This window comes from Dendrobates tinctorius, unplaced genomic scaffold (genome assembly GCF_039654945.1).
Source record: "Dendrobates tinctorius isolate UK_male_01 unplaced genomic scaffold, ASM3965494v1 ptg000297l, whole genome shotgun sequence".
NCBI classification, from domain to species: domain Eukaryota; kingdom Metazoa; phylum Chordata; class Amphibia; order Anura; family Dendrobatidae; genus Dendrobates; species Dendrobates tinctorius.
In genome coordinates this window covers 2,519,375-2,591,463 of record NW_027361964.1, presented here as the reverse complement: position 1 = coordinate 2,591,463, position 72,089 = coordinate 2,519,375, and the positions used below count along the sequence as shown (strand labels likewise).

The following is a 72,089-nucleotide window of genomic DNA, read 5'->3' as shown; positions in this document are numbered from 1 at the left end:
AGACACCTGGTAGCTGTATGGTGGTGTTATTTATGCACTGTATGGAGACACCTGGTAGCTGTATGGCGGTGTTATTTATGCAGTGTATGGAGACACCTGGTAGTTGTATGGCAGTGTTGTTTGTTTATGCACTGTATGGAGACACCTGGTAGCTGTATGGCGGTGTTATTTATACAGTGTATGGAGACACCCGGTCACTGTACGGTGGTGTCATTTATGCAGTGTATGGAGACACCCGGTCACTGTATGGCGGTGTTGTTTATGCACTATATGGAGACACCTGGTAGCTGTATGGCGGTGTTATTTATGCACTGTATGGAGACACCTGGTAGCTGTATGGCGGTGTTATTTATGCACTGTATGGAGACACCCGGTCACTGTATGGCGGTGTTGTTTATGCACTATATGGAGACACCTGGTAGCTGTATGGCGGTGTTATTTATGCACTGAATGGAGACACCTGGTAGCTGTATGGCGGTGTTATTTATGCACTGTATGGAGACACCTGGTAGCTGTATGGCGGTGTTATTTATGCACTGTATGGAGACACCTGGTAGCTGTATGGCGGTGTTATTTATGCACTGTATGGAGACACCTGGTAGCTGTATGGCGGTGTTATTTATGCACTGTATGGAGACACCTGGTAGCTGTTTGGCGGTGTTATTTATGCACTGTATGGAGACACCTGGTAGCTGTATGGCGGTGTTATTTATGCACTGTATGGAGACACCTGGTAGCTGTATGGCGGTGTTATTTATGCAGTGTATGGAGACACCTGGTAGCTGTATGGCGGTGTTATTTATGCACTGTATGGAGACACCTGGTAGCTGTATGGCGGTGTTATGTATGCAGTGTATGGAGACACCTGGTAGCTGTATGGCAGTGTTATTCATGCAGCGTATGGAGACACCCGGTCACTGTATGGCGGTGTTGTTTATGCACTGTATGGAGACACCTGGTAGCTGTATGGCGGTGTTATTTATACAGTGTATGGAGACACCCGGTCACTGTACGGTGGTGTCATTTATGCAGTGTATGGAGACACCCGGTCACTGTATGGCGGTGGTGTTTATGCACTATATGGAGACACCTGGTAGCTGTATGGCAGTGTTATTTATGCACTGTATGGAGACACCTGGTAGCTGTATGGCGGTGTTATTTATGCACTGTATGGAGACACCCGGTCACTGTATGGCAGTGTTGTATATGCACTGTATGGAGACACCTGGTAGCTGTATGGCGGTGTTATTTATGCACTGTATGGAGACACCCGGTCACTGTATGGCGGTGTTGTATATGCACTGTATGGAGACACCTGGTAGCTGTATGTCGGTGTTATTCATGCAGCGTATGGAGACACCCGGTCACTGTATGGCGGTGTTATTTATGCACTGTATGGAGACTCCTGGTAGCTGTATGGCGGTGTTATTTATGCACTGTATGGAGACACCTGGTAGCTGTATGGCGGTGTTGTTTATGCAGTGTATGGAGACATCTGGTAGCTGTATGGCGGTGTTATTCATGCACTGTATGGAGACACCCGGTCACTGTATGGCGGTGTTGTTTATGCAGTGTATGGAGACACCCGGTCACTGTATGGCGGTGTTGTTTATGCAATGTATGGAGACACCTGGTAGCTGTATGGCGGTGTTATTTATGCAGTGTATGGAGAAACCCGGTCACTGTATGGCGGTGTTATTTATGCACTGTATGGAGACACCTGGTAGCTGTATGGCGGTGTTATTTATGCACTGTATGGAGACACCTGGTAGCTGTATAGCGGTGTTATTTATGCACTGTATGGAGACTCCTGGTAGCTGTATGGCGGTGTTATTTATGCACTGTATGGAGACACCTGGTAGCTGTATGGCGGTGTTGTTTATGCAGTGCATGGAGACACCCGGTCACTGTATGGCGGTGTTGTTAATGCAGTGTATGGAGACACCCGGTCACTGTATGGCGGTGTTGTTAATGCAGTGTATGGAGACACCCGGTCACTGTATGGCGGTGTTGTTAATGCAGTGTATGGAGACACCCGGTCACTGTATGGCGGTGTTGTTAATGCAGTGTATGGAGACACCCGGTCACTGTATGGCGGTGTTGTTTTTGCAGTGTATGGAGACACCCGGTCACTGTATGGCGGTGTTGTTATTGCAGTGTATGGAGACACCCGGTCACTGTATGGCGGTGTTGTTAATGCAGTGTATGGAGACACCCGGTCACTGTATGGCGGAGTTGTATATGCACTGTATGGAGACACCTGGTAGCTGTATGGCAGTGTTATTTATGCACTGTATGGAGACACACGGTCACTGTATGGCGGTGTTGTATATGCACTGTATGGAGACACCTGGTAGCTGGATGTCGGTGTTATTCAGGCAGCGTATGGAGACACCCGGTCACTGTATGGCGGTGTTATTTATGCACTGTATGGAGACTCCTGGTAGCTGTATGGCGGTGTTATTTATGCACTGTATGGAGACACCTGGTAGCTGTATGGCGGTGTTGTTTATGCAGTGTATGGAGACACTTGGTAGCTGTATGGCGGTGTTATTCATGCACTGTATGGAGACACCCGGTCACTGTATGGCGGTGTTGTTATTGCAGTGTATGGAGACACCCGGTCACTGTATGGCGGTGTTGTTAATGCAGTGTATGGAGACACCCGGTCACTGTATGGCGGTGTTGTTATTGCAGTGTATGGAGACACCCGGTCACTGTATGGCGGTGTTGTTAATGCAGTGTATGGAGACACCCGGTCACTGTATGGCGGTGTTGTATATGCACTGTATGGAGACACCTGGTAGCTGTATGGCGGTGTTGTTTATGCACTGTATGGAGACACCCGGTCACTGTATGGCGGTGTTGTATATGCACTGTATGGAGACACCTGGTAGCTGTATGTCGGTGTTATTCATGCAGCGTATGGAGACACCCGGTCACTGTATGGCGGTGTTATTTATGCACTGTATGGAGACTCCTGGTAGCTGTATGGCGGTGTTATTTATGCACTGTATGGAGACACCTGGTACCTGTATGGCGGTGTTGTTTATGCAGTGTATGGAGACACCTGGTAGCTGTATGGCGGTGTTGTTTAAGCAGTGTATGGAGACACCCGGTCACTGTATGGCGGTGTTGTTTATGCAGTGTATGGATACACCCGGTCACTGTATGGCGGTGTTGTTTATGCAATGTATGGAGACACCTGGTAGCTGTATGGCGGTGCTATTTATGCAGTGTATGGAGAAACCCGGTTACTGTACGGTGGTGTTATTTATGCACTGTATGGAGACACCTGGTAGCTGTATGGCGGTGTTATTTATGCACTGTATGGAGACACCCGGTCACTGTATGGCGGTGTTGTATATGCACTGTATGGAGACACCTGGTAGCTGTATGTCGGTGCTATTCATGCAGCGTATGGAGACACCCGGTCACTGTATGGCGGTGTTATTTATGCACTGTATGGAGACACCTGGTAGCTGTATGGCGGTGTTATTTATGCACTGTATGGAGACACCTGGTAGCTGTATGGCGGTGTTATTTATGCAGTGTATGGAGAAACCCGGTCACTGTACTGTTGTGTTATTTATGCATTGTATGGAGACACCTGGTAGCTGTATGGCGGTGTTATTCATGCAGTGTATGGAGACACCTGGTCACTGTATGGCGGTGTGGTTGATGCAGTGTATGGAGACACCCGGTCACTGTATGGCGGTGTTGTTAATGCAGTGTATGGAGACACCCGGTCACTGTATGGCGGTGTTGTTTATGCACTGTATGGAGACACCTGGTAGCTGTATGGCGGTGTTATTTATGCAGTGTATGGAGAAACCCGGTCACTGTACGGTGGTGTTATTTATGCATTGTATGGAGACACCGGGTAGCTGTATGGCGGTGTTATTCATGCACTGTATGGAGACACCTGGTAGCTGTATGGCGGTGTTATTTATGCACTGTATGGAGACACCCGGTCACTGTATGGCGGTGTTGTATATGCACTGTATGGAGACACCTGGTAGCTGTATGTCGGTGTTATTCATGCAGCGTATGGAGACACCCGGTCACTGTATGGAGGTGTTATTTATGCACTGTATGGAGACACCTGGTAGCTGTATGGCGGTGTTATTTATGCACTGTATGGAGACACCTGGTAGCTGTATGGCGGTGTTGTTTATGCAGTGTATGGAGACACCTGGTAGCTGTATGGCGGTGTTATTCATGCACTGTATGGAGACACCCGGTCACTGTATGGCGGTGTTGTTTATGCAGTGCATGGAGACACCCGGTCACTGTATGGCGGTGTTGTTTATGCACTGTATGGATACACATGGTAGCTGTATGGCGGTGTTATTTATGCACTGTATGGAGACACCCGGTCACTGTATGGCGGTGTTGTTTATGCAGTGTATGGAGACACCCGGTCACTGTATGGCGGTGTTGTTTATGCAGTGTATGGAGACACCCGGTCACTGTATGGTGATGTTGGTTATGCAGTGTATGGAGACACCCGGTCACTGTATAGCTGTGTTGTTTATGCACTGTATGGAGACACCTGGTAGCTGTATGGCGGTGTTGTTATTGCAGTGTATGGAGACACCCGGTCACTGTATGGCGGTGTTGTTAATGCAGTGTATGGAGACACCTGGTAGCTGTACGGCGGTGTTGTTATTGCAGTGCATGGAGACACCCGGTCACTGTATGGCGGTGTTGTTATTGCAGTGTATGGAGACACCCGGTCACTGTATGGCGGTGTTGTTAATGCAGTGTATGGAGACACCTGGTAGCTGTATGGTGATGTTGTTTATGCAGTGTATGGAGACACCTGGTAGCTGTATGGTGGTGTTGTTATTGCAGTGTATGGAGACACCCGGTCACTGTATGGCGGTGTTGTTAATGCAGTGTATGGAGACACCCGGTCACTGTATGGCGGTGTTGTTAATGCAGTGTATGGAGACACCCGGTCACTGTATGGCGGTGTTGTTAATGCAGTGTATGGAGACACCCGGTCACTGAATGGCGGTGTTGTTAATGCAGTGTATGGAGACACCCGGTCACTGTATGGCGGTGTTGTTAATGCAGTGTATGGAGACACCCGGTCACTGTATGGCGGTGTTGTTAATGCAGTGTATGGAGACACCCGGTCACTGTATGGCGGTGTTGTTTATGCAGTGTAAGGAGACACCCGGTCACTTTATGGTGATGTTGTTTATGCAGTGTCTGGAGACACTCGGTCACTGTATGGTGATGTTGTTTATGCAGTGTATGGAGACACCCGGTCACTGTATGGCGGTGTTGTTTATGCAGTGTAAGGAGACACCCGGTCACTGTATGGCGGTGTTATTTATGCAGTGTATGGAGACACCCGGTCACTGTATGGTGATGTTGTTTATGCAGTGTATGGAGACACCCGGTCACTGTATGGCGGTGTTGTTTATGCACTGTATGGAGACACCTGGTAGCTGTATGGCAGTGTTGTTATTGCAGTGTATGGAGACACCCGGTCACTGTATGGCGGTGTTGTTAATGCAGTGTATGGAGACACCTGGTAGCTGTATGGTGATGTTGTTATTGCAGTGTATGTAGACACCTGGTAGCTGTATGGTGGTGTTGTTATTGCAGTGTATGGAGACACCCGGTCACTGTATGGCGGTGTTGTTATTGCAGTGTATGGAGACACCCGGTCACTGTATGGCGGTGTTGTTAATGCAGTGTATGGAGACACCCGGTCACTGTATGGTGATGTTGTATATGCACTGTATGGAGACACCTGGTAGCTGTATGGCGGTGTTATTTATGCACTGTATGGAGACACCCGGTCACTGTATGGCGGTGTTGTATATGCACTGTATGGATACACCTGGAAGCTGTATGTCGGTGTTATTCATGCAGCGTATGGAGACACCCGGTCACTGTATGGCGGTGTTATTTATGCACTGTATGGAGACTCCTGGTAGCTGTATGGCGGTGTTATTTATGCACTGTATGGAGACACCTGGTAGCTGTATGGTGGTGTTGTTTATGCAGTGTATGGAGACACCTGGTAGCTGTATGGCGGTGTTATTTATGCACTGTATGGAGACACCTGGTAGCTGTATGGTGGTGTTGTTTATGCAGTGTATGGAGACACCTGGTCACTGTATGGCGGTGTTGTTATTGCAGTGTATGGAGACACCCGGTCACTGTATGGCGTTGTTGTTATTGCAGTGTATGGAGACACCTGGTAGCTGTATGGCGGTGTTGTTATTGCAGTGTATGGAGACACCCGGTCACTGTATGGCGGTGTTGTTAATGCAGTGTATGGAGACACCCGGTCACTGTATGGCGGTGTTGTATATGCACTGTATGGAGACACCTGGTAGCTGTATGGCGGTGTTATTTATGCACTGTATGGAGACACCCGGTCACTGTATGGCGGTGTTGTATATGCACTGTATGGATACACCTGGTAGCTGTATGTCGTTGTTATTCATGCAGCGTATGGAGACACCCGGTCACTGTATGGCGGTGTTATTTATGCACTGTATGGAGACTCCTGGTAGCTGTATGGCGGTGTTATTTATGCACTGTATGGAGACACCTGGTAGCTGTATGGCGGTGTTGTTTATGCAGTGTATGGAGACACCTGGTAGCTGTATGGCGGTGTTATTCATGCACTGTATGGAGACACCCGGTCACTGTATGGCGGTGTTGTTATTGCAGTGTATGGAGACACCCGGTCACTGTATGGCGGTGTTGTTATTGCAGTGTATGGAGACACCCGGTCACTGTATGGCGGTGTTGTTTATGCAGTGTATGGAGACACCTGGTAGCTGTATGGCGGTGTTGTTATTGCAGTGTATGGAGACACCCGGTCACTGTATGGCGGTGTTGTTTATGCAGTGTATGGAGACACCTAGTAGCTGTATGGCGGTGTTGTTATTGCAGTGTATGGAGACACCTGGTAGCTGTATGGCGGTGTTGTTATTGCAGTGTATGGAGACACCTGGTAGCTGTATGGCGGTGTTGTTAATGCACTGTATGGAGACACCCAGTCTCTGTATGGCGACACTCGATGGTGATCTGGGCGACATAGTGCAGTGTTATTTGTGCACTGTGTGGCGGTGATCTGTATACACGTAGACTGGGGGCGGTTCAGTACGTGTAGATGATTTTGGGTGGCGGTATACTAGGACTTCGCTGTGACATCTCACTGCAGTGTGGAGAGGATGGACCCGCAGATAAGTCTGGGCACAGGTCCTCGGATGTGATTTGTGAGCCTTACTCTGCGGTGACTGCTGTCTGTAGATGTGGTGATTTGTTTCTTCCCCATCTGATATGCTGTGTAATGACGTGTGGGCACAGCGGGCATCCGCCGGGATGTGTATATATGGCATCGGCCCATCCTCCTCTTCTAGCCCTTCCTGTATTGTCCAGCGCCCTTCTATGGCACCCATTGCACATGGTCGTAGGCTGGCACATAGGGAGGCCATGGGTGCTCGTCTGCTTCTCAGGAGGCCATGTGCATACCCGGTATTTGGACCCTTTCTCTCCACCATGATCCCACACGGTGCAACATGGAGGCAGCCACTTACACCCACCAGAAGGCACTTCCCAAAACTTGTACCGAACTGCAAACATGGACTCTTTACTGTATGTCCGGTTTACTGTTTGGGTTTGGTGCTGAGAAAAGTTTGTTGAAAGGCTGCAGTGAAGCCAATCGGCAAGCTTTTAGGCTGTGGGCTTTTCATGTCAAGTATTGGCACGACTGTGATTGGCCAGCGCCCCACGTGACCGGACTGTATAACTGCCGGATCATGATACCGCCGCCATTCTACTCAGATTAGTGTGGGGACAGGACTCAGCTGGAGCAACGGCAGAGACGTATCCGGGAGGGAACAGTCGGCAGGGGGCACAGTCAGTCTAATGCGGCGGTCCGCAGTGTCTCCCCTGGCGGCTGCATTCTGCCGCCCCACGGACTGGGAGTTAGTTATCTGAGCCGGCAGAGAGAAACTGCAGCGCCGGCTCCCAGAGACCAGCTGTACTCGCGTCTAACAGACGGGAGTACCACTGAAGCTCTGACCGCCTGGGCGGGGCGACATCAGCAGCGAGATTAGGTCATGTGATCACACTGCTGATTTGACTCATCAGCGCTGCAGAGGCTCACAATGGTGGTAAGTGCTTCAGGGGAGCGGAAGACACCAAAGGTAAGGTGCACGGGGGAGACCGTGGGGATGGGGGCATGTAATGTGTGTGTGGGGAGATTTACCATGAGGATGGGGGCATGTAATGTGTGTGTGGGGAGATTTACCGTGGGGATGTGGGCATGTAATGTGTGTGTGGGGAGATTTACCGTGGGGATGGGGGCATGTAATGTATGTGTGGGGAGATTTACTGTGGGGATGGGGGCATGTAATGTGTGTGTGAGGAGATTTACTGTGGGGATGGGGGCATGTAATGTGTGTGTGGGGAGATTTACCGTGGGGATGGGGGCATGTAATGTGTGTGTGGGGAGATTTACCGTGGGGATGGGGGCATGTAATGTATGTGTGGGGAGATTTGCCGTGGGGATGGGGGCATGTAATGTGTGTGTGAGGAGATTTACCGTGGGGATGGGGGCATGTAATGTGTGTGTGGGGAGATTTACCGTGGGGATGGGGGCATGTAATGTGTGTGTGGGGAGATTTACCGTGGGGATGGGGGCATGTAATGTGTGTGTGGGGAGATTTACCATGGGGATGGGGGATTTAACATGTGCAGGGGGATTTACTGTGGGGATAGGGGCATTTACTGTGTGTGGGGAGATTTACTGTGCCCGTGCCCTCAAATCTTCCCCCTCCAATTGCACTAAATCTCCACACACGCTAAATACCCCCATCCCCAAACTAAATCTCCCCACCCACATTAAATACCCCCATTCCCACAAGTCATCCGGCTTCCATCTCCCACCTTGCAAATCAGCCAAGTAGTCTTAGCCCAAAGTCATGCAGAAGTTTCATCTGCTTTTTGATGACTGCCAGTTGATCTTCCATGGCCCTGTCCCAGAAGTTAAAGAGACTGATGCCCAACTATTTGTTCAGCTGGAGGATGAGTACGTGGGAGGGTTAGCGCACACGGTCAGCGGACCACCACTTGATGACGAAACTCAGGTGTCAACTGCAGTGTGCAGACTGGCAAGGAGGTCAAGGAGTCGGTGGAAGATGATGAGTTCCTAGACCACACATGGAGTGAAGGACATCCTAGTGACGTGGACAGTTTGGAGGAAGAGGAGCTGGCCAGCCTGCCCCAGCTGCACAAAAAGGAGAAAGTAGGGTGCAAAAGCACAACGGGTGGCCTCTAGCCAGCCCACTGCGCCACTAATATAAACATACCAAAGACAACTCAAAGGAGCTCCCTAACGTGGCATTTCTGCAGGCAATGTGCTGATGGCAAGTGATGGGTGGTTTGCACACTGTGCCCTTAGAGCCTGAAGCAAGACGTACATCTTCTGAACCTGAGTACCACCGGTATGATGAGGCATCTGATTTTCAAGCGTGAGGTGCAGTGGAGTACACACCTTAAAAAGCATGACAGATCAAAGCCTGCTCCTGCTCCCTCCTCTACTGTGGTCTCTGCCTCTTCCTGACGCTCACGATGAACAGGGCCACCTGCCTCCCCAGGGTGACGATGTGACAGCAACACCACCACCAAGAACATTGTTCCTGACCATGTCAACACCGTCCCATGGAAGTGTTCAGCTCCCCAAATCCTCGAAAGAGGAGATATCCCCACTACCCACAGTCCTGAATGACAGGATTTCCAAATTCCTGGCCTTTGAAATGCTGCCATTCTGGCTGGTGGTGATGCAGCTTTAACAGAATGATGTCTGTGACTGTCCCGCAGTATGTTGTTCCCAACCGCCACTACATTTCTAGGAGGGCCATCCCTGCCCTGCACACACTTGCTGTGGAACAAATTAGGTGAGCACTTGCGCAACACCATCAGTGGCAGGGTCCACATAGCTACCGATACGTGAACCAGTGAGCACAGCCAGGCACGTTACAGCTCCCTAACTGCCCACTGGATAAATGTAGTGGCTGCTGGGGCAGAGGCGGAAGGCATTGTAGTGCATGTCCTACCACCACTGAGTATTTCTGGACGTTTCTCTGTTCAGGTTGCCTCCTCCTCCTTTTCTTCCTCCTCTTCTTCCTCCACATCCAGTCACAGTAAGACCTGCACCACCAACTTCAGCACAGCCAGGGGAAACGACAGCAGGCTGTTCTGAAACTCTAGTTTGGGGGAAAAATATTCAGATTTGAGAGTCCTCAGTGGTTGATACCTTTTAATGGCTAACTGAAAAGATGGTAACACATTGCAAGCTTTCGAGACTACTCAGGTCTCTTCTTCAGGCTAGACTAATACAAAATCTGAAGAGTCACATATTTATGCACAATACAACACAGAAAAAATGCAATGGATAAGACAAGTGACGTGAAGCAGGACTATCAATATGGGAGAGGGAGAAACATAAATATTGGACTAGTACATAGATAAGGAGTCTGGATGTTTTATAGTCCTCTGATTGGGGTCTCCTAATGTGTTGTGATGCCCCCACCAGGTCTTAGGAGCAAATTCCTTAATTGATGTAAAAAGACATAAATCCATGCGACATTCATTCCAGCACTGAGAGTGTCAAAGGTCGTCATAAATTTATACTCCCAAACACGTCTCTCTCTCTGAGATGTGAAGTTACCTTTCAATACCAGTAATTTCATATCCATGTTGCTGTGATGAGGCGTACAAAAATGTTTTGCCATGCTCATCGTCACACAATAAGAGAAAAAAGAATGGATCTACCTGTGGTAAAACATTTTTGTATGCCTCATCACAGCAACATGGATATGAAATTACCGGTATTGAAAGGTAACTTCACATCTCAGAGAGAGAGACGTGTTTGGGAGTATAAATTTATGGCGACCTTTGACACTCTCAGTGCTGGAATGAATGTGTTGCATGGATTTATGTCTTTTTACATCAATTAAGGAATTTGCTTTCAAGACCTTGTGGGGGCGTCACACAACACATTAAGAGACCCCAATCAGAGGACTATAAAACATCCGGACTCCTTATCTATGAACTGGTCCCATATTTATGTTTCTCCCTCTCCCATATTGATAGTTCTGCTTCACGTCACTTGTCTTATCCATTGCATTTTTTCTAGGCTGTATTGTGCATAAATATGTGACTCTTCAGATTTTGTATTAGTCTAGCCTGATAAAGAGACCTGAGTAGTCTTGAAAGCTGCAATGTGTTACCATCTTATCAGTTAGCCATTAAAAGGTATCAACCACTGAGGACTCTCAATTCTGAATATTTTTCTATCTACTGGCTAACACGGTCCAAAGATATACATCTTTCCTGTATCAGTTTGGGGGAAAAATCCCACACCACGGAGCTGTGGAGGGTGATGAAACAGATGAGTGGTTGGTGCCGGTGAATCTCAAGCCCCGCCTGGTGGTATGCGATAACTGGCGAAATCTCTTAGCAGCTCTGGGGCTAGCCGGTTTGACTCACATCCCTTGCCTGGTGCATGTGCTGAATTTTGTGTTGCAGATGTTCCTTAAAAATTACCCTTATATGTCAGAGTTGCTGCTGAAAGTATGGGCTATCTGTGCGTTCTTTTTGCTTTTACCCTGCTGCTGCTCGTGTGTCTGTGCTGCAGCACCCCTTTTGACTTCCCGATCGCCGCCTCATATATGACCAAGGTGAGACTCCACCTTGCATATCCTGGAGAGACTGCGTGTAGCAGGCAATTGTGGAGTTACAGCTACAGCACGCGCAGGTGAGTAGCTTAGTGTAACACCACTTCACCACCAATGAGTGGACCTCCATGCGTGACGTGTGTGCTGCTTCAAATACTCTACCAACATGGCCAGCGCCATCATCAACATTACTATCCCATTTCTATGACTGCTTGAAAAGACACTTCAGGCGATGATGGAAGAACAGGGACCATTCACACCATTATCAGGCCAGTCATCTACACATGGATCGGAGGGTGGGTTCCTCTACTAACAGCGGCCAGGTACACAAATGACCAGCCAGGGAACAATTTTGGAGGATGAGGAGGAACCGTGTTCACAGCAGGGTGGTACTAAAATCAGTTCACGGGCTTCACTGGAGCATGGCTGGGGAGATACACAAGACCCAGACCATACACCTCCCACCGAGGACAGCTATTCATTGGCTCTGGGCAGCCTGGCACATGGGCTCGGTGAAGAACAACAAGGCAGAGGAGGAGGAAGTCACAAACAAGGCTTGGGAACCACCACCACCTTGGAAGAGAGGGTTACCATGGCCGAAATGTAGAAAAACTTCCTCAGCGCACCACAACATCCGTCACCCCCATCTGGTATGGTCTGTATTAGCAGGAGGCAGTGTTACAATATGGTGGAAGAGTACGTGCCCACATCTACATGTACTGAGTAATGGGTCTGCCCCATTTCACTTTTGGGTCTCCAAATTGAACACATTGCCTGAGCTTACCCTTTATGCCATGGAGGCGCTGGCCTGCTGTGCAGCAAGTATACTGTGGGAGCGTGTGTAGCATGGTATAGGGGGGAGGGATAACAGACACATCCACCTGTCCACAGCCAATGTGAGGAACCAGGCGTGGACAGGAGGACCTTTGGCTGACTAGACAACTATACCAGCCGCACTCAGCCAGTATTCAACTCTATTTGCCATTAGTTTAATTTTGGGGCCTACTCAAATGAAAAAAAAAAATCTCAGTGCTGGCCACCTCCTCCCTTTCTAGCTTCTCCTCCACTTGGATATTATTAGTTTTTCTTTATTTTTTATTCTGCTATTTTAAGTCATTTCCCTATCCACCTTTGTTTGCAGGCCGATGGTCAAGCTCTTACCCCCATTTAGTCTCCTTTTGCAGCCCCCCTACCCTTACTCGGACGATTTTACAGAACCGAACTTCAGATCCCCATTGACTTCTATTGAGTTCGGGGCCAAGTTTGGACACTGAACTTTGAACTACAGTTTGGCCGAACTCGAATATCCACGAGTCCCCTCACCCTACTGACGGTATGAACTGTAAACAGCAATCCTGCCATGAAGACTGGATTTCTACACTACAATCCGAGGACTGTGGCACGGAGATCTGCCGGATCCCTGCACCGCAAGACTCACTGACCAACGCTTGCATGGCAAAGTCAATTGCCAATCTCCGCAACAGATAAAGAGGATGCCGTGTGTCAAGGGAGTGGAGTGTTAAATGTTTTTGAAAAGAGTAGCAGAACGGGGAACATAGTTACTAGATGCGGCCTAGGATGGAGGACATAATTACTGGATGGGGCCTAGGATGGGGGAAATAATTACTGGATGTTTCCCGGATGGGGGACAAAATTACAGAATGGGGCCCAAGATGGAGGACATAATTACTGGATGGGGCCCAGGATGGAGGACATAATTAATGAATGGCGCCCAGGATGGGGGACATAATTACTGGATGGTGCCCAGGATAAGGGACATAATTACTGGATGGGGCCTAGGATGGGGGACATAATTACTGAATGGCGCCCAGGATGGGGGACATAATTACTGGATGGGCCACAGGATGTGGGACATAATTACTGAATGGGGCCCAGGATGGGGGACATAATTACTGAATGGGGCCCAGGATAAGGGACATAATTACTGGATGAAGCCCAGGATGGGGGACATAATTACTGAATGGGGCCCAGGATGGGGGACATAATTACTGGATGGTGCCCAGGATAAGGGACATAATTACTGGATGGGGCCCAGGATAAGGGACATAATTACTGGATGGGGCGCAGGATGGGGGACATAATTACTGGATGGGGCGCAGGATGTGGGACATAATTACTGGATGGGGCCCAGGATGTGGGACATAATTACTGGATGGGGCCCAGGATGTGGGACATAATTACTGGATGGGGACATAATTTCTGGATGAGGCCCAGGATAAGGGACATAATTACAGGATGGGGCCCAGGATAAGGGACAAAATTACTGGATGGGGCCCAGGATGAGGGACATAATTTCTGGATGAGGCCCAGGATAAGGGACATAATTACAGGATGGGGCCCAGGATAAGGGACAAAATTACTGGATGGGGCCCAGGATGGGGGCATAATTTCTGGATGAGGCCCAGGATAAGGGACATAATTACTGGATGGGGCGCAGGATGGGGGACATAATTACTGGATGGGGCGCAGGATGGGGGACATAATTACTGGATGGGGCCCAGAATAAGGGACATAATTACTGGATGGGGCCCAGGATAAGGGACATAATTACTGGATGGGGCCCAGGATAAGGGACATAATTACTGGATGGGGCCCAGAATGGGGGACATAATTACTGGATGAGGCCCAGGATAAGGGACATAATTACAGGATGGGGCCCAGGATAAGGGACATAATTACTGGATGGGGCCCAGGATAAGGGACATAATTACTGGATGGGGTGCACAATGGGGGACATAATTACTGGATGGGGCCCAGGATAAGGGACATAATTACTGGATGAGGCCCAGGATAAGGGACATAATTACTGGATGGGGCCCAGGATAAGGGACATAATTACTGGATGGGGCCCAGGATAAGAGACATAATTACTGGATGGGGCCCAGGATAAGAGACATAATTACTGGATGGGGCCCAGGATGGAGGACATAATTACTGGATGGGGGACATAATTACTGGATGGGGACCAGAATGGGGGACGTAATTACTGGATGGGGGGCATAATTACTGGATGGGGCCCAGGATAAGGGACATAATTACTGGATGGGGCGCAGGATAGGGGACATAATTACTCAATGGATGACATAATTACTGGATGAGGCCCAGGATAGGGGACATAATTACTGGATGGGGCCCAGGATGGGGGACATAATTACTGGATGGGGCCCAGGATGGGGGACATAATAACTGGATGAGGCCCAGGATAGGGGACATAATTACTGGATGGGGCCCAGGATAGGGGACATAATTACTGGATGAGGCCCAGGATGGAGGACATAATTACTGGATGAGGCCCAGGATAGGGGACATAATTACTGGATGGGGCCCAGGATGGGGGACATAATTACTGGATGGGGCCCAGGATGGGGGACATAATTACTGGATGAGGCCCAGGATAGGGGACATAATTACTGGATGGGGCCCAGGATAATTACTGGATGGGGCCCAGGATGGGGGACATAATTACTGGATGGGGCACAGGATGTGGGACATAATTACTGGATGGGGCCCAGGATGGAGGACAGAATTACAGGATGGGACCCAGGATGGAGGACATAAGTACTGGTTGGGGGACATAATAACCGGATGGGGCCCAGGATGGGGGACATAATTACTGGATGGGGCCCAGGATGGAAGACATAATTACTGGATGGGACCCCGGATAAGGGACATAATTACTGGATGGGGCCCAGGATAAGGGACATAATTACTGGATGGGGCCCAGGATGGAAGACATAATTACTGGATGGGACCCAGGATAAGGGACATAATTACTGGATGGGGCCCAGGATGGGGGACATAATTACTGGATGGGGCCCAGGATGGGGGACATAGATGCAAAAATAGCCCATTTTCAGGGACATTATTACTGGAAGGGACCCATATTCAGGGAAATTATTTCATGGGTGGTCGAATATGTGTGTCTTTATAGGATCTAGGACACTACAAGGCCCATACATCTCACCAACATGCAGGTGGGGGCCAAGATCCAACACCTGCACTGGGGCCCATTGGACTGTAGTTAGGCCACTGCTAAGAATTTTCATTATATGAGTCAGATTATATTTCATATAGTCAGTGATTGCAGATATATTGGGGCAGAAGAGAAAGGATAAACAGATAACGAATAATAGATAGATGAGACATAGATACCGGTAATAGATAGATAATAGATATATAGATAATAGATAGATGATAGATAAATTATAAATAGATGATAGATAATAAATAGATAAATAATAGATACATAATAGCAAGATAGATGATAGCTAACAAATCGATAGATGACATATATTAGGTATTCGGGAGGTTTGTCGGTTGCACTCAGTTCCCTTTCTCTTGATTTCCTAATTTCTTCTTACTTAATGATTTCTTCAGGACTCGGAAGAAGGAGCAGATATGAAGTTTTGCTCATGAGAGAAGTTAATGTGGTCAGATTATGATCTGTAGTGATGAGCCCCGTCCACCAATAGATCTGTCATCCCCTACACACTGGATATGTGCTGCCTCCCTCTGACATGACCAGTGCCGCGACCACCCTGCACATGGCACATTATGGAATGGTGATAACTATATATGGAGCCCTGTTCTTAGTAGTATACGGTCTATGGAATGTGCAGTCTCAGTATGGAGGGCTTTCTGAGTAATACAACCAATTGCAAAATTTCTGGAATCACCGGCCTTGGAGGATGTTCATTCAGTTGTTTAATTTTGTAGAAAAAAAGCCGATCACAGACATGGCACAAAACTAAAGTCATTTCAAATGGCGACTTTCTGGCTTCAAGAACCACTAAAAGAAATCAAGAACAAAGATGTGGTGGTCAGTAATGGTGACTTTTTTACACCAAGCAGAGGGGAAAAATTATGGAATTATGAAAAACAAACCAACAAAAAACCCTCCAACCCATCACTAGTATTTTATAGCGCCACCTCTGGCTTTTCTAACAGCTTGCAGTCTCTGAGGCCTGGACTTCATGAGCGTCACACAGCGCTCTTCACCAATCTGGCTCCAACTTTCTCTGATTGCTGTCGCCAGATCCGCTTTGCAGGTCGGAGCCTTGTCGTCAACCCTTTTCTTCAACTTCCACCAAAGATTTCCAATTGGATTGAGAGCCGGACTATTTGCAGGCCATGACATTGGCCTTATGTGTCTTTTTTCACGGAATGTTTGCCCAGTTTTTGCTCTATGGCAGGATGCATTATCATCCTGAAAAATGATATCATCATCCCCAAACATCCTTTCAATTGATGGGATAAGAAAAGTGTCCAAAATATCAACATAAACTTGTGCATGTATTGAAGATGTAATGACAGCCATCTCCCCAGTGCCTGTACCTGACATGCAGCCCCATATCATCGACTGTGGAAATTTGCATGTTCTCTTCAGGCAGTCATCTTTATAAATCTCATTGCAATGGCACCAAACAAAAGTTCCGGCATCATCACCTTGCCCAATGCAGATTCGCGATTCTTCACTGAATATGACTTTCATCCAGTCATCCACAGTTCACGACTGCTTTTCCTTAGCCCATTGTAACCTTGCTTTTTTCTGTTTAGGTGTTAATGATGGCTTTTGTTTAGCTTTTCTGTATGTAAATCCCATTTCCTTTAGGCGGTTTCTTACAGTTCGGTCACAGACGTTGACTCCAGTTTCCTCCCATTCGTTCCTCATTTGTTTTGTTGTGCATTTCCGATTTTGGAGACATATTGCTTTAAGTTTCCGGTCTTGACGCTTTGATGTCTTCCTTGGTCTACCAGTATGTTTGCTTTTAACAACCTTCCCATGTTGTTTGTATTTGGTCCAGATTTTAGACACAGCTGACTGTGAACAACCCACATCTTTTGCAACATTGCGTGATTTACCCTCTTGTAAGAGTTTGATAATCCTCTCCTTTGTTTCAATTGACATCTCTCGTGTTGGAGCCATGATTCATGTCAGTCCACTTGGTACAACAGCTCTCCAAGGTGTGATCACTCCTTTTTAGATGCAGACTAACGAGCAGATCTAATTTGATGTAGGTGTTAGATTTGGGAATGAAAATTTACAGGATGATTCCATAATTTTTTCCTCAGAATTGAGTGATTCCATAATTTTTCCCTATGCTTGGTTTAAAAAAGTCACCATTACTGACTACATTTTTTGTTCTTGTTTTTTTTTAGTGTTTTTTAAAGCCAGAAAGTCGCCATTTGAAATGACTTTAGTTTTGTGCCATATCTGTGATCTGCTTTTTTTCTACAAAATTAAACAACTGAATGAACATCCTCCAAGGCCGGGGATTCCAGAATTTTTGCCAGAGGTTGTATACAGTCTATGGACTGTGTAGCCCCAGTATGGAGTCCTGTTCTGACTAGTATGGGGTAAATGGACTGTGTAGTCTCAGTATGGAGTCCTGTTCTGAGTAGTATGGGGTCTATGGACTGTGTAGTCTCAGTATGGAGTCCTGTTCTGAGTAGTATGGTGTCTATGGACAGTGTAGTCTCAGTATGGAGTGCTGTTCTGAGTAGTATGGGGTCTATGGACTGTGTAGCCCCAGTATGGAGTGCTGTTCTTAGTATGGGGTCTTTGGACTGTGTAGCCCCAGTATCGAGTCCTGTTCTGAGTAGTATGGGGTAAATGGACTGTGTAGTCTCAGTATGGAGAGCTGTTCTGAGTAGTATGGGGTCTATGGACTGTGTAGTCTCAGTATGGAGTCCTCTTCTGAGTAGTATAGGGTCAATGGACTGTGTAGTCCCAGTATGGAGTCCTGTTCTGAGTAGTATGGGGGTCTATGGACTGTGTAGCCAGAGTATGGAGTCCTGTTCTGAGTAGTTTGGGGTCTATGGACTGTGTAGTCTCAGTATGGAGTGCTGTTCTGAGTAGTATGGGGTCTATGGACTGTGTAGCCCCAGTATGGAGTGCTGTTCTGAGTAGTATGGGGTCTATGGACTGTGTAGTCTCAGTATGGAGTGCTGTTCTGAGTAGTATGGGGTCTATGGACTGTGTAGTCTCAGTATGGAGTCCTGTTCTGAGTAGTATGGGGTCTATGGACTGTGTATTCCCAGTATGGAGTGCTGTTCATAGTATGGGCTCTATGGACTGTGTAATCTCAGTATGGAGTGCTGTTCTGAGTAGTATGGGGTCTATGGACTGTGTAGCCCCAGTATGGAGTGCTGTTCTGAGTAGTATGGGGTCTATGGACTGTGTAGTCCCAGTATGGAGTGCTGTTCTGAGTAGTATGGGGTCTATGGACTGTGTAGTCTCAGTATGGAGTCCTGTTCTGAGTAGTATGGGGTCTATGGACTGTGTATTCCCAGTATGGAGTGCTGTTCATAGTATGGGCTCTATGGACTGTGTAATCTCAGTATGGAGTGCTGTTCTGAGTAGTATGGGGTCTATGGACTGTGTATTCTCAGTATGGAGTGCTGTTCTGAGTAGTATGGGGTCTATGGACTGTGTAGTCTCAGTATGGAGTGCTGTTCTGAGTAGTATGGGGTCTATGGACTGTGTAGCCCCAGTATGGATTCCTGTTCTGAGTAGTATGGGGTCTATGGACTGTGTAGTCCCAGTATGGAGTGCTGTTCTGAGTAGTTTGGGGTCTATGGACTGTGTAGTCCCAGTAAGGAGTCCTGTTCTGAGTAGTATGGGGTCTATGGACTGTGTATTCTCAGTATGGAGTGCTGTTCTGAGTAGTATGGGGTCTATGGACTGTGTAGTCTCAGTATGGAGTGCTGTTCTGAGTAGTATGGGGTCTATGGACTGTGTAGCCCCAGTATGGATTCCTGTTCTGAGTAGTATGGGGTCTATGGACTGTGTAGTCCCAGTATGGAGTGCTGTTCTGAGTAGTTTGGGGTCTATGGACTGTGTAGTCTCAGTAAGGAGTCCTGTTCTGAGTAGTATGGGGTCTATGGACTGTGTATTCCCAGTATGGAGTACTGTTCTGAGTAGTATGGGGTCTATGGACTGTGTATTCCAAGTATGGAGTCCTGTTCTGAGTAGTATGGGGTCTATGGACAGTGTAGTCTCAGAATGGAGTCCTTTTCTGAGTAGTATAGGGTCTATGGACTGTGTAGTCTCAGTATGGAGTGCTGTTCTGAGTAGTATGGGGTCTATGGACTGTGTAGTCTCAGTATGGAGTCCTGTTCTGAGTAGTATGGGGTCTATGGACTGTGTATTCCCAGTATGGAGTGCTGTTCATAGTATGGGCTCTATGGACTGTGTAATCTCAGTATGGAGTGCTGTTCTGAGTAGTATGGGGTCTATGGACTGTGTAGCCCCAGTATGGAGTGCTGTTCTGAGTAGTATGGGGTCTATGGACTGTGTAGCCCCAGTATGGAGTGCTGTTCTGAGTAGTTTGGGGTCTATGGACTGTGTAGTCCCAGTAAGGAGTCCTGTTCTGAGTAGTATGGGGTCTATGGACTGTGTATTCTCAGTATGGAGTGCTGTTCTGAGTAGTATGGGGTCTATGGACTGTGTAGTCTCAGTATGGAGTGCTGTTCTGAGTAGTATGGGGTCTATGGACTGTGTAGCCCCAGTATGGAGTGCTGTTCTGAGTAGTATGGGGTCTATGGACTGTGTAGCCCCAGTATGGAGTGCTGTTCTGAGTAGTTTGGGGTCTATGGACTGTGTAGTCCCAGTAAGGAGTCCTGTTCTGAGTAGTATGGGGTCTATGGACTGTGTATTCTCAGTATGGAGTGCTGTTCTGAGTAGTATGGGGTCTATGGACTGTGTAGTCTCAGTATGGAGTGCTGTTCTGAGTAGTATGGGGTCTATGGACTGTGTAGCCCCAGTATGGATTCCTGTTCTGAGTAGTATGGGGTCTATGGACTGTGTAGTCCCAGTATGGAGTGCTGTTCTGAGTAGTTTGGGGTCTATGGACTGTGTAGTCTCAGTAAGGAGTCCTGTTCTGAGTAGTATGGGGTCTATGGACTGTGTAGTCCCAGTATGGAGTGCTGTTCTGAGTAGTTTGGGGTCTATGGACTGTGTAGTCTCAGTAAGGAGTCCTGTTCTGAGTAGTTTGGGGTCTATGGACTGTGTAGTCTCAGTAAGGAGTCCTGTTCTGAGTAGTATGGGGTCTATGGACTGTGTATTCCCAGTATGGAGTACTGTTCTGAGTAGTATGGGGTCTATGGACTGTGTAGTCCCAGTATGGAGTGCTGTTCTGAGTAGTTTGGGGTCTATGGACTGTGTAGTCTCAGTAAGGAGTCCTGTTCTGAGTAGTTTGGGGTCTATGGACTGTGTAGTCTCAGTAAGGAGTCCTGTTCTGAGTAGTATGGGGTCTATGGACTGTGTATTCCCAGTATGGAGTACTGTTCTGAGTAGTATGGGGTCTATGGACTGTGTATTCCAAGTATGGAGTCCTTTTCTGAGTAGTATAGGGTCTATGGACTGTGTAGTCTCAGTATGGAGTGCTGTTCTGAGTAGTATGGGGTCTATGGACTGTGTAGCCCCAGTATGGAGTGCTGTTCTGAGTAGTATGGGGTCTATGGACTGTGTAGTCTCAGTATGGAGTGCTGTTCTTAGTATGGGGTCTATGGACTGTGTAGTCTCAGTATGGAGTCCTGTTGTGAGTAGTATGGGGTCTATGGACTGTGTATTCCCAGTATGGAGTGCTGTTCTGAGTAGTTTGGGGTCTATGGACTGTGTAGTCCCAGTATGGAGTCCTGTTCTGAGTAGTATGGAGTCTATGGACTGTGTAGTCTCAGTATGGAGTGCTGTTCTGAGTAGTATGGGGTCTATGGACTGTGTAGCCCCAGTATGGAGTCCTGTTCATAGTATGGGCTCTATGGACTGTGTAATCTCAGTATGGAGTGCTGTTCTGAGTAGTATGTGGTCTATGGACTGTGTAGCCCCAGTATGGAGTGCTGTTCTGAGTAGTATGGGGTCTATGGACTGTGTAGCCCCAGTATGGAGTCCTGTTCTGAGTAGTTTGGGGTCTATGGACTGTGTAGTCCCAGTAAGGAGTCCTGTTCTGAGTAGTATGGGGTCTATGGACTGTGTATTCTCAGTATGGAGTGCTGTTCTGAGTAGTATGGGGTCTATGGACTGTGTAGTCTCAGTATGGAGTGCTGTTCTGAGTAGTATGGGGTCTATGGACTGTGTAGCCCCAGTATGGATTCCTGTTCTGAGTAGTATGGGGTCTATGGACTGTGTAGTCCCAGTATGGAGTGCTGTTCTGAGTAGTTTGGGGTCTATGGACTGTGTAGTCCCAGTATGGAGTGCTGTTCTGAGTAGTATGGGGTCTATGGACTGTGTAGCCCCAGTATCGAGTCCTGTTCTGAGTAGTATGGGGTAAATGAACTGTGTAGTCTCAGTATGGAGTGCTGTTCTGAGTAGTATGGGGTCTATGGACTGTGTAGTCTCAGTAAGGAGTCCTGTTCTGAGTAGTATGGGGTCTATGGACTGTGTATTCCCAGTATGGAGTGCTGTTCTGAGTAGTATGGGGTGTATGGACTGTGTAGTCCCAGTATGGAGTCCTGTTCTGAGTAGTATGGGGGTCTATGGACTGTGTAGTCCCAGTATGGAGTGCTGTTCTGAGTAGTATGGGGTCTATGGACTGTGTAGCCCCAGTATGGAGTGCTGTTCTGAGTAGTATGGGGTCTATGGACTGTGTAGCCCCAGTATGGAGTGCTGTTCTGAGTAGTATGGGGTCTATGGACTGTGTAGCCCCAGTATGGAGTGCTGTTCTGAGTAGTATGGGGTCTATGGACTGTGTAGCCCCAGTATGGAGTGCTGTTCGGAGTAGTATGGGGTCTATGGACTGTGTAGTCTCAGTATGGAGTCCTGTTCTGAGTAGTATGGGGTCTATGGACTGTGTAGCCCCAGTATGGAGTGCTGTTCTGAGTAGTATGGGGTCTATGGACTGTGTAGCCCCAGTATGGAGTGCTGTTCTGAGTAGTATGGGGTCTATGGACTGTGTAGCCCCAGTATGGAGTCCTGTTCTGAGTAGTATGGGGTCTATGGACTGTGTAGTCTCAGTATGGAGTGCTGTTCTGAGTAGTATGGGGTCTATGGACTGTGTAGCCCCAGTATGGAGTCCTGTTCTGAGTAGTATGGGGTCTATGGACTGTGTATTCCCAGTATGGAGTCCTGTTCTGAGTAGTTTGGGGTCTATGGACTGTGTAGCCCCAGTATCGAGTCCTGTTCTGAGTAGTATGGGGTCTATGGACTGTGTAGTCTCAGTAAGGAGTCCTGTTCTGAGTAGTATGGGGTCTATGGACTGTGTAGTCTCAGTATGGAGTGCTGTTCTGAGTAGTATGGGGTCTATGGACTGTGTAGTCTCAGTATGGAGTGCTGTTCTGAGTAGTATGGGGTCTATGGACTGTGTAGTCTCAGTAAGGAGTCCTGTTCTGAGTAGTATGGGGTCTATGGACTGTGTAGTCTCAGTATGGAGTGCTGTTCTGAGTAGTATGGGGTCTATGGACTGTGTAGCCTCAGTATGGAGTGCTGTTCTGAGTAGTATGGGGTCTATGGACTGTGTAGTCTCAGTATGGAGTGCTGTTCTGAGTAGTATGGGGTCTATGGACTGTGTAGTCTCAGTAAGGAGTCCTGTTCTGAGTAGTATGGGGTCTATGGACTGTGTAGTCTCAGTATGGAGTGCTGTTCTGAGTAGTATGGGGTCTATGGACTGTGTAGTCCCAGTATGGAGTCCTGTTCTGAGTAGTATGGGGTCTATGGACTGTGTAGTCCCAGTATGTAAGCTGTAGTCCCAGTATAATATATAACTGGGCATAACAGGCCATCGTGGTCCAGACACGTTTGACTTCATCTCTATCAGGACTGGTCTCCAGATAATACACATCTATTGTACACGGCGAGATGTCTACAGACCACAGTCTCTCCATAGGGGCTGGAAACCTCCCATGTTGCTGTCCACCTGAAATATCACACAGCTGTCTGGAAACATCAAGCATTCTAGTATGATAATGGAGACGAGAGTGAGATAAACTAGAAGGTTTGTATTCAGGTGAGATCCAAGACAGGAAAATGTTAGTGACTAAGAGAGGACTTCAGGCAGGCAGTCAAAGAGTGATCTGCAGGCAGGACCCCAGGGTCGACAGATCTGGGAGAGGAGCAGAGATTCCCGCCACGCTGTGTCCGCCCGACACATGGAACGTCTGGAGCTGGATATTGGCAGCAGCAAGGACTCCTGGAATATAAGAGAAGAGAGTGAGGGCAGAAACCAGGAGTAAGAGTGCCCAATGTGGAACAGGGACTGGCCATGGCAGCACGCTGACCCAGTGACTAGTGCAGCACGCCGGCATGCACTGTTGTTTTGTAGCGCTGGGGTCCGGAGATGAAATCCCACCAAGGACAATGTCTACACAGAGTCAGTATGTTCTCCCCATGTTTCCTCTGGTTTCCCTTCCACAACCCAGAGACAGACTGATGTGGGTGAGGGGGACAGGGATGATGATGTCTGTAAAGCGCTGTGGTATATGATGGCGCTATGCAAGCAACTGAAATAATAAAGAGGAGACTGGACAAACCCAAAAATCCCAAAAACGGTCATCTTATAAGTTGACCAAACAATTACCATACTGCTAGTTTTCAAGAAACGCTGGTGGAGACTGTCTGTATGATCAGGGAATAGACCATGTACCACAAATGCCTGGGTGTTACTCACCTACAAGGCTTGGGAGCTCCGTCTCGCCCTTCCACACCAGTAACGTTCCATTCAGTGACACCGGACTTCTAAAGGGAGAGGGTCCCATCTGAATCAGGCAAGGGACATCACCAGTCAACCCTCCAACTAAACGCAGTCCTGCTCCGGACACTTCCAATCTCGTGTCTGCCAAGTCCCCGGAATATTGAGAGGTCACCTGAAAGAGTATGGAGTGGGATGATGGCGGCTGAGTGGACATGGGAGTATCAAGGTTATTCTGGAGTCTGGGCCATATATCCTGAGGAGACTATACCACCAGACCCAAGATACTGAGGATGGCGGCTGAGTGGACATGGGGGTATCAAGGTTATTCTGGAGTCTGGGCCATATATCCTGAGGAGACTATACCACTGGACCCAACATACTGATGATGGCGGCTGAGTGGACATGGGGATATCGAGGTTATTCTGGAGTCTGGGCCATATATCCTGAGGAGACTATACCACCGGACCCAACATACTGATGATGGCGGCTCAGCGGACACGGCGGTATCGAGGTTATTCTGGAGTCTAGGCCATATATCCTGAGGAGACTATACCACCGGACCCAACATACTGATGATGGTGGCTGAGTGGACAAGGGGGTATCGAGGTTATTCTGGAGTCTGGGCCATATATCGTGAGGAGACTACACCACCGGACCCAACATACTGATGATGGCGGCTGAGTGGACACGGGGATATCGAGGTTATTCTGGAGTCTGGGCCATATATCCTGAGGAGACTATACCACCGGACCCAACATACTGATGATGGCGGCTGAGTGGACACGGGGATATCGAGGTTATTCTGGAGTCTGGGCCATATATCCTGAGGAGACTATACCACTGGCCCTAACATACTGATGATGGCGGCTGAGTGGACACGGGGATATCGAGGTTATTCTGGAGTCTGGGCCATATATCCTGAGGAGACTATACCACTGGCCCTAACATACTGATGATGGCGGCTGAGTGGACACGGGGATATCGAGGTTATTCTGGAGTCTGGGCCATATATCCTGAGGAGACTATACCACTGGCCCTAACATACTGATGATGGCGGCTGAGTGGACACGGGGATATCGAGGTTATTCTGGAGTCTGGGCCATATATCCTGAGGAGACTATACCACTGGACCCAACATACTGATGATGGCGGCTGAGTGGACACGGGGATATCGAGGTTATTCTGGAGTCTGGGCCATATATCCTGAGGAGACTATACCACTGGCCCTAACATACTGATGATGGCGGCTGAGTGGACATGGGGATATCGAGGTTATTCTGGAGTCTGGGCCATATATCGTGAGGAGACTATACCACCGGACCCAACATACTGATGATGGCGGCTGAGTGGACACGGGGATATCGAGGTTATTCTGGATTCTGGGCCATATATCCTGAGGAGACTATACCACTGGACCCAACATACTGATGATGGCGGCTGAGTGGACATGGGGATATCGAGGTTATTCTGGAGTCTGGGCCATATATCCTGAGGAGACTATAACACCGGACCCAACATACTGATGATGGCGGCTGAGTGGACACGTGGATATCGAGGTTATTCTGGAGTCTGGGCCATATATCCTGAGGAGACTATACCACTGGCCCTAACATACTGATGATGGCGGCTGAGTGGACACGGGGATATCGAGGTTATTCTGGAGTCTGGGCCATATATCCTGAGGAGACTATACCACTGGCCCTAACATACTGATGATGGCGGCTGAGTGGACACGGGGATATCGAGGTTATTCTGGAGTCTGGGCCATATATCCTGAGGAGACTATACCACTGGACCCAACATACTGATGATGGCGGCTGAGTGGACACGGGGATATCGAGGTTATTCTGGAGTCTGGGCCATATATCCTGAGGAGACTATACCACTGGCCCTAACATACTGATGATGGCGGCTGAGTGGACACGGGGATATCGAGGTTATTCTGGAGTCTGGGCCACATATCCTGAGGAGACTATACCACTGGACCCAACATACTGATGATGGCGGCTGAGTGGACACGGGGATATCGAGGTTATTCTGGAGTCTGGGCCATATATCCTGAGGAGACTATACCACTGGACCCGACATACTGATGATGGCACCCTATAGTGAAACATTACCTGTATTCCTACTTCTTTGGCGAAGAGGCAGGCGTTCACTAGATTAACTTTCTTGTCTGGGTTATGGAGAAGTCCGATAGCAACGGCCGAGCAGAGGAATGAACCCGCATTCTTCAGAGCGCCTCCTAGTGTTAGAAGAAGATGTGGGATAAGCTGAGCGACTGATTGTCCAGCTCCCAGAGTTCTCTGGTGACAGATCTGACGAGCCACGATCACTCCCTCTGTGCCCTCTGTGGTCTATTCAGCAGATACAAGGCGACGTCTTGCAACCATGGAGGACTCTTACCTGTAGTGATCACTTGGATCTCTCCTTGGACTTCTGGTGACAGGGAGCGAAGAAGATGACCCAGTGCTTCCCCTAACCTGACCCAGGGCTTGGTTTCTGGGGAGAAGGCCTTGGTGAGGGCCGGGGCATTGACCTGTGGAGACACAAACAGGTTGGTGGTAACTGAGGTTCACCCTCCGATGACCAGTAACTCCGGCACTGGGTCCCACAGCACAAGCTGCCGAGTACCCGAGAATGATCATACATAAACTGGGCGCTGCCCAAGAACACCAGGACACCATGATGACACCATGATTACAAGAGAGGAGTAAAAGCAGAAGGCAATTAACTCATCACTGCTGAAATAATGAGCAAGAGGTCACATCCATCTGAGGAGGCCAAAAATATAAAAGCAGAAGGCAAAGCATTTCCTCTTACTAAAGTCTACAGGAAACTCCACTGCTCCTCCTAATACTGGAATGACGGACGCTACAGCCTGCCCCACAGGAGTAACCGCGGACGCTACAGCCTGCCCCACAGGAGTAACCGCGGACGCTACAGCCTGCCCCACAGGAGTAACCGCGGACATGACAGCCTGCCCCACAGGTGTAACCGCGGACGCTACAGCCTGCCCCACAGGTGTAACCGCGGACGCTACAGCCTGCCCCACAGGTGTAACCGCGGACATGACAGCCTGCCCCACAGGTGTAACCGCGGACACGACAGCCTGCCCCACAGGTGTAACCGCGGACACTACAGCCTGCCCCACAGGTGTAACCGCGGACGCTACAGCCTGCCCCACAGGTGTAACCGCGGACACGACAGCCTGCCCCACAGGAGTAACCGCGGACACGACAGCCTGCCCCACAGGTGTAACCACGGACGCTACAGCCTGCCCCACAGGTGTAACCGCGGACGCTACAGCCTGCCCCACAGGTGTAACCGCGGACGCGACAGCCTGCCCCACAGGTGTAACCGCGGACACGACAGCCTGCCCCACAGGTGTAACCGCGGACACGACAGCCTGCCCCACAGGTGTAACCGCGGACGCTACAGCCTGCCCCACAGGTGTAACCGCGGACGCTACAGCCTGCCCCACAGGTGTAACCGCGGACACGACAGCCTTCCCCACAGGTGTAACCGCGGACACGACAGCCTGCCCCACAGGTGTAACCACGGACGCTACAGCCTGCCCCACAGGTGTAACCACGGACGCTACAGCCTGCCCCACAGGTGTAACCGCGGACACGACAGCCTGCCCCACAGGTGTAACCGCGGACACGACAGCCTGCCCCACAGGTGTAACCGTGGACGCTACAGTCTGCCCCACAGGTATAACCACGGACACTACAGCCTGTCACACAGGTGTAACCGCGGACGCTACAGCCTGCCCCACAGGTGTAACCGCGGACGCTACAGCCTGCCCCACAGGAGTAACCGCGGACGCTACAGCCTGCCCCACAGATGTAACCGCGGACGCTACAGCCTGCCCCACAGGTGTAACCGCGGACGCTACAGCCTTCCCCACAGGTGTAACCGCGGACGCTACAGCCTGCCCCACAGGTGTAACCGCGGACGCTACAGCCTGCCCCACAGGTGTAACAGCGGATGCTACAGCCTGCCCCACAGGTGTAACCGCGGACGTTACAGCCTGCCCCACAGGTGTAACCGTGGACGTTACAGCCTGCCCCACAGGTATAACCGCGGACTCTACAGCCTGCCACACAGATATAACCACGGACGCTACAGCCTGCCCCACAGGTGTAACCACGGACGCTACAGCCTGCCCCACAGGTGTAACGACGGACGCTACAGCCTGCCCCACAGGTGTAACGACGGACGCTACAGCCTGCCCCACAGGTGTAACGACGGACGCTACAGCCTGCCCCACAGGTGTAACGACGGACGCTACAGCCTGCCACACAGATATAACCACGGACGCTACAGCCTGCCCCACAGGTGTATCCACGGACGCTACAGCCTGCCCCACAGGTGTAACGACGGACGCTACAGCCTGCCCCACAGGTGTAACCACGGATGCTACAGCCTGCCCCACAGGTGTAACCACGGACGCTACAGCCTGCCCCACAGGTATAACCATGGACACTACCGTCTGCCCCACAGGTATAACCACGGACGCAACAGCCTGCCCCACAGGTGTAACCACGGATGCTACAGCCTGCCCCACAGGTGTAACCACGGACGCTACAGCCTGCCCCACAGGTGTAACCACGGACGCTACAGCCTGCCCCACAGGTACAACAATGGATGCTACAGCCTGCCCCACAGGTGTAACCACGGACACTACAGCCTGCCCCACAGGTGTAATCACGGACGCTACAGCCTGCCCCACAGGTGTAACCACGGATGCTACAGCCTGCCCCACAGGTATAACCACGGACGCTACAGCCTGCCCCACAGGTATAACCACGGACACTACAGCCTGCCCCACAGGTATAGCCACGGACGCTACAGCCTGCCCCACAGGTATTGTGAAGTACAGTATTCAGATGTACGTGACATCTTGTTCTCCAGGATCCATTTTTGTGCTTGCGACGTCATTTTGTTGTTTACAAGATAAATTTTGTAATTAGGTGAAAGTTCGCAGCTGTTATGAAACTAGACTGTTCTAGCTTGTACAAAATATGAGACCCTAAAAGAACGTGCTATTGTTCTATTTTCTACGTCACGCAGCTAGGGACATATTCCGATTTTCTTGCAATACTATTGGCTTATAAAGTGAATGTATTACGACGATGCTATTGGTAGCTGAGTACCTTGCATAATTAAGCAAAATACTATAAAAAGGTGACATAATAAAGGGGCATAGTGATCTGCCTGGATCTTCCCGTACAGAGACCCCCGTCTCCGTGTGGTCATTCTCAGTTGCTAGCAACACTCTGTGGAATAATTTGGAAATCACTGGATCAACCGTGAAGGGTTAATTTAGCCCTCCCTCAACAGCTTGGCGCCCAAAGTGGGGCCCCCAAACAGGGACGCCTCTGCCCCCGGAGGACAACAAGACAAAGGACCCTCGGAGCGGACACAGGTGCTGGAAAATTGGGACTGATCATCCCCCACAACAACCACGGTAAGTTGGCAGTTATACTGTTCAGACTGACCGTTGGTGTGGTTTTCCTGTGCTTGTTGCTACAAAGAGGATCTGAGGTTTGTCCCCGTGGTGGGGTGATTCATGGGTGGAATAATACAGAGGTGCAGTCCCGTTGGGGGCCCAGTGCTCGAACCGTACCTCATAAGGGACGGACACCCCGGATTGACCAGTGATTGTGACTCTCTTTATAGTCAAAATATCCTGAAGTCCTGATCATTGTTAGTATTGGGCATGGTGAAGTGATCGAAGATGGGTAGGATACGTAACTCAGGTATATATAGATAGATATATATAACCAGAGGTGTCCGGAGGGATAGTCTGAGACGCCCTCCTCCTTTCACTGATTACCGCAAATTTTGGGCTTCCCAGAGGGGGTTGACCCGGTGGAACAAACTGAGACGGCCGCTCCAGTATTGTGCACAACTGAAGTAAGGATATTTAGCTCTAAATGAGAGAATCCGTGGAAGGAAAAGAAGAATTTTGTGGCTTGGCACATGAATTGTGTGACGAAGGTGTTAGGAAGAACAGAGGAAGTGAATGCTGATTGTTTCTGTTACTGCTATGTTGAAGAAGGAAAATTGTCTATTATTATGACAGGAACGGGATGTTTTGTGGTTCAAGAAAGTGATTGATTAAGAAGGAACTAAGATTGATACTAATGTGTCAGGCAGACAAATACTTAAAAGTAATGATTTGAAAGAGGTCTCCCTGCTAGATGATAAGGTCCCTCCCCAGGAAATATCCGCCGCCAGCCTCAGTCCCCGCTATGCCTAATATTGCTAGTGGTTATGAGTATCCACCCCCTTCCAGATACAGAAAAAAAAAGTTTTCAGAAGACTTTAACCAGCTCTGTATCAGCAGGGAAAAAAAAAAAAATCAAGCTAGCAGCTGCTCCAGTTCTCCCTCCAATCCCAGCTCCCCCTCCCACATCGCCCCCACCATTCTCGTCTGCAATTCTGGCGCTGTGCCAGATTCGGACACTTTCAGAGAGATTGTCATACTCCCTCTGTTTTAATCGGAGTACACTGTGTTCCAAATTATTATGCAAATTGGATTTAAGTGTCATAAAGATGTAATTTTTTGTTTTTCAAATAAACTCATAGATGGTATTGTGTATCAGGGCTCTTTGGATCACTGAAATCAATCTCAAATGCCTGTGATAATTAGTTTACCAGGTGAGCTCAATTAAAGAAAAGCTACTTAAGAATGATGTTCCACATTATAAAGCAGGACACAGGTTTCAAGGAATTTAGGAAATAAAAAGGATCTCTCTGCTGCTGAAAAGCATCAAATAGTGCAATGCCTTGGTCAAGAGATGAAAACATTAGATATTTCCCAAAAACTTAAACGTGATCATTGTACTGTTAAGAGATTTGTGGTTGATTCTGAGCACAGACATGTTTGTGCTGATAAAGGCAGAATGAGGAAGGTTTCTGCCAGGCAAGTTCATTGGATTAAGAGAGTGACTGCTAAAAAGCCATTACCAACCAGCAAACAGATCATTGAAGCTGCTGGTGCCTCTGGAGTCCCTCAAACCTCAAGGTGTAGGATCCTTCAAAGGCTTGCTGTGGTGCAAAAATCTACTATTCGGCCACCCCTAAAAAGTGTTCACAAGCAGAAATGGTTGCAGTGGGCCCAGACATACATGAAGACTAATTTTCAAACAGTCTTGTTTACTGATGAGTGTCGAGCAACCCTGGATGGTCCAGTTGGATGGAGTAGTGGATGGTTGGTGGATGGCCACCATGTCCCAACAAGGCTGCGACGTCAGCAAGGAGGTGGAGAAGTTGTGTTTTGGGCCGGAATCATGGGGAAACAGCTGGTAGGGCTCTTTAAGGTTCCTGAAGGTGTGAAAATGACCTCTGCAAAGTATATAGAGTTTCTGACTGACAGCTGTCTTCCATGGTATATAAAGCAGAACCGTGCCTTCAGGAACAAAATCCTCTTCATGCATGTCACTGCCCCATCTCATGCTGCAAAGAATACCTCTGAGTCATTGGCTGCTATGGGCATAAAAGGAGATAAACTCATGGTGTGGCCACCATCTTCCCCTGACCTCAACCCTATAGAGAACCTTTGGAGTATCACCAAGCAAAAGATCTATGAGGGTGGGAGGCAGTTCACATCAAGACAGCAGCTCTGGGAGGCTATTCTGACTTCATGCAAAGAAATCCAAGCAGAAACTCTCCAAAAACTCCCAAGTTCAATGGATGTAAGAATTGTGAAGGTGATGTCACAGAAGGGTTCCTATGATAGCATGTAACTTGGCCTGTTAGGATGTTTTGGAGTTAAATAGCTTTTTTGTTCAGTGAATGTGACCTCCTAATGCTGCAAATTCCACAAATGAACATTTTCAGTTCTTTAAAACAGATCAAATGTTTAGAAATTCTACTGTGCCTAATAATTTGGAACAGTGCAATATGAGCTTTTATTCATTTTGGAGATTATACTGTTATCATTGGGAGGTTTCTTCAATAAAATTTGATGTATACTCTAACGGGTGATGACTTTTCTTAGACTGACTGTCATTTGTACCGACTATTTAGGAAAATCAGAGAAAAATATAATTTGCATAATAATTTGGAACACAGTGTAGATGGTAGACACAATTAATATACTCTTACAAAACCGATCCCTGTGGGACCCTTCCCCGAGGTTACTACTCAGTTCATAATCTCTCCCATATGTCCTGTAAATTTACTAGGGGCAGATTTATTATCACGGTTCCGCTCCGGAATACAATTCCAAGATGATGGTCAGATGGCTCTTACGTTATATAATCCCTATGTAGATGAAGACAGTGAGGAAATCTGTATTTTTCATGCCTTTCCCACAGATGCCACAAGGGGCCCAAAACGGTCCCAACCAGTTTGCAAAAAAAAAAAATATACGAGCAGGTGTCTTTTGCCATTGCTGCCATTGTTAGCCTCCTTAAGTATCTGGCAGCACTGAACTGTCGGGTTTCGGCCTCGAGACTTCAGTTCTGCCTTGGTCAAGTGATCTTCTTGGGTCACTGTCTCCTTCAGGGTGTCAGACACCTCGCAGAAGAAAGAAAAATAGCTGTCAGCTCCCTTCCTTTCCCAAAAGATGAAACTGAATTCCAGCGTTTTCTTATGCACTTATTGTTGTCAGTGGATTCCGGATGCATCCCGCATAATGCATCCCCTTTACAACGCCTTGAAAGACGGTATAATGAACTATAAGGGAAGATGGCAGTGATGAGGAATACCTCCAACATGACTGTTCCCAACTTCTGACTGAAGAAACAGCTACTCCACCAAATGTCAGTGAGAATCCACTCCCAAATCCTGATCTGGTGTTATACACGGACGGTTCAAGATATGCTGATGAGTTTGGTAGATTCCACACGGGATACGCTGTTACCACAGAGGACACTGTAGTGCACGCAGCTGCGCTCCCGCGCTCACAGTCAGCACAAGAAGCAGAACTCCAGGCTCTGTCTACTGCATGTACTTTGGCCAAGAACAGACGGGCTAATATATACACGGACTCACGGTATGCATTTGGTATTGCTCACGATTATGGGGCTCTATGGGCCAATCGAGGGTTTATTACTACTGCCGGAACCCCAGTGAAAAATGCTGAAGCTGTTAAAGCCCTCATGGACTCGATCAAATTACCTACTCAGGTGGCCATTATCAAAGTTAAGGCGCACGGTCCTAGGACCAGTCCACAGACTGTTGGCAACGCATTTGCGGATATGCAAGCAAAAGCCGCCGCTCTCTTACCCGTTGAACCAACCATACCAACTATGGTGACCACACGCTCTCAGCGTAAACAGTTACAAGAAGCACTGACCCTACAAGAACCTGAGGATCTACAACAGACTGAAGTTTTCTGTCGGACCCCGCGAGACCGCTTAATGACAACGCAGAGAATGTCTCCAAAGGAAGAGGTGAAGCAATGGAAGACTGATGGGGCACGTATGGATAATGGTCTCTGAGAAAAAGGACCAACTCGTGTGTCTCCCTAAGCGGATGTACCCTGCTATTGCCACATGGACCTACACATCGAGGAAAGAATCAGGCCCTCGCACTGGTGCAAAAATTCTACTGGGCCCCGGTTCTCCAGTTGGCCGGAAGCATTCCCTGTTACCAACATGACTGCAAAAACCACAGCGAAGAAACTGGTGATGGAAGTTATATGCAGATATTGGGTTCCAGAAGTTGTTGAAAGTGATCAAGGTCCGGCCTTTTCTACTCATGTGTACTAAGAAGTTCTGACAATGCTTGGATCCACTGTAGCCCTCCATACTCCATACCACCCACAATCCAGTGGGGAAGTTGAGAGGCTGAACGGCACACTGAAGGGACAATTGACCAAAATGATGCAGGAGACTACGGCTCCATGGCCGGAGCTCCTACCCATTGTACTATACCACATTCGTACTACCCCTATTACAAAATATGGCCTGTCCCCATATGAGATATTGTTTGGTGCTAGGCCCCCAGTTGCAAATTTCCAGCCTCAGCAGTTATCAGAAGAAACTGACCGTGCTGTTCAATATGTTATTCAGCTTAGCAAGATTTTTACTAACACCTATGTTCTAGTTTCCTTTTCTTTTTCAGATTCAGCAGAAACCGACACCTGTTATAACCTGAAGCCTGGTGATTTGGTAGTCGTGAAGAGGCATGTCAGGAAGCACGGACTAGAACCCTTGTATGACGGTCCCTATCAAGTTCTCCTCATCACCCAACAAGCCAATAGCAAATAAAGGGGACATAATGTTTTGGTTTTCCGCATTTTCCATATTATTATTGGTAGAAGTTAAAAGTTAGAAGATATTCAAAGACTCAGAGATCAATACAATAAAGACAGTGATCGTACTAAGGACAGTTGGTGGTCAGACACCTTCTCCTTTCTCAATCCAGCCAGTTGGTTTAAGGGAATTGGGGGCTGGAGAGCTGGGATCTTACAGAGCTTGTTACACATTGCTGCCTGTATCCTTGTTGTATATGTGATACTAAAACTTGTTCTTTGGTGTATTTCTGTATGTATTAGGAAATTCTGCACTAAGACAGCTAATGATGATACCAAAGGCGTGGTTGCCCCTGCTCTTCTCTGCACCGATCTCAAAAGGCTACTTGATGAAGATGTTGAAGCCAAGCACATGGCTACCTACAAAAGATCACCACCACCGTCATCAAAAATTGTTATTCGTGAACTGCAGTATACAGGGGGGATGGGTGCGCCGCGACAGCCGTGACTGGTAACACAGCATCAGTCATGTGAAGACCAGTACCCCTCGAGCTTATGGCTTGGGATAGCACCTCTGATGCTGCATATGTGTTAACAAAATTTATCTAGGGGTGATTGTGAAGTACAGTATTCAGATGTACGGGACATCTTGTTCTACAGGACCCATTTTTGTGCTTGCGACGCCATTTTGTTGTTTACAAGATAAATTTTGTAATTAGGTGAAAGTTCGCAGCTGTTATGAAACTAGACTGTTCTAGCTTGTACAAGATATGAGATATGAGACCCTAAAAGAACGTGCTATTGTTCTATTTTCTACGTCACGCAGCTAGGGACATATTCCAATTTTCTTGCAATACTATTGGCTTATAAAGTGAATGTATTACGACGATGCTATTGGTAGCTGAGTACTTTGCATAATTAAGCAAAATACTATAAAAAGGTGACATAATAAAGGGGGTTAGTGATCTGCCTGGATCCTCCCGTACAGAGACCCCCGTCTCCGTGTGGTCATTCCCAGTTGCTAGCAACGCCCTGTGAATTAATTTGGAAATCACTGGATCAACCATGAAGGGTTAATTTAGCCCTCCCTCAACAGTATAACCACAGATGCTACAGCCTGCCCCACAGATATAACCACGGACGCTACAGCCTGCCCCACAGGTGTAACCACGGATGCTACAGCCTGCCCCACAGGTGTAACCACGGACGCTACAGCCTGCCCCACAGGTGTAACCACGGACGCTACAGCCTGCCCCACAGGTGTAACCGCGGACGCTACAGCCTGCCCCACAGGTGTAACCGCGGACGCTACAGCCTGCCCCACAGGTGTAACCGCGGACGCTACAGCCTGCCCCACAGCTGTAACCGCGGACGCTACAGCCTGCCCCACAGCTGTAACCGCGGACGCTACAGCCTGCCCCACAGGTGTAACCGCGGACGCTACAGTCTGCCCCACAGGTGTAACCGCGGACGCTACAGCCTGCCCCACAGGTGTAACCGCGGACGCTACAGCCTGCCCCACAGGTGTAACCGCGGACGCTACAGCCTGCCCCACAGGTGTAACCGCGGACGCTACAGCCTGCCCCACAGGTGTAACCGCGGACGCTACAGCCTGCCCCACAGGTGTAACCGCGGACGCTACAGCCTGCCCCACAGGTGTAACCGCGGACGCTACAGCCTGCTCCACAGGTATAACCGCGGACGCTACAGCCTGCCCCACAGGTGTAACCGCGGACGCTACAGCCTGCCCCACAGGTGTAACCACGGACGCTACAGTCTGCCCCACAGGTGTAACCGCGGACGCTACAGCCTGCCCCACAGGTATCACCGCGGACGCTACAGCCTGCCCCACAGGTATAACCGCGGACGCTACAGCCTGCCCCACAGGTGTAACCGCGGACGCTACAGCCTGCCCCACAGGTGTAACCGCGGACGCTACAGCCTGCCCCACAGGTGTAACCACGGACGCTACAGCCTGCCCCACAGGTGTAACCACGGACGCTACAGCCTGCCCCACAGGTATAACCGCGGACGCTACAGCCTGCCCCACAGGTATAACCGCGGACGCTACAGCCTGCCCCACAGGTATAACCGCGGACGCTACAGCCTGCCCCACAGGTATAACCACGGACGCTACAGCCTGCCCCACAGGTATAACCGCGGACGCTACAGCCTGCCCCACAGGTATAACCACGGACGCTACAGCCTGCCCCACAGGTATAACCGCGGATGCTACAGCCTGCCCCACAGGTATAACCGCGGACGCTACAGCCTGCCCCACAGGTGTAACCACGGACGCTACAGCCTGCCCCACAGGTATAACCACGGACGCTACAGCCTGCCCCACAGGTGTAACCACGGACGCTACAGCCTGCTCCACAGGCATAACCACGGATGCTACAGCCTGCCCCACAGGTATAACCACGGACGCTACAGTCTGCCCCACAGGTGTAACCGCGGACGCTACAGCCTGCCCCACAGGTGTAACCGCGGACGCTACAGTCTGCCCCACAGGTGTAATCACGGACGCTACAGTCTGCCCCACAGGTGTAATCACGGACGCTACACCCTGATAAACCAGGGTCCAAGACCCCCAGATACTCACGGCCCCAACAAGAGCCCGCTCCTTCACCAGGTCCACAATCTGCGCTGCAATCTCCTCTCCGCAGCGGTTCTGAGCCTCGTGTGTGCTGGCCCCGAGGTGAGGGAGGCCGATCACAAGTGGGTGGTCTACAAGAGCTCGATCCAGAGGAGGCTCCTGAAAAAGATGCAGTAATGTCATACGCCAGGATCAGAGGCGCCTCAGTTGTCGCTCTCCCTGATGTCAGTGTGGGCTGTGCCATGGTTGTCGGGCTCAGGGGCACCTCGGTTGCCGGAGTCAGGAGTGCCTCAGTTGTCGCTCTCCCTGATGTCAGTATGGGCTGCGCCCAGGTTGTCAGGGTCAGGGGCACCTCGGTTGTTGGGGTCAGGGACGCCTCGGTTGTCGCTCTCCCTGATGTCAGTGTGGGCTGCGCCCTGGTTGTCAGGGTCAGGGGCGCCTCAGTTGTCGCTCTCCCTGATGTCAGTGTGTGCTGCGCCCTGGTTGTCTGGGTCAGAGCCGCCTCAGTTGTAGGGGTCAGGGGCGCCTCGGTTGTCTCTCTCCCTGATGTCTGTGGGCTGCACCCTGGTTGTCGGGGTCAGGGGCGCCTCAGTTGTCGCTCTCCCTGATGTCAGTGTGGGCTGCACCCTGGTTGTCGGGGTCAGGGGTGCCTCAGTTGTCGCTCTCCCTGGTATCAGGGTGGGCTGCGTCCTGGTTGTCGGGGTCAGAGGCGCATCAGTTGTAGGGGTCAGGGGCGCCTCGGTTGTCGCTCTCCCTGGTATCAGGGTGGGCTGCGCCCTGGTTGTCGGGGTCAGAGGTGCCTCAGTTGTAGGGGTCAGGGGCGCCTTTGGTTGTCGCTCTCCCTGGTATCAGGGTGGGCTGCGCCCTGGTAGTCGGGGTCAGGGGCACCTCGGTTGCCGCTCTCCCTGGTGTCAGTGTGGGCTGCGTCCTGGTTGTCAGGGGCGCCTCAGTTGTCAGGGGCGCCTCAGTTGTCGGGGTCAGGGGCGCCTCGGTTGCCACTCTCCCTGGTGTCAAGTGTGTGCTGCGCCCTGGTTGTCGGGGTCAGGGGCGCCTTGGTTGTCAGGGTCAGTGTGGCCCAGTTGTCTCTCTCTCTGATGTCAGTGTGGGCTGCGCCCAGGTTGTCGAGGTCAGGGGCGCCTCCGTTGTCGCTCTCCCTGGTGTCAGTGTGGGCTGCGCCCTGGTTGTCGGGGTCAGGGGCGCCTCGGTTGTCGCTCTCCCTGGTGTCAGTGTGGGCTGCGCCCTGGTTGTCGGGGTCAGGGGCGCCTCGGTTGTCGCTCTCCCTGATGTCAGTGTGGGCTGCGCCCTGGTTGTCGGGGTCAGGGGCGCCTCGGTTGTCGCTCTCCCTGGTGTCAGTGTGGGCTGCGCCCTGGTTGTCGGGGTCAGGGGCGCCTCGGTTGTCGCTCTCCCTGATGTCAGTGTGGGCTGCGCCCTGGTTGTCGGGGTCAGGGGCGCCTCGGTTGTCGCTCTCCCTGGTGTCAGTGTGGGCTGCACCCTGGTTGTCGGGGTCAGGGGCGCCTCGGTTGTCGCACTCCCTGGTGTCAGTGTGGGCTGCGCCCTGGTTGTCGGGGTCAGGGGCGCCTCGGTTGTCGCTCTCCCTGGTGTCAGTGTGGGCTGCGCCCTGGTTGTCGGGGTCAGGGGCGCCTCGGTTGTCGCTCTCCCTGGTGTCAGTGTGGGCTGCGCCCTGGTTGTCGGGGTCAGGGGCGCCTCGGTTGTCGCTCTCCCTGATGCCAGTGTGGGCTGCGCCCTGGTTGTCGGGGTCAGGGGCGCCTCGGTTGTCGCTCTCCCTGATGTCAGTGTGGGCTGCGCCCTGGTTGTCGGGGTCAGGGGCGCCTCGGTTGTCGCTCTCCCTGATGTCAGTGTGGGCTGCGCCCTGGTTGTCGGGGTCAGGGGCGCCTCGGTTGTCGCTCTCCCTGATGTCAGTGTGGGCTGCGCCCTGGTTGTCGGGGTCAGGGGCGCCTCGGTTGTCGCTCTCCCTGGTGTCAGTGTGGGCTGCGCCCTGGTTGTCGGGGTCAGGGGCGCCTCGGTTGTCGCTCTCCCTGATGTCAGTGTGGGCTGCGCCCTGGTTGTCGGGGTCAGGGGTGCCTCGGTTGTCGCTCTCCCTGATGTCAATGTGGGCTGCGCCCTGGTTGTCGGGGTCAGGGGCGCCTCGGTTGTCGCTCTCCCTGGTGTCAGTGTGGGCTGCGCCCTGGTTGTCGGGGTCACTATTGTCCGCTGACCTCGGTGAAGACGTCCAGCCCGGCGCCCCCACACTGCCCACTCTCCAGGGCTCGCAGTAATGCCACCTCATCGATGATTCCCCCTCGGGCGCAGTTTATGACCTGGACCCCCCGTTTACACATGGAGAACGCAGCGTCATTAATGAGACCTGGAGAAATGGAGAAGACAAGTGGTACAGTCCAGGAGAGGTGCACTGCGCCGGAAACTGACAGGAAAGTCTTCGCACCCCATGAACATTTCCACATTACAAACAGTACATGTATTTTCTGTGATGGCGCAAAGGAAATGATCCGGGGTGTACTAATTATTAGGAATAAACCTCTCTCTGCTATTACTGCTGCAGTCTTTTGGGGTCTGTCTCCCCACCTCTCTCTGCAGTCTTTTGGGGTCTGTCTCCCCACCTCTCTCTGCAGTCTTTTGGGGTCTGTCTCTCCACCTCTCTCTGCAGTCTTTTGGGGTGTCTCTCCCACTTCTCTCTGCAGTCTTTTGGGGTCTGTCTCTCCACCTTTCTCTGCAGTCTTTGGGGTCTGTCTCTCCACCTTTTTCTGCAGTCTTTTGTGGTCTGTCTCTCCAGCTTTGCACATCTAGAGATGACATTTTGCTCCTTCTTCTTTGCGCTCTCGCTCAGTGACATTGAATGGAGACGTCTGAGATCAGTAATTCTCACGTCTTGTCACAGATTCTCTGAGATTTGGGTCTGGATGGTGACTGCGCCGTTCACACACAGAATATGCTCTCATCTAAACCCTCCATTATAGCTCTGGCAGGATGTTGAGGGTCATTATCCTGCTAGAAGGTGAACCTATGACCCAGTTTCGGATCTTCCTCTGACACGTTTTCCTCCAGGATCGTCCTGTCTTTAGCTCCATCCATCTTCCCATCACCTCGGACCAGCTTCCCTTCTCCTGCTGAAGAAAAGCCTCACCACAGCAAGATGCTGCCTCCACCATGCGTGACAGTGGGGATGGTGCTTTCAGGGTGATGTGTGCTGTTAGGCTGGCATCACATGAACGTGTAACACGGCCGAGTGCTATGTGAGAAGACATCGCATAGCACGTGGCCCAGTGTTATACTATGGGGCAGCTCAGATCTGCCATTATTTTCTCATGCTGATTCGGCAGCGAGACTCTGCTCACTCACCCCATACAAGTCTATGAGTGCGAGTGAAACATCGGACTGCATTCGGATGTCACTCCAGTGCACTCCGATATACAGCGACTCAGGCCATGGAGGAGACGGAGAAATTACTTTCTCGGTCCCCTCTGCATCTTTGCTGCCATTCTTACGCAAGAGGATCAGAGCATGGATGCTCGGATCACGCTGGCAGCAGAGCAGGAGCCAAGTGTCATCAGCATATCACATCCGATGCCGTACGCTGGGGAGATTCCAGCCCTAGTTTTCTGCTACACTTTGTTCTCATCTGACCTCATCCTTGCTGTGTCCCCTACATGCAAATGGGACTTCTTATGGCTTTAATAAAATGTTGGGGGTTCATTTTTTAACCAGTTGAGGGAAAGCTGACAGCTGGGGGCTGATGTTTATAGCCTGAGAAGGGGGTAATAAGCATGGAGCCTCCCAGGCTATTAATATCAGCTCACAGCTGTCTCCTTAGCCTTTCCTGGCTATTAAAATGGGAGACCCCCCCAAAAAAAAAGTTACATAGAGTCCCCCTATAATTAATAACCAGCAAAGACTAGGAAGACAGCTGGGGCTGATAGTAATAGAACATCAGTTTTCAGCTGCCCCAGGAATGGCGCATTCATAACATTTTCCAATCGTGGCACTTAGCTTCCCTCCTCCCACTTGCCCTCTTTTCTCTTATATATATACACTCACTGGCCACTTTATTAGGTACACCATGCTAGTAAGGGGTTGGACCCCCTTTTGCCTTCAGAACTGCCTCAATTCTTCGTGGCAGAGATTCAACAAGGTGCTGGAAGCATTCCTCAGAGATTTTGGACCATATTGACATGATGGCATCACACAGTTGGCGCAGATTTGTCGGCTGCACATCCCTGATGCGAATCTCCTGTTCCACCACATCCCAAAGATGCTCTATTGGATTGAGATCTGGTGACTGAGGAGGCCATTTGAGTACAGTAAACTCATTGTCATGTTCAAGAAACCAATCTGAGATGATTCGAGCTTTATGACATGGCGCATTATCCTGCTGAAAGTAGCCATCAGATGTTGGGTACATTGTGGTCATAAAGGGATGGACATGGTCAGCAACAATACTCAGGTAGGCTGTGGCGTTGCAACGATGCTCAATTGGTACCAAGGGGCCCAAAGAGTGCCCAGAAAAAATTCCCCACACCATGACACCACCACCACCAGCCTGAACCGTTGATACAAGGCAGGATGGATCCATGCTTTCATGTTGTTTACGCCAAATTCTGACCCTACTATCCGAATGTCGCAGCAGAAATCGAGACTCATCAGACCAGGCAACGTTTTTCCAATCTTCTACTGTCCAATTTCGATGAGCTTGTGCAAATTGTAGCCTCAGTTTCCTGTTCTTAGCTGAGAGGAGTGGTACCCAGTGTGGTCTTCTGCTGCTGTAGCCCATCTGCCTCAAAGTTCGACGCACTGTGCGTTCAGAGATGCTCTTCTGCCTACCTTGGTTGTAACGGGTGGCAATTTGAGTCACTGTTGCCTTTCTATCAGCTCGAACCAGTCTGCCCATTCTCCTCTGACCTCTGGCATCAACATGGCATTTCCGGCCACAGAACTGCCGCTCACTGGATTTTTTTTCTTATTCGGACCATTCTCTGTAAACCCTAGAGATGGTTGTGCGTGAAAATCCCAGTAGATCAGCAGTTTCTGAAATTCTCAGACCAGCCCTTCTGGCACCAACAATCATGCCACGTTCAAAGGCACTCAAATCACCTTTCTTCCCCATACTGATGCTCGGTTTGAACTGCAGGAGATTGTCTTGACCATGTCTACATGCCTAAATGCACTGAGTTGCCGCCATGTGATTGGCTGATTAGAAATTAAGTCTTAACACACAGTTGGACAGGTGTACCTAATAAAGTGGCCAGTGAGTGTATATACACATACATACATATATATATTTCTTGACGAATATTTCCATGGAAAATGAAGTGTAAATGACAGAGAATTGCTTTATTGCTTTAAAATCGCATTGCAATCGGATGCTATGTGATGGGTATGAGCTCTTATAGTCGTCCTGTGGACAGGTTCTCACCCCATGACCTGTGGATCTCTGCGACTCCTCCAGTGACCATGGGCCTCTCTGCTTCTTCTCTAAGTAGTGCTCTCCTTGCTTGGGACGGCCATGTCTTGGTGAGTTTGCACTTGCTCCATATGTCTTCCATTTTTGGGTGATGGACTGTACAGAGCGCGATGAGATCTTCAGAGCTTGGGCTATTATCTATAACCTAACCCTGCGCTCCTCTTCGCCACAGCTTTATCCCTGACATGTCTGGTGGGCTCCTTGGTTTTCATGATGATGTTTGATCCCTAGTGTTCTCACACAAACCTCTGAGGTCTTCACAGAACAGAATACGGAGGAGAGATCACATCCAGGAGGACGCAATGTACCAAGTATGTGACTTCTGGGGGGACTGGTTACTTAGGATTTTATTAGGGGTTTAATTTACAAATTTATATTTTTACAATAATTAGTAAACCTCGTATCATTTGCTTTACACGTCACAGATACTCGCTACTTTGTGGTATCACATAAAATTACAATAAAATACATTTAAGGTTGTGGGAAAAATGAGTAACCATTCACGGGGCATGATTGTCTATACCTGTGGTGGAGGGCAGTAGAGGCGTGTGCACAGTGATGTAATCACACTGACCCCAGATTTCTTCTAGAGGAAACTGTTGAACCCCAAACTCCGCTGTGACTTCTGGGGGGATTATGGGATCATATCCGATGGTCTGCGGAAGAGAAAAGAAAATGATGGACAGGAAGGAGGAACATCATGGGCATTGGAGACGACAAGGCCGAGGAGTCAGGCTAAGCCGGGCAAGGGCGACAGCAAGGCCGAAGCCAGGTAGTCGGGCATCGGTGATGGCGAGGCCGGGGAGTCGGGCAGGGGTGACGGTGAGGCTTGGGAGTAGAGCAGGAACAGGGGGGAGTCGGGCAGAAACAGGAGGGGAGTCGGGCAGGGGTGACGGTGAGGCTGGGGAGTTGGGCAGGAGCAGGCGGGGAGTCGGGCAGGGGTGACGGTGAGGCTGGGGAGTTGGGCAGGAGCAGGCGGGGAGTCGGGCAGGGGTGACAGTGAGGCTGGGGAGTTGAGCAGGAACAGGCGGGGAGTCGGGCAGGAGCAGGAGGGGAGTCGGGCAGAAACAGGCGGGGAGTCGGGCAGGAGTGACGGTGAGGTTGGGGAGTTGGGCAGGAGCAGGCGGGGAGTCGGGCAGGGGTGACAGTGAGGCTGGGGAGTTGAGCAGGAACAGGCGGGGAGTCGGGCAAGAGCAGGAGGGGAGTCGAGCAGGAGTGACGGTGAGGCTGGGGAGTTGAGCAGAAGCAGGCGGGGAGTCGGGCAGGGGTGACGGTGAGGCTGGGGAGTTGGGCAGGAGCAGGCGGGGAGTCGGCCAGGGGTGACAGTGAGGCTGGGGAGTTGAGCAGGAACAGGCGGGGAGTCGGGCAGGAGCAGGAGGGGAGTCGGGCAGAAACAGGCGGGGAGTCGGGCAGGAGTGACGGTGAGGTTGGGGAGTTGGGCAGGAGCAGGCGGGGAGTCGGGCAGGGGTGACAGTGAGGCTGGGGAGTTGGGCAGGAGCAGGCGGGGAGTTGGGCAGGGGTGACTGTGAGGCTGGGGAGTTGAGCAGGAACAGGCGGGGAGTCGGGCAGGAGCAGGAGGGGAGTCGGGCAGGAATGACGGTGAGGCTGGGGAGTTGAGCAGAAGCAGGCGGGGAGTCGGGCAGGGGTGACGGTGAGGCTGGGGAGTTGGGCAGGAGCAGGCGGGGAGTCGGGCAGGGGTGACGGTGAGACTGGGGAGTTGAGCAGGAACAGGCGGGGAGTCGGGCAGGAGGGGAGTCGGGCAGGAGTGACGGTGAGGCTGGGGAGTTGAGCAGAAGCAGGCGGGGAGTCGGGCAGGGGTGATGGTGAGGCTGGGGAGTTGGGCAGGAGCAGGCGGGGAGTCGGGCAGGGGTGACGGTGAGGCTGGGGAGTCGGGCAGGGGTGATGGTGAGGCTGAGGAGTTGAGCAGGAACAGGCGGGGAGTTGGGCAGGGGTGACGGTGAGGCTGGGGAGTTGAGCAGGAACAGGCGGGGAGTCGGGCAGGGGTGACGGTGAGGCTGGGGAGTTGGGCAGGAGCAGGTGGAGAGTCGGGCAGGGGTGATGGTGAGGCGGGGAGTCAGGCAGGGGTGATGGTGAGGTTGGGGAGTCTGGCAGGGGTGATGGTGAGGCTGAGGAGTTGAGCAGGAACAGGCGGGGAGTCGGGCAGGGGTGATGGTGAGGCTGGGGAGTTAAGCAGGAACAGGCGGGGAGTCGGGCAGGGGTGACAGTGAGGCTGGGGAGTTGAGCAGGAACAGGCGAGGAGTCGGGCAGAGGTGACGGTGAGGCTGGGGAATTGGGCAGGAGCAGGCGGGGAGTCGGGCAGGGGTGACAGTGAGGGACAGGCAGAACCTAGGGTGGGGAGATGTGGAGGTGACCTCAGAGGGTGGTTCCTCTGCTTTGAGGACATGGTAGAGCATTGGATGGCGGCGCGATACATCACTGAGGCACCTGCATCAGACAGTTCCGCACCTTCATCTGGAATGACTGCATCCTTGTTGCCACTTCTTTCCCGATCCGTCCGAGCCCCAGGATTCCTAGTGTTTTCCCGTGCAGCTCGGAGCCCATGTACTGCGGGGCAGAGGATGGTTAGTGAAGGTTCCTACCGGTTTCTCTCACCCTCCAGTCTGACTGGTCACCCCCAACACTACATCATTTTCTGACCCTCCTGCTCCTCCTCGACTTCAATACCCAGATCGTCCCTGAAACCAACAGCTTTGTGGTCCGTACCTTCTTCCGGTCCCATTTTCCCTGCTTCATTGATGACGCGGCCTGAGGAACCTGCCTGATAATAGACGATTACATGAAGAAGCAATCACACCACTATCACATGCATAAGTAAGTACACCCACCTGGAGAGGCTGAGGATAAGGCCGCACGTCAGCTCCGCCGCACTGATACTGTTTCCGGTGGGTGTGCTGCATGTAGAGGGGGACAGATGAATGTCATATAGTAGAAAAGCGGACAGACCCCCAACAGCTGAACTCCCCTAATGCAGAAGCACAGGAGAAGAGCAGACAGAGCAGAAGGTGAAGAGCGAAGCTGAGAAGTGACAGAATAGTGAGCGCAGCTCTGGGGTATAATACAGGATGTAACTCAGGATCAGTGATGTAATGTATGTACACAGTGACTGCACCAGCAGAATAGTGAGTGCAGCTCTGGAGTATAATACAGGAGGTAACTCAGGATCAGTAATGTAATGTATGTACACAGTGACTGCACCAACAGAATTGTGAGTGCAGCTCTGGAGTATAATACAGGATGTAACTCGGGATCAGTAATGTAATGTATGTACACAGTGACTGCACCAGCAGAATAGTGAGTGCAGCTCTGGAGTATGATACAGGATGTAACCCAGGATCAGTAATGTAATGTATGTACACAGTGACTGCACCAGCAGAATAGTGAGTGCAGCTCTGGAGTATAATACAGGAGGTAACTCAGGATCAGTAACGTATGTACACAGTGACTGCACCAGCAGAATAGTGAGTGCAGCTCTGGGGTATAATACAGGATGTAACTCAGGATCAGTAATGTAATGTATGTACACAGTGACTACACCAACAGAATAGAAAGTGCAGCTCTGGGGTATAATACAGGATGTAACTCAGGATCAGTAATGTAATGTATGTACACAGTGACTGCGCCAGCAGAATAGTGAGTGCAGCTCTGGGGTATAATACAGGATGTAACTCAGGATCAATATTGTAATGTATGTACACAGTGACTGCAACAGCAGAATAGTGAGTGCAGCTCTGGAGTATGATACAGGATGTAACTCAGGATCAGTAATGTAATGTATGTACACAGTGACTGCACCAGCAGAATAGTGAGTGCAGCTCTGGAGTATAATACAGGATGTAACTCAGGATCAGTAATGTAATGTATGTACACAGTGACAGCACCAGCAGAATAGTGAGTGCAGCTCTGGAGTATAATACAGGATGTAACTCAGGATCAGTAATGTAATGTATGTATACAGTGACTGCACCAGCAGAATAGTGAGTGCAGCTCTGGGGTATAATGCAGGATGTAACTCAGGATCAATAATGTAATGTATGTACACAGTGACTGCACCAGCAGAATAGTGAGTGCAGCTCTGGAGTATAATACAGGAGGTAACTCACGATCAGTAATGTAATGTATGTACACAGTGACTGCACCAGCAGAACTGTGAGTGCAGCTCTGGAGTATGATACAGGATGTAACTCAGGATCAGTAATGTAATGTTTGTACACAGTGACTGCACCAGCAGAATAGTGAGTGCAGCTCTGGAGTATAATACAGGAGGTAACTCAGGATCAGTAATGTAATGTATGTACACAGTGACTGCACCAGCAGAATAGTGAGTGCAGCTCTGGAGTATAATACAGGATGTAACTCGGGATCAGTAATGTAATGTATGTACACAGTGACTGCACCAGCAGAATAGTGAGTGCAGCTCTGGAGTATAATACAGGAGGTAACTCAGGATCAGTAATGTAATGTATGTACACAGTGACTGCACCAGCAGAATAGTGAGTGCAGCTCTGGAGTATAATACAGGATGTAACCCAGGATCAGTAATGTAATATATGTACACAGTGACTGCACCAGCAGAATAGTGAGTGCAGGTCTGGAGTATGATACAGGATGTAACTCAGGATCAGTAATGTAATGTATGTACACAGTGACTGCACCAGCAGAATAGTGAGTGCAGCTCTGGAGTATAATACAGGAGGTAACTCAGGATCAGTAATGTAATGTATGTACACAGTGACTGCACCAGCAGAATAGTGAGTGCCGCTCTGGAGTATAATACAGGATGTAACTCAGGATCAGTAATGTAATGTATGTACACAGTGACTGCACCAGCAGAATAGTGAGTGCAGCTCTGGAGTATAATACAGGATGTAACTCGGGATCAGTAATGTAATGTATGTACACAGTGACTGCACCAGCAGAATAGTGAGTGCAGCTCTGGAGTATAATACAGGATGTAACTCAGGATCAGTAATGTAATGTATGTACACAGTGACTGCACCAGCAGAATAGTGAGTGCAGCTCTGGAGTATAATACAGGAGGTAACTCGGGATCAGTAATGTAATGTATGTACACAGTGACTGCACCAGCAGAATAGTGAGTGCAGCTCTGGGGTATAATACAGGATGTAACTCGGGATCAGTAATGTAATGTATGTACACAGTGACTGCACCAGCAGAATAGTGAGTGCAGCTCTGGAGTATAATACAGGAGGTAACTCGGGATCAGTAATGTAATGTATGTACACAGTGACTGCACCAGCAGAATAGTGAGTGCAGCTCTGGGGTATAATACAGGATGTAACTCGGGATCAGTAATGTAATGTATGTACACAGTGACTGCACCAGCAGAATAGTGAGTGCAGCTCTGGAGTATAATACAGGAGGTAACTCGGGATCAGTAATGTAATGTATGTACACAGTGACTGCACCAGCAGAATAGTGAGTGCAGCTCTGGAGTATAATACAGGAGGTAACTCAGGATCAGTAATGTAATGTATGTACACAGTGACTACACCAGCAGAATAGTGAGTGCAGCTCTGGGGTATAATACAGGATGTAACTCAGGATCAGTAATGTAATGTATGTACACAGTGACTGCACCAGCAGAATAGTGAGTGCAGCTCTGGAGTATAATACAGGATGTAACTCAGGATCAGTAATGTAATGTATGTACACAGTGACTGCACCAGCAGAATAGTGAGTGCAGCTCTGGGGTATAATACAGGATGTAACTCAGGATCAGTAATGTAATGTATGTACACAGTGACTGCACCAGCAGAATAGTGAGTGCAGCTCTGGAGTATAATACAGGATGTAACTCAGGATCAGTAATGTAATGTATGTACACAGTGACTGCACCAGCAGAATAGTGAGTGCAGCTCTGGGGTATAATACAGGATGTAACTCAGGATCAGGACAGTTAATCAGCGCCTTATATAACAACCACTTATCAGTGTTACATGATACATGAGGCTCTTACTTCATTACAATGATCCCGTTCATGGTAGCAGCTTCCACATCCACATTGTCCACTCCAGTTCCTGCTCGTCCCACCACTTTCAGCCTTGTTCCTGCAGTCAGAACTTCTGAGGAAACCTTGGTGGCTGAACGGACAATAAGCCCATCATAGTCCTGTGGGGTCAGAGAGTTCACAGCCAATGAAAAGCACCAGGGGATAATGGGCCCCTCACACTTCATATATCTATGGCTGCAAATCACCACTGTTCTCACTGGTAGTAAGACCTGTTTATACTGTAGGTGCAGCCGTCTCCAGGCAGGGCGAAAAAACCTGAAGCCTACAGCTCAGAAACATTTCTAAGCGATTTCATAGAATCCTAGAATATCAGAGTTGGAAGGGACCTCTGGGATCATCTGGTCCAACCCCCTGCTCAATGAGTCACTAAACCATCTCAGACAGATGTCTGTCCAGTCTCTGTGTGAAGACTTCCATTGAAGGAGAACTCACCACCTCTCATGGCAGCCTGTTCCACTCATTGATCACCCTCACTGTCAAAGTTTTTTCTAATATCTAATTTGTGTCTCTTCCCATTCAGTTTCATCCCATTGCTTCTAGTCTTTCCTTGTGCAAATGAGAATAAAGTTGATCCTTCTACAATGTGACAGCCCTTTAGATATTTGTAGACAGCTATTAAGTCTCCTCTCAGTCTTCTCTTCTGCAAACTAAACAATCCCAAATCCTGCAACCTTTCCTCATAAGACAGGGTTTGCAGACCGGTCACCATTCTGGTCGCTCTTTTCTGAACTTGCTCCAGTTTGTTGATGTCTTTTTTAAAATGTGGCGCCCAAAACTGGACACAATATTCCAGATGAGGTCTGACCAAAGAGGAGTAGAGGGAAATAATGACTTCACGCGATCTAGACTGTATGCTTCTGTTAAAGGGAATCTGTCACCCTTTTTTCGAATATGAGCTGCCAGCACCGACATCAGGAGCTTATCTACAGCATTCTGTAATGCATTCTGTAATGCTGTAGATAAGCCCCTGATGTAACCTGAAAGATATGAAAAATGAGTTAGATTATACTCACCGGGGGTGGTCCGGGTCCGGTTTTGGTCCGATAGGTGTTGCGGTCCGGCACCTCCCATCTTCATAGTGTGCCGTCCTCTTCATTCCTTCCTGTTGTAGCTCCGGCGCAGGCGCACCACTCTGCCCTGTTGATTGCAGAGCAGAGTACTGCAGTACGCAGCCGCCGGACCTCTCCCGGCGCCTGCACACTGCAGAACTCTGCTCTGCCCTCAACAGGGCAGAGCAGTACACCTGTGCAGGAGCTACGACAGGAAGGAAAGAAGAGGACGGCACTGTATGAAGATGGGAGGCGCCGGGACGGACGGCGACAACCATCGGACCGGACGCCGGGGTGAGTATAATCTAACTCTTTTTTCTTATCTTTCAGGTTACATTGGGGGCTTATCTACAGCATTACAGAATGCATTACAGAATGCAGTAGATAAGCTCCTGATGTCGGTGCCGGCAGCTCATATTCAAAATAAGGGGTGACTGATTCCCTTTAATGCATTTCCAATTCTTTTTCACACGTGCTGTTGCTTAGTTCTATTCCTCCCATTCTATAGATGTAATTTTTATTTTTCTTTCCCAGATGTAGAATCTTGCATTTCTCCCTGTTAAGTACCATTCTATTAGTTGCTTCCCAGTGTTCAAGCTTATCTAGATCCTTCTGAATCCTTTCTCTGTCGTCTCTAGCGTTAGCTATCCCTCCTAGAATTGCATCATCTGCAAATCTGATCAGTTTACCTTCAGTTCCCTTATTTAGATCATCTGGTGGTCCCCACATGTAACACTGGGGCCCGGACAGAGTCTTGTGGTCCCCACCTGTAACACTGGGGCCCGGACAGAGCCTTGTGGTCCCCACCTGTAACACTGGGGCCCAGACAGAGCCTTGTGGTCTCCACCTGTAACACTGGGGCCAGGACAGAGCCTTGTGGTACCCTATATGTAACACTGGGGCCAGGACAGAGCCTTGTGGTCCCCACATGTAACACTGAGGAGAGGACAGAGCCTTGTGGTCCCCACATGTAACACTGGGGCCAGGACAGAGCCTTGTGGTACCCCACTTGTAACACTGGGGCCAGGACAGAGCCTTGTGGTTCCCACATGTAACACTGGGGCCAGGACAGAGCCTTGTGGCTCCCACATGTAACACTGGGGCCAGGACAGAGCCTTGGGGTACCCCACTTGTAACACTGGGGCCAGGGCAGAGCATTGTGGTCCCCACCTGTAACACTGGGGCCAGGACAGAGCCTTGTGGTCCCCACATGTAACACTAGAGCCAGGACAGAGCCTTGTGGTACCCCACTTGTAACATTGGGGCCAGGACAGATCCTTGTGTTCCCCACCTGTAACACTGGGGCCAGGACAGAGCCTTGTGGTCCCCATATGTAAAACTGGGGCCAGGACAGAGCCTTGTGGTACCCCACTTGTAACACTGGGGCCAGGACAGAGCCTTGTGGTACCCCACATGTAAAACTGGGGCCAGGACAGAGCCTTGTGGTACCCCACATGTAAAACTGGGGCCAGGACAGAGCCTTGTGGTACCCCACTTGTAACACTGGGGCCAGGACAGAGCCTTGTGGTACCCCACATGTAACACTGGGGCCAGGACAGAGCCTTGAGGTCCCCACATGTAAAACTGGGGCCAGGACAGAGCCTTGTGGTACCCCACATGTAACACTGGGGTCAGGACAGATTCTTGTGTTCCCCACCTGTAACACTGGGGCCAGGACAGAGCCTTGTGGTCCCCACATGTAACACTGGGGCAAGGACAGAGCCTTGTGGTCCCCACATGTAACACTGGGGCAAGGACAGAGCCTTGTGGTCCCCACCTGTAACACTGGGGCCAGTGTTATGAATGGGCACCGAGGAGGATAGCAGGCCCAGGCTAAGTCACAGAAAACCAGAGAGGTTGGTAACTAAGCGCATGCAGACCCCTAATCCTGTCCACACAACTAGCAGTAGCTGTGGAGCATACCTATGATCATCTTAGACGCCTCGGCACAGCCGGAGAGCTAACAGCCTAAAGCAAGAAAGGGGAAATCTAAACTGCCCCGCAGCAGACCCCAAAGGAATAGACAGCCCCCAAACATGTATTGTCGGTGAGACAAGATGAAAATACAAACACAGGCAGAAAAATAGACTGAGCAAACGATGGGGCTCACACTGACTAGACAGGACAGGAAAGACACTGTCTGCAATCACACAAAAAACCCTGCAAAAGTCCAACACGTCTGATGCAAAAAACACTGAACTCACATGACTTCGCCCCCCACTATATCAGCACTCTGGTATATTCTGAAAGCAAAGGAAAGCGAGACCAATATAAAGGGGACAAATCAAACTGGCACATGCAGTAACATATGGGCGGTGATTCAGCACAGCCCCAGCCGGAGCTGGCTGACCCACGCAAAACTGATATAGACAAAACCAGATCAAATGCAAATAGAAAAGCAAAAGAACACTTAGCTGAACATGCAGGGAAAGAGCAGGAGACATCAGACCTCAGGAGGCACAGGAAAAAAATCACCAGCAGGGATAGAGGGAGTCAGCTGTCTTAAATCCCAATCAGAAACCCCAGATCTCCAATCATCTTCCTCATTATCAGGTGGCAAGCCTCTGTCAATCAGATCAGCTCCACTACCTCCAGTAACCACCAGAGGGAGCTCAGAAAGAGAACTCTCAATCTGACCAGCTCCACTATCTTCAGTAATCACCAGAGGGAAGCCAGAGAGAAAATTCACAACAGGCCAGGACAGAGCCTTGTGGTACCCCACTTGTAACACTGGAGCCAGGACAGAGCCTTGTGGTCCCCATTTGTAACACTGGGGCCAGGACAGAGCCTTGTGGTACCCCACTTGTAACACTGCGGCCAGGACAGAGCCTTGTGGTCCCCACTTGTAACACTGGGGCCAGGACAGAGCATCTTGTAACACTGGGGCCAGGACAGAGCCTTGTGGTTCCCACATGTAACACTGGGGCAAGGAAAGAGCCTTGTGGTCCCCCCACTTGTAACACTGGGGCCAGGACAGAGCCTTGTGGTACCCCACTTGTAACACTGGGGCCAGGACAGATCCTTGTGGTCCCTGTTACGAGCTCATTTTCTGCTCCACCAGCTGGGAGTTCTCCTTCCGTTCTCCCTCTGGTGGTGACAGGAGGTAGTGAGGTTGGTTTAATTGGTAATGGTCTGCCACCTGACGAGGAGGAAACTGATTGGATCTCTGGAGTATCAGACTGGATATAAGACAGCCGACGCCCTATCCAGTTGCTGGTGATTCAGTCTGCTTCTCAGGTCTTGGACTTCAGCTCTGCTCCAGTCTTCTCAAGTTAAGTTTGTTTTTGCTAATGTTCACACTTGCTCTTGTTGGTCAACTCAGTTTTTTTGTGGTCAGCCAGCCCGCCTGGGCTGTGCTGAACTTCCACTCTTATTTATCTGTATTTGCCAATTTGCCTTTTTGTCCTTTATTAGATTGACCTCTTTTTTGCTCTGTCTCAGAATATTTCAGAGTGCTGATATAGTGGGAGAAGTCTAGTGACTTCACGGTTAATTTTGTTATCAGAAGTGTTGGACTTTTTTTGGGTAGGGTTTTTTGGCAGATTGCAGACAGCATCTTTCCTTTCCTGTCCTTTCAAGTTAGTTTGGGCCCCATCGTTTGCTCAGCTTATTTTTCTGCCTTTGTTTGTGTTTTCATCTTGCTTCACCGTCAATACATGTGGGGGGCTGTCTTTCCTTTGGGGTCTGCTCTGGGGGAGTTAGTTTTCCTCTTTTCTTACTTTAGGCTTATTTAGCTCTCCGGTTGTGATGAGGCGTCCAGGACCATCGTAGGCACGCTCCACGACTGCTGCTAGTTGTGTGTTAAGATCAGGGCTCTGCAGTCTGCATAGTTACCAACCTCTCTGGTTTTCTGAGACTTAGCGTGTGTTGCTTTTTTTCTCCTCGGTGACCCATTTATAACAGGTCCCCACCTGTAACACTGGGGCCAGGACAGAGCCTTGTGGTACCCTATATGTAACACTGGGGTCAGGACAAAGCCTTGTGGTACCCCACTTGTAACACTGGGGCCAGGACAGATCCTTGTGGTCCCCACCTGTAACACTGGGGCCAGGACAGAGCCTTGTGGTACCCCACTTGTAACACTGGGGCCAGGACAGAGCCTTGTGGTACCCCACTTGTAACACTGGGGCCAGGACAGATCCTTGTGGTCCCCACCTGTAACACTGGGGCCAGGACAGAGCCTTGTGGTACCATATATGTAACACTTGGGCCAGGACAGAGTCTTGTGGTACCCCACTTGTAACACTGGGGCCAGGACAGAGCCTTGTGGTCCACACATGTAACACTGGGGCAAGGACAGAGCCTTGTAGTCCCCACCTGTAAAACTGGGGCCAGGACAGAGCCTTGTGGTACCATATATGTAACACTGGGGCCAGGACAGTCTTGTGGTACCCCACTTGTAACACTGGGGCCAGGACAGAGCCTTGTGGTCCACACATGTAACACTGGGGCAAGGACAGAGCCTTGTAGTCCCCACCTGTAAAACTGGGGCCAGGACAGAGCCTTCTGGTACCCCATATGTAACACTGGGGCCAGGTCAGAGCTTTGTGGTCCCCACATGTAACACTGGGGCCAGGACAGATCCTTGTGTTCCCCACCTGTAACACTGGGGCCAGAACAGAGCCTTGTGGTCCTCACATGTAACACTGGGGCAACAACAGAGCCTTGTGGTCCCCATCTGTAAAACTGGGGCCAGGACAGAGCCTTGTGGTACCCCATATGTAACACTGGGGCCAAGATAGAGCCTTGTGTTCCCCACATGAAACACTGGGGCCAGGACCTACATGTAACACTGGGGCCAGGACAGGGCCTTGTGGTTCCCACCTGTAACACTGGGGCCAGGACAGAGCCTTGTGGTTCCCACCTGTAACACTGGGGCCAGGACAGAGCCTTGTGGTACCCCACTTGTAACACTGGGGCCAGGACAGAGCTTTGTGGTACCTCATATGTAACACTGGGGCCAGGACAGAGCCTTGTGTTCTCCACATGAAACACTGGGGCCAGGACAGGGCCTTGTGGTACCCCACATGTAACACTGGGGCCAGGACAGAGCATGGTGGTCCCCACCTGTAACACTGGGGCCAGGACAGAGCCTTGTGGTACCCCACTTATAACCCTGGGGCCAGGACAGAGCCTTGTGGTCCTCACATGTAACACTGGGGCAACGACAGAGCCTTGTGGTCCCCATCTGTAAAACTGGGGCCAGGACAGAGCCTTGTGGTACCCCATATGTAACACTGGGGCTAAGACAGAGCCTTGTGTTCCCCACATGAAACACTGGGGCCAGGACCCACATGTAACACTGGGGCCAGGACAGGGCCTTGTGGTTCCCACCTGTAACACTGGGGCCAGGACAGAGCCTTGTGGTACCCCATATGTAACACTGGGGCCAGGACAGAGCCTTGTGGTCCCCACCTGTAACACTGGGGCCAGGACAGAGCATTGTGGTCCCCACTTGTAACACTGGAGCCAGGATAGAGCTTTATGGTCCCCGCTTGTAACACTGGGGCCAGGACAGAGCCTTGTGGTACCCCACTTATAACCCTGGGGCCAGGACAGAGCCTTGTGGTCCTCACATGTAACACTGGGGCAACGACAGAGCCTTGTGGTCCCCATCTGTAAAACTGGGGCCAGGACAGAGCCTTGTGGTACCCCATATGTAACACTGGGGCTAAGACAGAGCCTTGTGTTCCCCACATGAAACACTGGGGCCAGGACCCACATGTAACACTGGGGCCAGGACAGGGCCTTGTGGTTCCCACCTGTAACACTGGGGCCAGGACAGAGCCTTGTGGTACCCCATATGTAACACTGGGGCCAGGACAGAGCCTTGTGGTCCCCACCTGTAACACTGGGGCCAGGACAGAGCATTGTGGTCCCCACTTGTAACACTGGAGCCAGGATAGAGCTTTATGGTCCCCGCTTGTAACACTGGGGCCAGGACAGAGCCTTGTGGTCCCCACATGAAACACTAGAGCCAGGACAGAGCCTTGTGGTCCCCACATGTAACACTGGGGCAAGGACAGAGCCTTGTGGTACCCCTCTTGTAACACTGGGGCCAGGACAGAGCCTTGTGGTTCCCACATGTTACACTGGGGCCAGGACAGAGCCTTGTGGTATCCCATATGTAACACTGGGGCCAGGACAGAGCCTTGTGTTCCCCACATGAAACACTGGGGCCAGGACCCACATGTAACACTGGGGCCTGGACAGGGCCTTGTGGTACCCCATATGTAACACTAGGGCCAGGACAGAGCCTTGTGGTCCCCACCTATAACACTGGGGCCAGGACAGAGCCTTGTGGTCCCCACCTGTAACACTGGGGCCAGGACAGAGCATTGTGGTCCCCACCTGTAACACTGGGGCCAGGACAGAGCATTGTGGTCCCCACTTGTAACACTGGGGCCAGGACAGAGCCTTGTGGTACCCCATATGTAACACTGGGGCCAGGACAGAGCCTTGTGGTCCCCATCTATAACACTGGGGCCAGGACAGAGCCTTGTGGTACCCCACTTGTAACACTGGGGCCAGAACAGAGCACTGTGGTCCCCACTTGTAACACTGGGGCCAGGATAGAGCCTTGTGTTCCCCAAATGAAACACTGGGGCCAGGACCCACATGTAACACTGGGGCCAGGACAGGGCCTTGTGGTACCCCACATGTAACACTGGGGCCAGGACAGATCCTTGTGGTCCCCACCTGTAACACTGGGGCCAGGATAGAGCCTTGTGTTCCCCACATGAAACACTGGGGCCAGGACCCACATGTAACACTGGGGCCAGGACAGGGCCTTGTGCTACCCCACATGTAACACTGGGGCCAGGACAGAGCCTTGTGGTCCCCACCTGTAACACTGGGGCCAGGACAGAGACTTGCGGTACCCCACTTGTAACACTGGGGCCAAGACAGAGCCTTGTGGTCCCCCCACCTGTAACACTGGGGCCAGGACAGAGCCTTGTGGTCCCCACTTAAAACACTTCCATTTGGATGTGCAACCATTTATTACCACTTTTTGAGTATGATCAGTGAGCCAGTTATGAATCCACCTAACCGTAGCCTTAACATAAAAACACAAAAATATTGTCATATAAACATTCGGAACAAACTACCTAAAAATCTGAAACACGACTACATAGGTAATTTACATTTTTATTTGATAAATTAAGGACATAATAACAAAATAAGAACTCACCAGAAAAATGAGGGGGGCATTTGAAGTAAGAGGGGCTGCTACTAGGTTATGCTAATTTCATTATGGTCAACTACGACCATTACCAGTGTCCCTGGTAAAAAGCTACGGCGAAACGCGCATTGGGCCCAGCACTGAGAGCGGGAACGTGTCATCCTCTTTGGTAGCACCTTATCCGTGTACAGTCACTTTTCTCCACTACCTCCCAGCACTTACCTCTTTCTAGCACTCATCACTCTATTATTACCATGAAGCATTTGACTATTTGGAGTTTATTGTCATTATTCCTTTCTCGTTACTCTGGCATAGTGGTTTACGGGTACTGGACTTAATAAGCCTTACGCTGAACCCGTTTATTCTGGCCTATAATTATTTTTTTAAATATGATTTATTTATGACAGATAAAATGCACCATATGCACAGATTGTAAGTGTCACCATTTATATTCTAGATTTATTCATTATCATTATGCTCATTGTTATTAGTTCCTGATGACATAAGGCTCTCACTCGAGATGTCAGATGTTATTCAGCGTTTACCAGCAACAATGGTTGTAACTGACCGTAATGAAATGAACATAACCTAGCAGCAGCCCCTCTCTTGCTTCACAGCCCCCTTTTTCTGATGAGTTCTTGTTAGGAGTCAGATTTCGGCCATTGCCAGGCAGGAATCTAGACCCTCACGTGCTGCAGTCGCCTGCTCTGTGTTTAATGCAAAGGAGATTGCTTTACAGCAACTCTCTCCGGAGGCTAAGTCCTTCGTCCCTTCTTCTGAGCATGCTCACAGGATGAGCTCCCATTGGAGTTCAGGAGTCAGGTGCTCAGGTCCTGCTCCTGATTCCATTGGTTCAGCCCAGGGCTCTGGAGATTTCCGGAAGGTCCCGTTCACTATAAAAAGCGCACATGACTGTTCCGCCATGCGCTAGTACTTTCATACTTGCTGCTGTGTGTATGGTGATGGATGCTTGGACTGGTGACTGACTTATTAAGAAACCCCTTCCCTCTGATAATACGTCTGTGTGAGTGTTTGGGTATCGGCCAGTAGCAGCGCTAGCGCGCCTAGCTCCATCTACTTCAGCAGCTAGCGTCCTGCATCGCGCTTGCGACATAGCGGTGCCTTCTCTGCGGCTCAGTTCACGCCGCGCTGCGGTTGCAGTTCTGCCGAGCGTTCGCAGTTGCGACGCCACGCGCCTTACTTTACGGTAGGTCTAGAAGGAGTAGTCCTGTTGTTTAAGGCAACTCCTGTGACCTTTAATACCGTGTCTGTATCGCTGAGAGTCTGTGACCCTGAACAGACTCAGCGTTTAGTTTATGCTCTATGCCTGCAGCTCTGAGTATAACAGAGTTTGCGTTAGTGCACTTTGGGTGCAGTCAAACCCTGTGCACATTACCGCCATAGTGTTCTGCCTCTTCTAGCTGCGGTTTTTCCATCCACCACACGGTGGACCCCGAGTGGCGAAGGCACTTTATTTTTAGTGTCTTTCGCCACTTCTAACAGTTCTTGCTTTGTTATTATGTCCTTATTTTATCAGATAAAAAGTACATATGTAGTCGTGTTTCATACGTTTATGTAGTACTAACCGTAGCCTTGTCAGTCCCATATTTGGTAATTTTTCATTAAGGACATTATGAGATACTTTATCGAATGCTTTGCTGAAGTCGAAATATACTATACCTACAGCATTTCCCTGATCCACCCAGTCAGTGATTCTGTCATAGAAGGAAATTAGATTAGTTTAGAATGATTTGTTTGCTGCAAACCCATGCTGACTCTGGTTAATTACTGTATTCTTATCCAAATACTTACATACATACTGTTTAATAATTTGTTCACATATATTTTCTGCTATAGAAGTAAGGCTCACTGGCCTGTAACTTCCTGGCTCCATCTTCTTTCCTATTTTTAGGATAGTGCAAACATTTGCCCTTCTCTATTCTTCTGGGACTTCTGTTCTCCAGGACTTTTCAAAGATTCTAGCTAGTGGTTCTGCAGTTTCCTCTGCTAACTCTTTCAGTACCCTAGGATGTAATTCACCTGAACCAGGAGATGTAAATTCATGCTCAGTGTTCCCTCACCATCTCTATGATTATGGATAGTGTGGATTCCTTTATTCCCTTGATGGCCCCGTGAAGATCAGTTGATGTTACATTTGCTTTCTTAGAGAACACAGATGCAAATTAGGAATTTAAAGGATCGGCTTCTCAACATCAATTTTGATCACTTCACCCTTTTCATCCTGTAAGAATCCTATAGCATCTTTGACTTTTCTTTTGCTTTTGACATATCCCCAAAACCCTTGTTTGCAGTTTTTGGTCTCCCTTGCAAGCCTCACTTCATTACTGGCTTTAGCTCTTCTAACTCTTGCCCTGCATTCTCTGCAGACAGCATTATAGTCTTCTATGGATACGTCCCCTCTTTCCATTTGATATACATTTCTTTTTTTCCTTTTTAACAAGTCATTAAGTTCTGTGTTCATCCACCCTGGTCTCTTTAAATGCTTCCAATTCTTACCTTCTTTTCGGGATTGTTACTGATTGTGCAGTGAGAATTTCAATGAGCAAAATCTCTCATCCTTCTTGGAAACTTCTATCCTACAGTACAGGGGTGGGGAACCTCAGGCCCCAGGGCCATTTACGGCCCTCGATGACCTTTTATCAGGCCCCCGGGCAGATTCTCAGGGACTGCATTCTGGGGCAGGGAGCTGAATTTTGATTGCCACAAACTCATTATTTTCTTCTTGCTCTGTTAGCACACACACGCAGTGTTCACTACTGAACATTGAAGGGCATGCAATGAAAGATTAAGTCATGAAACAAGTGCCAGAGTCAGGATGTACTTTGTGGGCGGAGTTTGAACGGCCCCCGAAGGGTGGTATAAATATCTAAGTGGCCCTTGGCAGAAAAAAGATTCCCCACCCCTGCTTTAGAACATCCAGCCACTGGACCTTTCCCACCCTCTGTCTGAGTCCATTAAAATCTGCCGTTCTGAAGACCAACTTCCTTTTGTAATCCAAAATCTGAGCATATCATGATCGCTGCCCTCTATATTCTCAGCCACCTTTACTTCCTCAACCATTTCCTCCCTGTTGGTAACAATTAGGTCCAAGATTGCAGATCCCCTTGTTCTCTTGATGACAACTTTATCTTGCAAAAGGTAAAAGAGTGAAGTTAAGAATTTTCTGGACCCAGTACTTTTGCCCGAGAAAGATTCCCAACAAATATTTGGATATTTAAAATTTCCCATGATCACTGTTGTATTGTATAAAGAGGAAAAAGAGTTCATCCATATCTTCAGACTGTCCAGGTGGCCTACAGTAAACACCTACAATAGTGTCCTTTCTGTTCTTCTCTCCTTCAATTCTTACCCAGTTTCTGCAGAGCTACCAGTCTCTGAAGCTTGGATCTCTGAGGAGACATATATATATATATATATAGATAGATACTGTATATACACTTCACAGTACTACTCCTATCCTGTATATATACACTGCACAGTACCACTCCTCCTATCCTGTATATATACACTGCACAGTACCACTCCTCCTGTCCTGTATATATACAATGCACAGTACCGCTCCTCCTGTATACATACACTGCACAGTACCGCTCCTCTTGTATATATACACTGCACAGTACCGCTCCTCTTGTATATATACACTGCACAGTACCGCTCCTCTTGTATATATACACTGCACAGTACCACTCCGCCTGTATATATACATTGCACAGTACCACTCCGCCTGTATATATACACTGCACAGTACCGCTCCGCCTGTATATATACACTGCACAGTACCACTCCTCCTGTATACATACACTGCACAGTACCACTCCTCCTGTATATATACACTGCACAGTACCACTCCTCCTGTATATATACACTGCACAGCACCACTCCTCCTGTATATATACACTGCACAGTACCGCTCCTCCTGTATATATACACTGCACAGTACCGCTCCTCCTGTATATATACACTGCACAGTACCACTCCTCCTGTATATATACACTGCACAGTACAGCTCCTCCTGTATATATACACTGCACAGTACCGCTCCTCCTGTATATATACTGCACAGTACCGCTCCTCCTGTATATATACACTGCACAGTACCGCTCCTCCTGTATATAATACACTGCACAGTACCGCTCCTCCTGTATATATACACTGCACAGTACAGCTCCTCCTGTATATATACACTGCACAGTACCGCTCCTCCTGTATATATACACTGCACAGTACCGCTCCTCCTGTATATATACACTGCACAGTACCGCTCCTCCTGTATATATACACTGCACAGTACCACTCCTCCTGTATATATACACTGCACAGTACCACTCCTCCTGTATATATACACTGCACAGTACCACTCCTCCTGTATATATACACTGCACAGTACCACTCCTCCTGTATATATACACTGCACAGTACCACTCCTCCTGTATATATACACTGCACAGTACCGCTCCTCCTGTATATATACACTGCACAGTACCACTCCTCCTGTATATATACCCTGCACAGTACCGCTCCTCCTGTATATATACACTGCACAGTACCGCTCCTCCTGTATATATACACTGCGCAGGACCACTCCTCCTGTATATATACACTGCACAGTACCACTCCTCCTGTATATATACACTGCACAGTACCACTCCTCCTGTATATATACACTGCACAGTACCCCTCCTCCTGTATATATACACTGCACAGTACCGCTCCTCCTGTATATATACACTGCACAGTACCGCTCCTCCTGTATATATACACTGCACAGTACCGCTCCTCCTGTATATATACACTGCACAGTACCGCTCCTCCTGTATATATACACTGCACAGTACCACTCCTCCTGTATATATACACTGCACAGTACAGCTCCTCCTGTATATATACACTGCACAGTACCACTCCTCCTGTATATATACACTGCACAGTACCACTCCTCCTGTATATATACTGCACAGTACCACTCCTCCTGTATATATACACTGCACAGTACCACTCCTCCTGTATATATACTGCACAGTACAACTCCTCCTGTATATATACACTGCACAGTACCACTCCTCCTGTATATACACTGCACAGTACCACTCCTCCTGTATATATACACTGCACAGTACCGCTCCTCCTGTATATATACACTGCACAGTACCGCTCCTCCTGTATATATACACTGCACAGTACCGCTCCTCCTGTATATATACACTGCACAGTACCGCTCCTCCTGTATATATACACTGCACAGTACCGCTCCTCCTGTATATATACACTGCACAGTACCACTCCTCCTGTATATATACACTGCACAGTACCACTCCTCCTGTATATATACACTGCACAGTACAGCTCCTCCTGTATATATACACTGCACAGTACAGCTCCTCCTGTATATATACACTGCACAGTACCACTCCTCCTGTATATATACACTGCACAGTACCACTCCTCCTGTATATATACACTGCACAGTACCACTCCTCCTGTATATATACACTGCACAGTACCGCTCCTCCTGTATATATACACTGTACAGTACCGCTCCTCCTGTATATATACTGCACAGTACCACTCCTCCTGTATATATGCACTGCACAGTACCGCTCCTCCTGTATATATACACTGCACAGTACCACTCCTCCTGTATATATACACTGCACAGTACCGCTCCTCCTGTATATATACACTGCACAGTACCGCTCCTCCTGTATATATACACTGCACAGTACCGCTCCTCCTGTATATATACACTGCACAGTACCACTCCTCCTGTATTTATACACTGCACAGTACCACTCCTCCTGTATATATACACTGCACAGTACCACTCCTCCTGTATATATACTCTGCACAGTACCGCTCCTCCTGTATATATACACTGCACAGTACCACTCCTCCTGTATATATACACTGCACAGTACAGCTCCTCCTGTATATATACACTGCACAGTACCACTCCTCCTGTATATATACACTGCACAGTACCACTCCTCCTGTATATATACACTGCACAGTACCGCTCCTCCTGTATATATACACTGCACAGTACCACTCCTCCTGTATATATACACTGCACAGTACCACTCCTCCTGTATATATATATACACTGCACAGTACCCCTCCTCCTGTATATATACACACTGCACAGTACCGCTCCTCCTGTATATATACACTGCACAGTATCGCTCCTCCTGTATATATACACACTGCACAGTACCGCTCCTCCTGTATATATACACTGCACAGTACCGCTCCTCCTGTATATATACACTGCACAGTACCGCTCCTCCTGTATATATACACTGCACAGTACCGCTCCTCCTGTATATATATACTGCACAGTACCGCTCCTCCTGTATATATACACTGCACAGTACAGCTCCTCCTGTATATATACACTGCACAGTACCACTCCTCCTGTATATATACACAGTGCACAGTACCACTCCTCCTGTATATATACACTGCACAGTACCGCTCCTCCTGTATATATACACTGCACAGTACCACTCCTCCTGTATATATACACTGCACAGTACAGCTCCTCCTGTATATATACACTGCACAGTACCACTCCTCCTGTATATATACACTGCACAGTACCGCTCCTCCTGTATATATACACTGCACAGTACAGCTCCTCCTGTATATATACACTGCACAGTACCACTCCTCCTGTATATATACACAGTGCACAGTACCACTCCTCCTGTATATATACACTGCACAGTACCGCTCCACTTGTATATATACACTGCACTGTATCACTTGACATGGGGACACCTCAGCCCACTTTCCTCCTCCTCCTGGTGGACACCTGTTGTGAATTCTCTTACTTCTGAGTCGGGGCTCCCTCTGGTGGTTACTGTGGGTAGTGGAGCTGGCCGGATTGACAGAAGTCTGCCCCTGACGATGATGATTGGAAATCTGGGGTTACTGAGTGGGAGTATTTAAGTGAGCAGGCTTCCCTCAGTTGTTGCTGGTGATTAGTTCTTCCTGTGCATTCTGAGGTCTGCTGTCTCCTGCCTGATCCTGCATTTTTCAGTTAAGTTGTTCATTTGCTAATCCTTTGCATCTGATCTGGTTTTGCCTCTTTCTGCTTTGCTTTACGGGGTCAGCGTGCTTCCTGCTGGGGCTGTGCTGGACCTCGCTTCATATGTTACAGCTTGTGTCAGTTTGTTCAGTCCCCTGTTATATTAGTCTGGTTTGCTTTGCTGCCAGTTTACACCAGAATGCTGATATAATGGGGGAGAGGTCGTGAGACCTCAGTGTTTTTTTGTACATCAGACGTGTTGGATTTTTTAGGGTTTTTGCGTAATTGCAGACAGTGTCTTTCCTATCTAGACAGTTTGGGCCCCATCATTTGCTCAGTCTATTTTCTGCCTGTGTTTGACCCTCATCTGGTCTCACCGACAATATACATTTGCGGGCTATTTCTTTGGGGTTCTACTCCGGGGCAGTTAGATTTCACCTTTCTTGCTTTAGGCTTAATTAGTTCTCAGGCTGTGCCAAGGCGTCTAGGGCATTGTAGGTACGCTCCACGGCTACTGTTAGCTGTGTTGTTAGGATTAGGGGTCTGGTTTCCTGGTGGCCTAGCCTGTTCCTGCCATCCTCCTCAGTGACCTGTTCATAACAGACACCTCAGCCCACCTTCCTGTATTGTTCAACATCTTTATCAACGATTTAGATGAAGGAATTGAGGGTAAACTGATTAAATTTGCTGATGACACAAAGCTAGGAGGGATAGCTAATACTAGAGAAGAGAGAGAGAGGATTCAAAAAGATATAAATAAACTGGAGAAGTGGGCAGCAACTAACAGAATGGTTTATAACAGGGAGAAATGCAAAGTACTACATCTGGGCAATAAAAATGAAAAAAGCATATATAGAATGGGAGGAATAGGGCTAAGTGACAGCACATGTGAAAAAGACTTGGGTATACTAATAGATCACAGACTGAATATGAGTCAACAGTGTGATGCAGCAGCAAAAAAGGCAAATGCAATTCTAGGATGTATTAACAGAAGCATACAGTCTAGATCACGTGAAGTCACTATTTCCCTCTACTCCTCTTTGGTCAGACCTCATCTGGAATACTGTGTCCAGTTTTGGGCACCACATTTTAAAAAAGACATCAACAAACTGGAGCAAGTTCAGAAAAGAGCAACCAGAATGGTGACCGGTCTGCAAACCCTGTCTTATGAGGAAAGGTTGCAGGATTTGGGAATGTTTAGTTTGCAAAAGAGAAGACTGAGAGGAGACTTAATAGCTGTCTACAAATATCTCAAGGGCTGTCACATTGTAGAAGGATCAACCTTATTCTCATTTGCACAAGGAAAGACTAGAAGCAATGGGATGAAACTGAATGGGAGGAGACACAGATTAGATATTAGGTGGGTGACAGTGAGGGTGATCAATGAGTGGAACAGGCTTCCACGAGAAGTGGCGAGTTCTCCTTCAATAGAAGTCTTCAAACAGAGGCTGGACAGACATCTGACTGGGATGATTTAGCGGATCCTGCTTTGAGCAGGGGGTTGGACAAAATGACCCAGGAGGTCCCTTCCAACTCTACCATTCTATGATGCTCCTTCTCCTCTTGAGGGGACACCTCAGGCCACCCTCCCCTTTCTCCTCCATCTGGGGGGACACCTCAGCCCACTCTCCTCCTTCTCCTCCTGGGGGGACACCTCAGCCCACTCTCTCCTCCTGGAGAAGGGGGACACCTCACCCCACTCCCTCCTCCATCTCCTCCTGGAGGGACACCTCAGCCCACTCTCCTCCTGGAGGGACACCTCAGCCCACTCTCCTCCTGGAGGGACACCTCAGCCCACTCTCCTCCTGGAGGGACACCTCAGCCCACTCTCCTCCTGGAGGGACACCTCAGCCCACTCTCCTCCTGGAGGGACACCTCAGCCCACTCTCCTCCTGGAGGGACACCTCAGCCCACTCTCCTCCTGGGGGGACACCTCAGCCCACTCTCCTCCTGGAGGGACACCTCAGCCCACTCTTCTCCTGGGGGGACACCTCAGCCCACTCTCATCCTTCACCTCCTGGGGGGGACACCTCAGCCCACTCTCCTCCTGGAGGGACACCTCAGCCCACTCTCCTCCTGGAGGGACACCTCAGCCCACTCTCCTCCTGGGGGGACACCTCAGCCCACTCTCCTCCTGGGGGGACACCTCAGCCCACTCTCCTCCTGGAGGGACACCTCAGCCCACTCTCCTCCTGGGGGGACACGTCAGCCCACTCTCCTCCTTCACCTCCTGGGGGGGACACCTCAGCCCACTCTCCTCCTGGAGGGACACCTCAGCCCACTCTCCTCCTGGAGGGACACCTCAGCCCACTCTCCTCCTTCACCTCCTGGGGGGGACACCTCAGCCCACTCTCCTCCTGGAGGGACACCTCAGCCCACTCTCCTCCTGGAGGGACACCTCAGCCCACTCTCCTCCTGGAGGGACACCTCAGCCCACTCTCCTCCTGGAGGGACACCTCAGCCCACTCTCCTCCTGGGGGGACACCTCAGCCCACTCTCCTCCTGGGGGGACACCTCAGCCCACTCTCCTCCTGGGGGGACACCTCAGCCCACTCTCCTCCTGGAGGGACACCTCAGCCCACTCTCCTCCTGGAGGGACACCTCAGCCCACTCTCCTCCTGGAGGGACACCTCAGCCCACTCTCCTCCTTCACCTCCTGGGGGGGACACCTCAGCCCACTCTCCTCCTGGAGGGACACCTCAGCCCACTCTCCTCCTGGAGGGACACCTCAGCCCACTCTCCTCCTGGAGGGACACCTCAGCCCACTCTCCTCCTGGAGGGACACCTCAGCCCACTCTCCTCCTGGGGGGACACCTCAGCCCACTCTCCTCCTGGGGGGACACCTCAGCCCACTCTCCTCCTTCACCTCCTGGGGGGGACACCTCAGCCCACTCTCCTCCTGGAGGGACACCTCAGCCCACTCTCCTCCTGGAGGGACACCTCAGCCCACTCTCCTCCTGGGGGGACACCTCAGCCCACTCTCCTCCTGGGGGGACACCTCAGCCCACTCTCCTCCTGGGGGGACACCTCAGCCCACTCTCCTCCTGGGGGGACACCTCAGCCCACTCTCCTCCTGGGGGGACACCTCAGCCCACTCTCCTCCTGGAGGGACACCTCAGCCCACTCTCCTCCTGGAGGGACACCTCAGCCCACTCTCCTCCTTCACCTCCTGGGGGGGACACCTCAGCCCACTCTCCTCCTGGAGGGACACCTCAGCCCACTCTCCTCCTGGAGGGACACCTCAGCCCACTCTCCTCCTGGAGGGACACCTCAGCCCACTCTCCTCCTGGAGGGACACCTCAGCCCACTCTCCTCCTGGGGGGACACCTCAGCCCACTCTCCTCCTGGGGGGACACCTCAGCCCACTCTCCTCCTGGAGGGACACCTCAGCCCACTCTCCTCCTGGGGGGACACCTCAGCCCACTCTCCTCCTTCACCTCCTGGGGGGGACACCTCAGCCCACTCTCCTCCTGGAGGGACACCTCAGCCCACTCTCCTCCTGGAGGGACACCTCAGCCCACTCTCCTCCTGGGGGGACACCTCAGCCCACTCTCCTCCTGGAGGGACACCTCAGCCCACTCTCCTCCTGGGGGGACACCTCAGCCCACTCTCCTCCTGGGGGGACACCTCAGCCCACTCTCCTCCTGGGGGGACACCTCAGCCCACTCTCCTCCTGGGGGGACACCTCAGCCCACTCTCCTCCTGGAGGGACACCTCAGCCCACTCTCCTCCTGGGGGGACACCTCAGCCCACTCTCCTCCTGGGGGGACACCTCAGCCCACTCTCCTCCTGGGGGGACACCTCAGCCCACTCTCCTCCTGGAGGGACACCTCAGCCCACTCTCCTCCTGGAGGGACACCTCAGCCCACTCTCCTCCTGGAGGGACACCTCAGCCCACTCTCCTCCTGGAGGGACACCTCAGCCCACTCTCCTCCTGGGGGGACACCTCAGCCCACTCTCCTCCTGGGGGGACACCTCAGCCCACTCTCCTCCTGGGGGGACACCTCAGCCCACTCTCCTCCTGGGGGGACACCTCAGCCCACTCTCCTCCTGGGGGGACACCTCAGCCCACTCTCCTCCTGGGGGGACACCTCAGCCCACTCTCCTCCTGGAGGGACACCTCAGCCCACTCTCCTCCTGGAGGGACACCTCAGCCCACTCTCCTCCTGGGGGGACACCTCAGCCCACTCTCCTCCTGGGGGGACACCTCAGCCCACTCTCCTCCTGGGGGGACACCTCAGCCCACTCTCCTCCTGGAGGGACACCTCAGCCCACTCTTCTCCTGGGGGGACACCTCAGCCCACTCTCCTCCTGGGGGGACACCTCAGCCCACTCTCCTCCTGGAGGGACACCTCAGCCCACTCTTCTCCTGGGGGGACACCTCAGCCCACTCTCCTCCTGGGGGGACACCTCAGCCCACTCTCCTCCTGGAGGGACACCTCAGCCCACTCTCCTCCTGGGGGGACACCTCAGCCCACTCTTCTCCTGGGGGGACACCTCAGCCCACTCTTCTCCTGGGGGGACACCTCAGCCCACTCTCCTCCTGGGGGGACACCTCAGCCCACTCTCCTCCTGGAGGGACACCTCAGCCCACTCTTCTCCTGGGGGGACACCTCAGCCCACTCTCCTCCTGGGGGGACACCTCAGCCCACTCTCCTCCTGGGGGGGACACCTCAGCCCACTCTCCTCCTGGGGGGACACCTCAGCCCACTCTCCTCCTGGGGGGGACACCTCAGCCCACTCTCCTCCTCCTCTTCAGCTCCTCCTCCTCTCCTGACACTTTTTGCTTCTCTTGCATCAGACTTTGCAATGAATGCGGGTCCCATGCGCCGACCCTGCGGCCTGCAGGTGATCGCTCCTGACTCTGCGCCGTATACACGATATAGCGCTCAGCATTGCAGGACAGAGAGGAGCAGCCTGTGCCGCCGGGAGGCCGCTCTCCTCTACTGTCTGCACAGCATGGCGGCTCCTCCGCTCCCTACCTGGATCTCGGAGAGCAGCTCCTGGGCGCTCAGTCCGGGGCTTTCTGTCACCTCTATGCCGCCCTGAGAGCGCAGAATCTCCGCACAGGCCGGGGCCAGGCTGTCACTGATGAGGACGCGTCTGATGTCTGAGAGCGCCATGTCCTGAGCCTCCTCACACTGCAGCAATGGCGCCAACCACCGCCGGCTCCGAATCAGTCACTTCACATTCCCGCCCTCTCCACTCACAGTCCATCCTCCCTCTCTCCTCACAGTCCTTCCCTCCATCCTCCCTCTCTCCTCACAGTCCTTCCCCCCATCCTCCCTCTCTCCTCACAGTCCATCCTCCCTCTCTCCTCACAGTCCTTCCCCCCATCCTCCCTCTCTCCTCACAGTCCTTCCCTCCATCCTCCCTCTCTCCTCACAGTCCTTCCCTCCATCCTCCCTCCCCTCACAGTCCTCCCTCCATCCTCCCTCTCTCCTCACAGTCCATCCTCCCTCTCTCCTCACAGTCCTTCCCTCCATCCTCCCTCTCTCCTCACAGTCCATCCTCCCTCTCTCCTCACAGTCCTTTCCTCCATCCTCCCTCTCTCCTCACAGTCCTTTCCTCCATCCTCCCTCTCTCCTCACAGTCCTCCCTCCATCCTCCCTCTCTCCTCACAGTCCATCCTCCCTCTCTCCTCACAGTCCTCCCTCCATCCTCCCTCTCCCCTCACAGTCCATCCTCCCTCTCTCCTCACAGTCCTTCCCTCCATCCTCCCTCTCTCCTCACAGTCCTTCCCTCCATCCTCCCTCTCTCCTCACAGTCCTTCCCTCCATCCTCCCTCTCTCCTCACAGTCCTCCCTCCATCCTCCCTCTCTCCTCACAGTCCTCCCTCCATCCTCCCTCTCTCCTCACAGTCCTTCCCTCCATCCTCCCTCTCTCCTCACAGTCCTTCCCTCCATCCTCCCTCCCCTCACAGTCCTCCCTCCATCCTCCCTCTCTCCTCACAGTCCTCCCTCCATCCTCCCTCTCTCCTCACAGTCCTTCCCTCCATCCTCCCTCTCTCCTCAGTCCTTCCCTCCATCCTCCCTCCCCTCACAGTCCTTCCTCCATCCTCTCTCCTCACAGTCCTTCCCTCCATCCTCTCTCCTCACAGTCCTTCCCTCCATCCTCCCTCTCCTCACAGTCCTTCCCTCCATCCTCCCTCTCTCACAGTCCTTCCCTCCATCCTCCCTCTCTCACAGTCCTTCCCTCCATCCTCCCTCTCTCACAGTCCTTCCCTCCATCCTCCCTCTCTCACAGTCCTTCCCTCCATCCTCCCTCTCTCCTCACAGTCCTTCCCTCCATCCTCCCTCTCTCCTCACAGTCCTTCCCTCCATCCTCCCTCCCCTCACAGTCCTCCCTCCCCTCACAGTCCTCCCTCCATCCTCCCTCCCCTCACAGTCCTCCCTCCATCCTCCCTCCCCTCACAGTCCTCCCTCCATCCTCCCTCTCTCCTCACAGTCCTCCCTCCATACTCCCTCTCTCCTCACAGTCCTTCCTTCCATCCTCCCTCCTCACAGTCCTTCCCTCCATCCTCCCTCTCCTCAGTCCTTCCATCCTCCCTCTCTCCTCACAGTCCTTCCCTCCATCCTTCCTCTCTCCTCACAGTCCTTCCCTCCATCCTCCCTCTCTCCTCACAGTCCTTCCCTCCATCCTCCCTCTCCTCACAGTCCTTCCCTACATCCTCCCTCTCGCCTCACATTCCTTTCCTCCATCCTCCCTCTCGCCTCACAGTCCTTTCCTCCATCCTCCCTTTCTCCTCACAGTCCCTCCATCCTCCCTTTCTCCTCACAGTCCCTCCATCCTCCCTTTCTCCTCACAGTCCCTCCATCCTCCCTCTCTCCTCACAGTCCCTCGTCCATCCTCCCTCTCTCCTCACAGTCCCTCGTCCATCCTCCCTCTCTCCTCACAGTCCCTCGTCCATCCTCCCTCTCTCCTCACAGTCCCTCGTCCATCCTCCCTCTCTCCTCACAGTCCCTCGTCCATCCTCCCTCTCTCCTCACAGTCCCTCCCTCCATCCTCCCTCCTCACAGTCCCTCCTCCATCCTTCCTCTCTCCTCACAGTCCTTCCCTCCATCCTCCCTCTCCTCACAGTCTTTCCTCCATCCTCCCTCTCCTCACAGTCCCTCCCTACATCCTCCCTCTCTCCTCACAGTCCTTCCTCCATCCTCCCTCTCTCCTCATAGTCCCTCTTGCATCTTCCCTCTCTCCTCACAGTCTTTCCCTCCATCCTCCCTCCTCAGTCCTTCCCTCCATCCTCCCTCTCCTCACAGTCCTTCCCTCCATCCTCCCTCTCTCCTCATAGTCCTTCCCTCCATCCTCCCTCTCTCCTCATAGTCCTTCCCTCCATCCTCCCTCTCTCCTCACAGTCCCTCGTCCATCCTCCCTCTCCTCACAGTCCCTCGTCCATCCTCCCTCTCTCCTCACAGTCCCTCGTCCATTCTCCCTCTCTCCTCACAGTCCCTCCCTACATCCTCCCTCTCTCCTCACAGTCCCTCCTCCATCCTTCCTCTCTCCTCACAGTCCTTCCTCCATCCTCCCTCTCTCCTCACAGTCCCTCTTACATCTTCCCTCTCTCCTCACAGTCCTTCCCTCCATCCTCCCTCTCTCCTCACAGTCCCTCCTCCATCCTCCCTCTCTCCTCACAGTCCTTTCCCTTTCAGTTTCATTCCATTGCTTCTCATGTTTCCATGTACAAGTAAGAGTTATTATTATCCCTCTACACTGTGACCGCTTTTCCGAAATTTGTAGACATCTTTTACGTAATCTCTTAGCCTTCTTTTTTCCAAGCTAAACATTCCTTGTATGTTCCTCGTAGGACATAGTTTAGAGTTTGCTCACCAAGCTCTTCTCTGAACTTGCTCCCCTCCTTCCCAGAGCCTTTACTTTTTTTATTTTTCTGTCAATATGGCCATGTGAGGGCTTGTTTTCTGTGGGACGAGTTGTACTTTTGAAAGACACCATTGGTTTTACCATGTTGTGTACTCAAAAACAAGAAAATAATTCCAAGTGCGGTGAAATTGCAAAAAAAGTGCAATCCCACACTAGCTTTTTATTTGGCTTTTTTTGCTAGGTTCACTAAATGCTAGCACTGCCCTGCCATTATGATTCTC

At 50.6% G+C, this 72,089-nt stretch overlaps 2 protein-coding genes across 2 annotated transcripts; one reads left to right on the top strand and one right to left on the bottom strand.

The window, feature by feature from the left end:
- Nucleotides 1-23,655: 23,655 nt before the first annotated feature.
- Nucleotides 23,656-69,233, bottom strand: PHGDH (phosphoglycerate dehydrogenase). Its single transcript, XM_073560510.1, has 12 exons — nt 68,973-69,233; nt 48,657-48,808; nt 45,505-45,570; nt 45,383-45,437; nt 45,125-45,223; nt 43,182-43,314; nt 39,399-39,547; nt 37,189-37,341; nt 26,774-26,906; nt 26,488-26,612; nt 24,344-24,539; nt 23,656-23,866 (listed from the first exon to the last, which is right to left on the bottom strand). Exons 1-12 carry the CDS (start codon nt 69,111-69,113, stop codon nt 23,739-23,741), a joined length of 1,530 nt encoding a protein of 509 aa, XP_073416611.1. The 5' UTR covers nt 69,114-69,233; the 3' UTR covers nt 23,656-23,738.
- Nucleotides 69,140-71,386, top strand: LOC141073182 (uncharacterized). The gene is made up of 2 exons (XM_073560567.1): nt 69,140-69,257; nt 69,639-71,386. The coding sequence occupies exons 1-2, from the start codon at nt 69,140-69,142 to the stop codon at nt 71,279-71,281; spliced, it is 1,761 nt and encodes a 586-aa protein (XP_073416668.1). The 3' UTR covers nt 71,282-71,386.
- Nucleotides 71,387-72,089: the final 703 nt, after the last annotated feature.

Coding starts and splice junctions, on each gene's coding strand:
- PHGDH (XM_073560510.1), bottom strand. CDS start 69,113: ATGGCGCTCTCAGACATCAGACGCGTCCTCATCAGTGACAGCCTGGCC. Junction 48,809..68,972: donor AGCTGCTCTCCGAGATCCAG/GTAGGGAGCGGA, acceptor CTGACCCCACAG/GACTATGATGGGCTTATTGT. Junction 39,548..43,181: donor TCTACTGCCCTCCACCACAG/GTATAGACAATC, acceptor CCATTTCTCCAG/GTCTCATTAATGACGCTGCG.
- LOC141073182 (XM_073560567.1), top strand. CDS start 69,140: ATGGCGCCAACCACCGCCGGCTCCGAATCAGTCACTTCACATTCCCGC. Junction 69,258..69,638: donor ATCCTCCCTCTCTCCTCACA/GTCCTTCCCCCC, acceptor CTCTCCTCACAG/TCCTCCCTCCATCCTCCCTC.